The sequence below is a fragment of the Macaca mulatta genome, chromosome X, assembly GCF_049350105.2.
Source record: "Macaca mulatta isolate MMU2019108-1 chromosome X, T2T-MMU8v2.0, whole genome shotgun sequence".
Classification (NCBI taxonomy): domain Eukaryota; kingdom Metazoa; phylum Chordata; class Mammalia; order Primates; family Cercopithecidae; genus Macaca; species Macaca mulatta.
Window position 1 is genome coordinate 146,914,251 of NC_133426.1, and position 72,089 is coordinate 146,986,339.

At 43.8% G+C, this 72,089-nt stretch overlaps 1 protein-coding gene across 1 annotated transcript; it reads right to left on the reverse strand.

The window, feature by feature from the left end:
- Nucleotides 1–24,060: 24,060 nt before the first annotated feature.
- On the reverse strand, nucleotides 24,061–26,213 carry SOX3 (SRY-box transcription factor 3). Its single transcript, NM_001193752.1, has one exon. The coding sequence runs from the start codon at nucleotides 26,155–26,157 to the stop codon at nucleotides 24,817–24,819; it is 1,341 nt and encodes a 446-aa protein (NP_001180681.1). The 5' UTR covers nucleotides 26,158–26,213; the 3' UTR covers nucleotides 24,061–24,816.
- Nucleotides 26,214–72,089: the final 45,876 nt, after the last annotated feature.

Below are 72,089 nucleotides of genomic sequence, written 5' to 3' on the forward strand. Positions count from 1 at the left end.
TGGTTACTTACAAATAAGAAGAGGTCTCAAATCAACAATCAAAATTCCTACCTCAAGAAACTAGAAACTGAAGAACAAAATAAACCCAAAGCCAGCAGAAGGAAAAAATAATAAAGATAAAAGCATAAATCTAGGAGATTGGAGAAAATAGAGAAAATTCATAAAATGAAAAGATGTTTCCCTGAAAAAAATCAATAAAATTGATGACCTTGTAGCAAGACTAACAAAATAAAGACAGAAAACACAAATAGCCAATATCAAGAATGAAATGAAAAATGTTACTACAGATCCTGCAGCCATGGAAAAAATAATAAGGGACTACTATAAACAACTTTACACTCATCAATTGAACAACTTGGAAGAGATGCATCAACTCCTCCAAAACCACAAACTGCCAGAATTCAGCCAAGATGAAATAGACCATATGATATTGATATTAGGATAGGCAAATATATCAATAGAACAGAATAGAGAAGTTTGCAAACTTTCTCACAAAGGGCTAGATGGTAAATATTTAGTCTCTGTTTGAACTACTCAACTCTACTGCACAAAAAGCAGCCGTAAGCAATACTTGAATGAGCATATATGTGCTCCAATAAGACTTTATGTATGAATACTGAAGTCCTAATTGTATGTTTTGTGTGTCGCGAAATATATTTCTTTTAATTTTTTGCGATCATTTAAAAATGCAAAAAACATTCTTAGCTTGAGAGTCAATAAAAACAAGCACATAATTTGGTTGGAGACAAGTAGGATGATTCACATGGCCACGGAGACTTAAATGTGGCCACATTACCTTAGAGGGATTTTAGGCAAGTCATCGAAAATACTAGGTAATGGTGAAGGGTGGGAGAGAACAAAATGAACCACTGATGTGGTGGCTACGGGGAACAACTTGGAGGAAGCACCCTCTCTCTGCCATATGGGTCAACAGAATTGAATATGTGGAGAAGAGGAGGGGGTGGCAGATCAGCTTGGGAAGGCTCTTTCTGTGGTGTTAAAGAAATCCCCTTTCTCCAATCACAGCATCCTAGCCTCCCTACCACCACCCAAACACCAGTGGAGGTGTTGGGGTTGTGTTTTGTGATGTCTAAGACACTCCAGGGCTACCATTGGCTGGAGCAGTGCCTAGATAACCAAACAAAACTTAAGAGTGTGGTTTGGCTTTGCCCCAGGGAGGGTATATGTAGGGAGGGGAAGAGCCCTGGGACAGACCACTGGGAGGCTTCAACTTGGCTGAGATTTACAAGCAAACCACAGATATTTAACACAGATAAGGACCAACCAACCACAAGAGCAGAACAATCAGCCACAAGTGCTCAAGATTAAAAGAAAGAGAGTACAACCCCCTGCCAGTGCAAGTGCAGAGACAGTTGCCAGGTCAGATGACCCCACCCGTGCTCTTTCTCTTCTTCCCCATACATTCCCGTAAGATCACTACCCTCTCCTGGCCTGGCACAAACCCCTCCTCAGCCTGCATCCCTTATGAAGCCCCTTTTCCCATCCCATCTCCAACTTCTTCCCTTAAACCATTGCCCTTCTGTGCTCACTCTGTTGCCTCCCCAGGTACACAAGACAGCCATGAGGATAGAAATTACTCCTTTATCCTTCTGCAGGCAAAAAATATCCTCTGAAACGTCTATTACCCAATCAAGGAGGCATAAGAGAGGGGGAAAATGCCAACAATAATTGTCTGTTACCACATGTTGACTAAGAAATGAAATCGGAACCAAGAGATCCCCAGAGAATGCCACCAATCCAAGTAAGCCCTGTGTGTAAGAAGGGAGGGAGGGAGGTGGAGTCCCACGGTTAGCCAGACATTGAAAATAAGGACAGGGGGAAGACTGAACATGGAAGACAAATTTCCTCCTCCACACTTCATCCCACAGGCAAATGGGAAAAGGGGCTAGGTGTTTCTGCATGTCGGGGTGAGGGAGCAGGTAGGAGTAGAAATGAGAAGGGCCCAGCTGGTTCAAGGTGTGCTGTGTAGATGATACCAATGTAACGGTGACAATCTTCCCACAAAGGCAGACAACAAAATCACTTCCAGGCCACCTTCCTCACAGTGGTATGTGTTGTACCTCACCTGATGCTGTGAGCAACTGAAGGCCTCAGAAAGACAAAAAAAAATACCCTACAGAAAGCCACCAACAGCATCACCATGCAATAAAATAATGGCATTTGGAAGCTACGAATGCAACACCAATTGAGGCACTCACTAAGAAACTTAAGGTGGAGCAGTGGCCTTCCAAAGGCAGGGTAGTGAGGGTGCCTTTGAAAGGCCACCAAGTGCCTTTGGTGCCCCCACCCCAGTACAGGCAATAATAGGCAGCATTATCTCCCTGTTTTTAGGAAATTTTATTTTTGGAGAATTTTAATAGTAGAATAAAAGTGAGTAATGGTTGGTCTTGTTTTTATTAGTAGACATAGACAAACTATATCTAAAATCTACCTAGAAAGGTGGAGGCCATAGAATAAATAAAACAATCCTGAAGAAAGAAGAATAACATAGGAACACTGATTGTATCTAATATGAAGTCTCACTACACAGCTACAGTAATTATGACAGTGTGGCAGAGGGATGGATAACATTGATAAATACAGCACAAAAAAGAATTCATAAATAGACTCACAAAGAAGCCCAACTTATTTTTGACATCGTTGCAAAAGCAATTCAACACCATTTTGGAGTAATTGGACACCCATAGACAGTAAATAAATAGCATCTATCTAAACCTTGTACTTTAAGCAGACATTAACTCAAAATGAATCGCAGACTTAATTATAAACTGTAAAACTCTAAAACTTTTAGAAAAAAAGCCTAGACAAGATATAGGGCTTGCTGAAGACATTTTAGACGTGATATCCAAAGCATAACCCAAAAAAGGAAAATTTAATGAATAGGACCTCATCAAAACTAAAAGTTCTGCTCTGGGAAAGACGCTGTTAAAAGGATGAAAAGACAAGCTCCACAGAATAAGAAAATATTGACGAATGCTATCTGACAAAGAGCTTCTATCTAGAATATATAAAGAGCTCTCAAAATTCAACAGTAAAAATAAGAAAAATTCAATTAGAAAATAGGTATTTGTGGAGATGGTTTGAGCACGCTCAGTAGCTGCTGGTAGGAAACTAAACAATGTGAGGGAAAAGTGCTTCGTTAACTAGACATTTCCTTAGTTATCTAATGAGAAGTACCTCTGGCTGACTGCTAAGTTTTTGCTGGCCACTTACATTTCTTTAGTCCAACAGACGGGTGAGATGTCCAGAGCCATTTTGGAGTCAGTAAACATCCCTAACTAAGAAAAGGCATGCCGGGAAATCAATTGAACACAAAGGTAGGGAATTTAACACCACTCTTCAGTTCTGTTTAGACAAAAAATCTGGGTAAAATGTTTTAATTCTTTTGATTTATACTAGATAACATTATTATGATATATTGTTATATAGATTCCATTAATTGTAACATAAAGCTATGTAAATGGTAATCACAGTTTTGAAGCAAAGATTCAAATTCATTCTCTGCAGAATGCAAGTGAGTGTTTGACCCACGACTGGAGTTACGTGTGTTACTCTACTTCTCTATGTATATACCGTGGGTGCCCAAGAAGTATTCATTGTGCATATATATTTGAATTTTTAAATTTATGTGGAAATGTATTTTCATGAGTGGATGAATGTATCTCAAAACAAGTTCTGAAGACTATTTAATTTTTCCCACAGTAAAGGAAGGGGAAAGAAAGTGGTGCTTCTCACTCTTGATAAAATATCAGTACTCATTAGCAGGGCTCCCTCAGTCATCAACATGGATACATGATAGGTTTATTTTAAATTAGTTTTTAGTATTGTATGGAGGCAAGGACACTAAGCTGGCAACCAAAAGCCCCATGTCCTAGTCCATGCTCCACCACTAACTCCTGGTGTGGCTTTGCTGAAACTCCTTCTCCTTTCTGGGCTTGCATTTTCATCTGAAAGATGTGGGGTTTGGACTAGAATATGACATCGGCCCTTTCTTGAAATTCTATGAGTGTGTGTGTCTGTATCTTTTTATTTATGTACTTTGGTGGATAAAAATGCTTTTTTGGGCCAGGTGTGGTGGCTCATGCCTGTAATCCCAGCACTTTGAGAGGCCAAGGCAGGCACATCGCCTGAGTTCAGGAGTTTGAGACCAGTCTGACCAACATGGAGAAACTCCGTCTCTACTAAAAATACAAAATTAGCCTGGTGTGGTGGCGGGTGCCTGTAATCCCAGCTACTTGGGAGGCTGAGGCAGGAGAATTGTTTGAACCCGGGAGGCAGAGTTTGCAGTGAGCCAAGATCATGCCATTGCACTCCAGCCTGGGCAACAAGAGCGAAACTCCATCTGAAAAAAACAAAATGCTTTTTTGATCAGGGTGTATAACCTAAGCCATTACATTTAACAGAAAACAAAAACAAAAAACAAACAAACAAACAAACAAAAAAAACAGGCAACATGGGGAGACTCCGTCTCTACATAAAACTAGAAAATTATTATCCCAGCATGGTGGGGGTGTTCCTGTAGTCCCAGCTACTTGGGAGACTGAGGCAGGAGGATTGCTGGAGCCCAAGAGTTTGAGGCTGCAGTGAGCTGTGATTAGGCCATTGCACTACAGCCTGAGTGACAGGGTAACACCCGATCGCAACAAAAAAAAAAAAAAAAAAAGAAAGAAAGAAAAAAGAAAAAGAAAGAAGAAGCCCTGTTTTCTGTGTGCGTAGGCACAATTGAAAGACTGAACAAATTCCATGGTCAGCGAATCACAAGAGTAGGGGATCTTGGAATCTGGCAACTACTGGTAAAGTAGTCAAAGGATGTCACTGAGAAGCAACAGTTTTAGTAAGTAGTTTTCCTGTGTACTGCAACTTGGAATGTCTTGCTAATATTTGTGACCGAAAATATTGTAGCTTGTTCAGTTTAATAGTCCCTGTGGAGATCAAATGCTGGAATTTCATGAGCTTTCAAGATCTTAAAATCATCATCCACAGCACACAGCCATGTCTGTCCGGATCTCGATCTGGTCCTGAGTTTTATTAGAACACAACAAATGAAGCTGAGCTCAGTGGCTGTGGGACGTTAAGGCTTAGAGGCAATACTGGAGTTCTTATTCTATCCTTGCTGGATGTTCCCCAATAGCTCTCTAGGGTCTAGGTATAACTGTAAAAGAAGCTAACTTTTTCCTTTCTCCTTCCTTTTAGAATCCTTCCCTGAAAAGAACTTGCGACCGGGTTCGGTGGCTCACGCCTGTAATCCCATCACTTTGGGAGGCCGAGGCGGGTGGATCACGAGATCAGGAGACGGAGACCATCTCGGCTAACACGGTGAAACCCCGTCTCTACTAAAAATACAAAGAATTAGCCGGGCGTGGTGGCGGGCGCCTGTAGTCCCAGCTATTCGGGAGGTTGAGGCAGGAGAATGGCGTGAGCCCGGGAGGCGGAGCTTGCAGGGAGCCGAGATCGCGCCACTGCACTCCAGCCTGGGCAACAAAAGCGAAAATGCGTCTTAAAAAAAATTATAAGTGGCAATCAGTTTGATTACATATATATATATGATTTTATATATGTGTGTGTATATATATGTGGCCATCAGTTTGCTTTTATATATACATAAATATATATTTATAATATATATATACACACACTCCCATATATATGATAAATGTTCAACCTTCATATATGGATAGATAGATACACACACACAAACACTCCCATATATATGATAAATATTCAAAATGTGTATTCTATAAATACATAACCCAAATTATATATACTATATGAAATTATATTATACATAAATTTATATTAATTATAAAATTGGGCCAAGCTACCTCCATAGAATAGCAGCTGGGAAGAATATGTTGGATGACAGAATCAGGACCTGACAACGAAGTGGGACTGAGTAGCTAAATTAATCAATATGAAATGTATTGTGAGTCAACATGTAATGTACCTGCTCATAGACTTCTGGGCTGGTGAACCTTGCTTTTCAGAGTGGGAAAGTGAGTCCTGCTCTGCTCTGCCCTAGTCAAACCCCACCCAGTGTTCACTTCTGGCTGCTACACTGTACTGATGGATGAAGAAATATTGCAAAATTTTCTCAGGAAGACGCAAGAAATTTGAAGAGCACCTAGAACCTTCCAAATGAGAAAAAGTTGAAGGAAGTGAGAGTGATTGGCTTGGAGATGAGCAAAATTAGTGCACAATGCTGTCCTAGGATAGAGAGGAAACTCTGTAAGTCCCCACTAGGAGGAGCGGGTGGCAGGTACAAAACAGAATAGTAAGAGCTTTTCAAACAGGGGCCACTTTGCCCCACAAGGTAGTGATCTGTTCATCCCGGGAGGCCTCCAAGCTGAGCATCCATTTGGCTGGGACACTCAAATGTGACATGAATGAGATCCATGGCACATCATATGCCTCAACATGTGGAAATAGTAGAGCATCTCCTCTAGGAAATATGTATATAATGTAAGATTCAGTAAAAATGGATGGAAACTTTGCATGAGGCACATCTTTGATCAGAAAGGACATAGAGATGCCCTGTGACATACCTAGAGCCAAAGAAGCCAAGAAGAGTGGCTCTTACTAAAGTAGACCTGACCATCACATTTTTAAGCAAGCACAACCCTGGGCAATGTCCTCTTGAGAATGGCTTACCTCCTAGTCTGCTGTGCTCTTTTCATAGTCTAGGCCCTTCCACCCTCCCCAAATGAGCTGCAATTGAAGTGTTGACAGGCTTGAAGAAAGTGATCAAAAGTAGATTGAAACTCACTGTCGACAAGAATGTTCTTATGCATGGCTGAGTTGAGGGACATCTGAGAGTTTAGACATCAGGAATTGCTCAGAGCAAACAAGTTACAATTCCCTGGGAAACTGTCTTTCGACCTCATTTGTCCCTGACAAATGTTCATCAAAGACATGCTGTAGTTCTGTGTCTTATCCTGCAAACCATACCCCCTCCAGACACAGTAATGCTAGCTTGCTCACCAGTGGAAACATTCTTAAGATAGAAGTAAGATCTTCTGATTTCTGGAAACTATTTTTCCAAATTTTCTTTAGTAATTTTCTTTCCCATTTCTCCCATCCTTTTTCATCTCAAATGTGTATTTTTAATGGATATGTCTTTACAATAAAGTCAAAAAAGAGAATGCTTTGTAAGAATGGAAAAATCAAAGTTATTGCAGACAGGGTTGATGTGCAACATTGTTTTTTTCAGACTGTGGGAAAGTTATGGAACAACTGTTGATCTAGTAAAACTTAACCTAAGGCCGGGAGCGGGGACTTGCGCCTGTAATCCCAGCACTTTAGGAGGCCGAGGTGGGCGGATCACCTGAGGTTGGGAGTTCAAGACCAGTCTGACCAACATGGAGAAAACCTGTCTCTACTAAAAATACAAAATTAGCCGGGCATGGTGGTGCATGTCTGTAATTCCAGCTACTCGGGAAGCTGAGGTAGGAGAATCACTTGAGGCCGGGCGCGGTGGCTCAAGCCTGTAATCCCAGCACTTTGGGAGGCCGAGACGGGCGGATCACGAGGTCAGGAGATCGAGACCATCCTGGCTAACACGGTGAAACCCCGTCTCTACTAAAAAAAATACAAAAAGCTAGCCGGGCGAGGTGGCAGGCGCCTGTAGTCCCAGCTACTCGGGAGGCTGAGGCAGGAGAATGGCGTAAACCCGGGAGGCGGAGCTTGCTGTGAGCTGAGATCCGGCCACTGCACTCCAGCCTGGGCGACAGAGCGAGACTCCGTCTCAAAAAAAAAAAAACAAAAAAGGAGAATCACTTGAACCCGGGAGATGGAGGTTACAGTGAACCAAGATCACGCCATTGCTTGGGCAACAATAGCGAAACTCTGTCTCAGAAAAAAAAAAAAAAGACTTAACCTAGAGCTTGAATTCTGTCTATTGTTTGTTTGCTTCTTTACTCTAGTGGTTTAAATCTGCCTTAAAGAGTCAAATAGTATAGAGTGTAACAACATATGGAACAGTGGAAAGTGGACTGAAAAGGAATGCCAGTGGTTCTTCAATCTGCAGCAATAGCACTTAATGAATGAGCCAACCATAATGCCTTTCAGACCTTATTAGGCCCTCAGGGAGCCTTCTAGGACATCTTGTCCTACCCCTTTATTTTATACCTGAGGCCCAGAGGGGAAGTTAACAAGGACTAATGAAGGGTAGACCTCAGGTTACCCAGTGGCCTATTCATTAAGTATTCTTTCCACTACATGACAGAACCCCTGAACATAAAGAAGTCACAGATTCACAGATTTGCAATAAAGCAGCCAAGGACTTTATCAAGACTTGTGGTTCAAATAATAACAGCCACTATTCGTTAAGTACTTTATGTGCGTTATCTCATTTATTGGGTCACAACATGTAATAAGGAGTCTGATCTGATTTTTTGATGTTTGACTGCTGGCAGCTTTTAAGCCCCAGTCCCCTCTTCCCATTGTTCCCCACATCTGGGCAAGCTTTTAAGAAAGCTTGGGCACTACCTCCTTTAGTGCTGGCAGGATTCAAACCACATAAGCCCCTGACCATGTGTGGGAACCCATACCCTGGTCCTACCTCCTGGCCACAATAAAACCCCCTGTCCAATCTCCTTTTCTGGCTCTCTTAAGCCAGTTTTGGGCTGGCTTGGGATGCCTGCCCTGCTCTCCCTTGGAGAGCCCCAATTATACAATTAACAAACCTTTTCATACACTTTTTGTTTGTGTTTGGCATCATCAGTCTTGACACTGGACCAAATTTTGGGTAGATGGTCACAACAGAACTCAGAGGTATGTGCCATTATAATCAGCATTTTGCAGATGGGGAAGCTGAAGAATACAAAGGTCAACATTATATACAGAGGCTTCTAAAAGGCTACAAAATTATAGAAACTACCTCTGAAAGTAAATATACTGCTAAGATTTCAATTCAGATCCAAGAAAATGTAATAGTTTGTGTGTGCTATTGAAAGGTAAGCAAAGAATCTATGATAAATCTTTGACTCCTAGTTAAAGTTCTTGCCCAGGGTCACACGGTTACTGATGGGGCTGGGCTTGAAACCCAGGCACTGGACTCTGGAATCTACACTCTAAGCATCTCAAACTGATATTGGTCCAATTGCAAAGCCTGTGCTCTTTCCACAGCAGGAAAGTAAACCTGGATTGCATAAAGCTATCGAAAGGTTGTGCCTACAATAATATTAAGAGTATATGCCAGGCATTGCTAAATCTTTTATTTAATCTTTTCTACAACTCTGTAAAGTCAATACCATTATTGTCCCCATTTTACAGATAAGGAAATTGGAGGCTCAGAGAGCTTAGGAAATAATATCCAAGGTCACAGAGGTTCTTGCGAAGCCTCTGCTTACTACCTGTGTGACCTTGGATATTATTTGTCTTGAGAAATTACATGGGTTGATTTATTAGAAGTCATAGTCTAATGTTCATTTGGAATGTGGAGTTTTGGATTCTTCCAGGACCATAATAATAAAGGTAATATTTTCCCTGTATTGAGTGACAAGCCCCTTATATACATTCTCCTATTTAAACTTAGAGCAATGCTATAAAGTAAGTGCTGCTATTATTCCCATTTTGCAGAAGAGGTACTTGAGTCTAAGAGAGGTTCACAAATGAAAGCAAGCTAAGCTATGGACCTGGGTAGAAGCTGAAATTTAAAATCCCACTGGTTACACTGGCCAAGCTCTGAAAGACTTACTGGCTTCACAATTTGAGCCCTAATTCTTTCCTCTCCCCACTGAAAGTACACAATATCTAGCAAGAACCTCACCATATCTTTGGGATTTTAACACACAACCAGCTGCCCTGCCACAGCCCTCCCGCCATCAGCACCTCGTGAGCTGTTGCAGCATATTCCTCCTCAGCACCTCCTGTCAGATTCCTCATTCTTGTTGATTTTAGAGCCTGCACTGTCACTGGAATTGCCCTTGCTGCTGTAGCTATTCAGGCATCACATGCTGCAAGTCCTTGTTATCTCTAGGACAGCTCTTTTTCATATTCAGTAGAAAAGGAAGAAGAAGGAAAGGAGAACCTTCTGCTGTCCATACATTTCCTGAAGCTTGTAGCTCTGGAAATGGAAATCCATGTACCCAGAAAGGAGAATGCTGAGCGAACCTACAGAAAACGGAGAAGAATGCAGTTACTGGAGGAGGCCCGAGAGTGGTCCTCCAGGACCATAAACTCCTGCAAACAAATTCAGCCCTCCAACAAAAACTGAAAAGTGGATGGAATTTCTTCTGATTTATTTACCCCAAATTAGAATGTGATTCTCGCCACCTTATCATGCAGGAAGTCTATGTTCACACAAGATGGAGATAATAATAGGACGCATGTTGATTCTAACAGGAACGGAGAAGCATCACCTGCAGGCTTATTTTTAAACTTCAATTTTTCCTACCTTTGGTGAATCATAGATTTTAGGGGGCAACAGGGAGCCTAAAAGCAGTGAAGGTACTTTGGTAGGAGTAGCAAGAGCACTTGAGTTGATGGAAGGAGGTCTGGCTAAGCTTGTTAGTTGTTCCAACTCAGTCACTGAAAAGCAGTGTAACCTCAAACAAATGCTTTCCTTTCTCCTCTCAAGCCCTCCAAGTCCTACCTCATTTGAACTTCAATATTCTTTGCCTTTTTTTTCTTTTGTACAGCTCTAGCTCTATTTGGTTTTATTCAAGAAAATGACAAAGTGGCATCAAGTGTCTCATCATGTATGCTAGGCACTGTGTAAGTTCCTCAAATGGAACTACATACAAAGAGCTTGGGAGGCACAAAGACAGGGATAGTCAGGGTAAGAATCTGAAAGGAGGGGCCACTGAAGCTGTGCCTCGAAGGATGAGAGGCAGAAAACAAGACCAGGCAGCCAGAGGAGCATACACTCTTCACTGCCTCTGAAATTGTCGAAGGACCTAGAAGAACCTGGTTTGTTTCAGGGAACCTGGGAATCGTGAGAAATTTGGTATTGCTCTAGAGGAAGAGTGTGTTAATATGAAACAAGACCAAGGAGCTAAGAAGTCAGGAACAGATCATGGAGGGCCTTGGATGGCTTGCCAAGGAGCTTGTATTTTGTCCTGTGGGTAGCACAGGTTGCCAACAGAGTTGGTTTTTAGCAGCAGCATCATATAATCAGATTGTTTTCATAGGAAAACTGCTCCGGTTTCAATATGAAAGATGACCTGGAGCAAGGTGACCCTGGAACCCTGGAGGCCAGTGGGATGTTAGTGCCTGCATTACATTCCAGCCAAAGATAAGGACCTTCTGGTTGAAAGGCTTTAGGTTGGTTTCTAATGATCTCTGCCTGCTGACATTCAGGCCCCTGTTTATTCCCCTCCCCTTGAGTGTGGCCTGCCCCTAATGTCTCACTCCTATAAACAGAATACAGTAAAGGTGATGGATGTCTCTTCTGAGATTAGGTTACAGAAAGGCTATGACTTCCAAAACCAGCTGCCATGTCATGAGTGGCCCTATGGAGAGGTTCAGATGGCAAGTGGCTTATATCTCTGGCCAAAACCCAGCTAGACCCAGAGGCCTGCCGATCAGCCACTTGAGTGAACTCGGAAGTAGATCTTCTGAGGCAGGCCGACAGCCACGTCAGTGACCTGGGAAATGGATCCTACCCCAATGGAACCTTGAGATAACTGCAGTCCTGGCTAACTCCTTGACTGAGTCCTTGTAAGAGATCCTGAACCAGGTGGGCCACACCAAGATTCCTGAGCCACAGAAACTGAAATTAACAAGTAGGATATCTGTTGTTTTATACTGCCAACATTTGAGATAATTTCTTACACAGCAATGGATAAGTAATATAAGCCCCAATAAAGCAGTGGCAATGATAAGCAGGTGAATTCTGAAAATGTGAACAAGCTGGGTTGGTGTGTGAGAATTAAACAGATAGCTAGGCAGACATCGACGCTGTTTAATTAAAATGGAAAATAAAGTAGGAGGTGTCTCTTTGGGGAGGAATATGATACACTAGTTTGCTGGCCAAAGTTTGAGGGCCTGTGGGACACCCCTGGGAATATACTTAGGAGGCAGCTGGATTCAAAGGGCGGAGGTTTAGGAGAATCATATGGACTGGACATTTAGGAATATTAATGTAGAGGTGGCTTAGGAAGTGCAACACTGAAGTCCTGGAGATCCTCAACGTTTCATCAAACTAGTGTTATTGTATGTGTTTTTGTGTGTACTATGTATGTATATCTTCTCCTAAGCAACTACATCGCATCCTTAAAAAAAATTTCCTTATCTTTGCAGCCATATTTGGGTTTTCATTTTACCTCACTAAAGACTCCAAATATGAGTGAGTCTCTTCACCTTTCAGATTAACGTGAGCCCTCTCCAAATTGGACAAGTTCCCTTTTTAAGAGTGCTGCATAAATCTGCTGTTGATTTCTGCTGCTTGTAATTATTAGCAACATCTCTAGAGTTCATATGTTGTTTACACACTCAGCCTAATTTATTCTTCCCAAAGAAATTATATAATGTGGCATAGCAGGAGAGCTTGTTAGAAGAAACACAGTACATGAAGAGTCTAGAAGATGTCAAGTTGACCCAGAGATCTTTATCAGGGGTTGGTAGTGGTGAGTGTGTTTCTAGCTAACCTGCAGAATGTAAACAGAGCCTGCAGACAGACTGAAAGACAGCTCTATCAGCTCTGCTGGAAGTGTTGACAACATTATCCTACCCAGGGTGTGAGCACAGAAGTTTGTTACTATTCCAATTTTGCTGAGCTGCTTGGGGCTTTTGACATTACAGATATCCTGTTCCTGCACATAGACTCTCATAGAAGAATCTTAAAGTTAGAAAGCACCTTAGAGGTCTTCTCAGAAAAGAATGCACAGACCAATTCTGAATGTTTGGAACTATCTACTTGCAAATAATGGTATTTCAATTGCACAATTAATAAAGCAACAAATAGAATCATTTTCTATTGAGCAATGCTAGTAGATGGAATATGTTTTTATTAACTTACAAAACCACATTAAATTTGATGGGGCAATGGTTCATTTGAACAAAAGTGATGTAGATATTAATGTGATTATACATGGAAACATATAGTATCAAACTAAAGTCACATATCAAAATCCATTCTTTTCACTTTAAAAGTTTAAGAACTGGCCAGGTGCGGTGGCTCATGCCTGTAATCCCAGCACTTTGGGAGGCCGAGGCGGGCAGATCACGAGGTCAGGGGTTCGAGAACAGCCTGGCCAACATGGTGAAACCCCGTCTCTACTAAAAATACAAAAATTATCTGGGCAAGGTGGTGGGCAGCTGTAATCCCAGCTACTCGGGAGGCTGAGGGAGAATTTCTTTTTTTTTTTTTTTTTTTTTGAGACGGAGTCTCGCTCTGTCGCCCAGGCTGGAGTGCAGTGGCGCGATCTCAGCTCACTGCAAGCTCCGCCTCCCGGGTTCACGCCATTCTCCTGCCTCAGCCTCCCGAGTAGCTGGGACTACAGGCGCCTGCCACCTCGCCCGGCTAATTTTTTGTATTTTTAGTAGAGACGGGGTTTCACCGTGGTCTCGATCTCCTGACCTTGTGATCCGCCCGCCTCGGCCTCCCAAAGTGCTGGGATTACAGGCGTGAGCCACCGCGCCCGGCCTGAGGGAGAATTTCTTGAACCCGGGCGTCGGAGGTTGCAGTGAGCCGAGATTGTGCCACTGCCCTCCAGCCTGAGTGACAGAGTGAGACTCTGTCTCAAAAAAAAAAAAAAAAAAAAGTTAAGAACTTAAACTCCTTTTCTTGTGCTATCTCTGTTCATGCTACCTCTGTCTCTAGTCACCCCCAGCCAGGGTGAAGAAGAGACTCACCCTGCTTACCTACCTCTTGATCTTACCACTTCCCATGCTCATTGCTACTGGACTCAGTTAGAGATTGCTTTCTTGCCTTAACCAAAATCAAACAGTCTCTTGGCTATTCTCTCTGCCTCTAGCCTTGTACAATTTGTCCTTCACAACATAGTCAGCTTGATCTTTATAAAGCACTGACCAAAATCATTTCATGGTTTCCACTGAGTACAGAATCAAGTCACAACCCCTTAGCATGACATTCAAGGTCCACGAATGCGACCTTTTCTACCTCTCCAGCCTCATTTCCTGTGACGTCACTCTATCTGCTCCCTCCAAAGCCATGTTCTTTAACCACATAAAGTTCCCTGACTCCAAGATAGATGGCTGTGTGTTTTGCATGCTGTTCTATCAGCCCGGAATGCCCACCACCCCTTCTTTTCCTGTGAAATTTCTATGTATATTATAAGGCTCAGCTTAAATATTCTCTTCTCTAGGAAGCCCCTTCTTTGACTCTCTCATGAACCCTGGCTCTACCATGAAATGGTTCCCATTTCATTTTGTCTCAAGAATGAGGCCTGGTGACCTTCTCTCTCCAAACCTACATTGTGAGCCACATGACTTCCTTTTGTTCCTAGATCGTTGCACACTTCCTGACACATAGGTTGCCTCAAAAGTGTTTATAGAGTAAATAAATCATGGGCGTTAGCAAAGCTTTTTAACATATTTCAAAAGTCCTTGAAGGTTTCATGTTTAGATAAAAACTGAAGTTCATTAAATGTTTTGAATACTGTTTAATAAGTATTATACACTTTTTATTTTTGCTCATCGGGGATTGCCAAGATCCACGTATAAAAGCATATTTGTCATCAGTTAATAAAATGTAAGAGTAAAATAAACATGGTAATTTAAACTTCAGTTACATTTGATTGACATTTTCATAGAGAATACATACTTTAAAAAGAAACAAGCTCTTAATTACTTCTTTAAATAGGACCCTTTTGTCAATGAAAATTTTATTTAATACAGAAGTTCTCACTTTTAAAATTTTTGAGGAGAGTTGCTACCACAAAAACCCAATTTGAAATTCTAGACTTTTAGTAACTAAAAAGATTACTTTGTTTTTCTTTTGGGAATGTTTTGTCCTTTTCTATACACCCTCAAACTGAGAAAGTGTTTCTGGTGGAGGTGAAAAGAACGCATTCAGCCTTATTAAAGGCAGGTTGAGGGTAGTTGTAAAAATCATTGAACAGGGAGGGAGAATACCCAAGATCTAGTTTGCTGACTCTGGCATTAACAAGCTATGTGACCTTGTTATGCCTGTATCTCTCTGGGCCTCAGTTTCCCTGTTTGTAAAGTGAGAGTGCTGGATTAGATGATTTCTGAGGACTTTTCCTGTTCTAACAGACTAGGTTAGCAGAATGCATTTGGATTGAGGTAGCAGCTGGTTAGTACAATAGTCCCTAGCGCTGGACAGGTTTCTCTCAAACACCTCTCCTAGTATCAGCCACCAGAGCCCCAGGTGTTTTTTTAAATTCAAATAGCCACTTTATTGAATATAATTTAATACCATAAAATTCATCCATGTAAAATTTAAAATTCAATGGGTTTTAGAATATTTCCAGTGGTGCAACCATCATCCCAATCAATTTTAGAGCATTTTTACCATGCAAAAAAGAAACCCTATACACATTAGCAGTAACTCTCTGAAACCCTATACAAATTAGCAGTAACTCTCTATTTCCTCCCAACCCCTCCAGCCATAGGCAACCACTAATCTAATTTCTGTTTCTATAGATGTGCCTATTCTGGATATTCATACAAATTGAATCATACAATATGTAATCTTTTACAGTTGGCTTCTTTCACTTGTTAATGTTTTCAAGGTTCATCGATGTTCAGCATTTATTTTTCAAAAAACAACTTGACTGGGCATGGTGGCTCACACCTGTAATCCCAGCACGTTGAAGGCCGAGGTGGAAAGATTGCTTGAGCCCAGGAGTTCAAGACCAGCCTGGGCAACATAGTGAGACCTCATCTCTATGAAGAATAAATAAAAAACATTAGCTAGCTGTGGTGGAACATACCTGTAGTCTCAGCTACTTGGGAGGCTCAGGCAGGAGAAGCACCTGAGCCCAGGAGGTTGGGAGGTTGAGGCTGCAGTGAGCAGTGACGGAGCCACTACGCTCCAGTCTGGGAGACAGAGTAAGACTCAGTCTCAAAAAATAAAATTAAGCCACGCACAGTGACTCACACCTGTAATCCTAGCACTTTGGGAGACCAAGGTGGGCAGATCACTTGAGGCCAGGAATTTGACACCAGCCTGGCCAACATGGCAAAAATCCGTATCTACTAAAAATACAAAAATCAGCTGGGCATGGTGGTGCATGCCTGTAGTCCCAGCTACCGGGGAGGCTGAGACAGGAGAATCATTTGAACCCCGGAGGTGGAGGTTACAGTGAGCCGAGATCGTGCCACTGCACTCCACCCCGAGTGACAAAAGGAGACCCTGTCTCAAAAAAATAAAGAATAAACTTTACTTTTCAGAACAGTTTTGGAATTACAGAAAAATTGGGAAGATTGTACAGAGAGTTCCCATATAACGCCATATCCCATTTCCCTTATAATTAACGTCTTACATTAGTACGGTACATATGTTATAATTAATGAACCAATACTGATATGTTATTACTATATAACTCCATACTTTATTCAAATTTCCTCAGGTTTTCCCAAAAGTCCTTTTTCTTTTCCAGGATCCTATCAGAATACCATAATACATTTACATTACGATAGTAGTCAAGTCTGCTTAGGCTACTCATGGCTGTTTCCTAGCCTTTTGTTGTTTTTGATGACCTTGACAGTTTTGAGGATTGCTGATCAGGTGTTTTGTAGAATGTCCCTCAACTAGAATTTGTCTGACGCTTTTCTCATGATTAGACTGGGATAATTGTTTTGGGGAGGAAGACTGCAGAGGTAAAGTGCCATTCTCATCACATCATATCAAGGCTACATACTATCAACATATTTATGACTGTTGATGTTGACCTTGATAATCTGGATTTGATAGGGTTTGTTGGGTTTCCCCACTGCAGTTATCCTTTTTGCCTCTTTTCCATACAGTACTCTTTGGAAGGTACTCACTGTGAGTAGCCCACACTTAAGGCCTAGGGAGTTGTGCTCCACTACCCTGATCCAGACTATCTACATAAATTACTTGGACTTCTTCTGCACAGATTTGTCTCTTCCTCTCCTCTCATTTATTTATTGTCTTGTTTATTTATATCAGTGTGGATACACGCATTGTTAATACTTTAGGTTATAATCCGATACTGCTTTATTCATTTTGTTTCTCAAATTGTTCCAGTTTGGTCACTGGGAGCTATTTTAATCGGCTACCATGTTCCTTTGACACAGAGCATCACTGTAGTTTATTTGTCTTCTCTCTCCCTCTCCCTGTTTGTCTTTCTCTCTCTCTCTCTCTCTCTCTCTGTCTAACTCTTTTTCCTTCCCTTACTTTCCATCACTGCAAGATGCAACAGGCTTATTTTGTATATTTCTGGCCCCAGTCCTAGAATCAGTCATTTTCCCAAAGATCCCTGGTTCCTTTTATTGAAGAATAATATTATAAACTAAGATCTGGGCACTGGGTGTATTCACTGTAACTGGGATGTCTTTGCTTCCAGGTCCTCTCAGCAGACAGAACAACGAAATATGTGTGTGTATACTAGCCCCTGTATATACTAGTACTCAATTTATTTTCATTGCAGAATACTATTCATTGTATGGATATATTGAATTTTACGTACCTATTAATCACGTAATCGACATTTAGGTTGTTTCTACTTTGGACTGTTATGAATAATGCTGTTACTAACATTAGTTTCCAGATTTTTGCGTGAAAATATGTTTTCATTTTTCTCGGATATTCCTTAGAGCGGAATTGCTGGGTCATATGGTAAATCAATGCTGAACCTTTTAAGGTACTACTGGACTTGTTTCAAAGAGTTTTGCACTCTCACTAGCACTGAATAAAGATTCCAATTTTTCCACATCTTTGGCAACACTTGTTACTGTCTACTTTTAAATTGTTATTATAATAACCATGTTATTTGTGAGTGGTATCTCATTCTGGCTTTGATATGCATTTCCCTGATGACTAATGATGTTTAGCATCTTTTCATAGGCTTATTGTCCATCTGTATATTTTCCTTGGGAAAAAAATGTCTACTCAAGTCCTCTGCCCATTTTTAATTGAGTTGTGTTTGTATTATTTCGTTTCAAGAGGTTTTATATAGTCTAGACATAAACCCCTGATCAGATATGTGATTTGCATATATTTTTTTCAATTCTGCAGGTTGTCTTTTCACTTTCTTGATGGTGTTCTTTGAAGCAAAACATTTTTAATTTTTATGAAGTTCAGTTTATTTATTTTTGTGTGTCTGTTTATGCTTGTGGTGTCATATGGCTTTCTTTTCATTATTAATGGTGAAGACTGATTGTGCCTTCTTTTATATCAAGAACTAGCCTCAGCAATGAGAAGCATCACTCATGGTGGGAAGTACACAATCTGACCAGAGAACACTCCCTCTTTTCTGAAAGGTCAACAGAGGCTATTGAGAAAGTGATCATAATAGCTTACATAAGCCAAATGTGGTGGCATGTGCCTGTGGTCCCAGCTACTCAGGAGGCTGAGGCAGGAGGATTGCTTGAGCCCAGGAGTTTGAGGCTGCAGTGTACTATGATGGAATCTGTAAATAGTCACTGCACTCTAGCCTGGCAACGTAGCGAGATCCTGTCCCTAAAAAAAGTTTTTTTTTTTTTTCAAATTTACAAAGAGAATAATAACTAACGCATACTGCACAATGTGTGCCAGGCACTGTGCTTAGCCCTCAAAGCACTGTTTTTTTGGTTGTTGTTTTTTGTGGGGTTTTTTATTTTTAATATTTTTTTTAATTTTTTTTTTTTTTTTTTTTTTGAGATGGAGTCTCGCTCTGTCACCCGGGCTGGAGTGCAGTGGTGCCATCTCGGCTCACTGCAAGCTTCACCTCCCAGGTTCACACCATTCCCTGCCTCAGCCTCCCAAGTAGCTGAGACTACAGGACCACGCCCGGCTATTTTTTGTATTTTCAGTAGAGACGGGGTTTCACCATGTTAGCCAGGATGGTCTCAATCTCCTGACCTCGTGATCCGCCCGCCTCGGCCTCCCAAAGTGCGGGGATCACAGGCATGAGCCACCGTGCCTGGCCAAAGCACTGTTTTTTATTGAATCCTTAACCACAAACTGGACACATTGTTGTCCCCACTTGACATTTCAACAAATCGAGGCTCAGAGTAAGTGATGTCCTCAAGAGCCCACAGCTGGTAAGAAATGGAGACAAAAAATTATAAATTCAATCTTGATTTTCACTGATCCTATCGGCTTCAAGTCCCCAGGGCACCCATTCCTAAACATGCAATAAACACTCATTAATATTCTGAGAGCCTCCTATAAAACAGGCATTGTGCTGAGTATTGGTGAAGAGTAGACATGATCTTTGCCTTCATGGAACTCACAGACTAGAAAGCAGACAAGAGGCAGAATCATACAATTAATTAAAATAATCAGTGGAATCAGTGCCTGGAAAGGCACCCAGAGCTATGACAGCTTATAACAAGGAGATCTGTCCTATTCTGGAGAAGGGCACCATGAAAACCTTTCTAAAAGAAGTGGTGCTAGGGATAGGCATCATGCCTCATGCCTGTAATCTCAGAATTTTGGAAGGCTGAGGTTGGAGGATTGTTTATGGCCAAGAGTTGGAGACCAACCTGGGCCACATAGCAAGACCCTGTCTCTCCAAAAATAAGAAAAGAAAAAGTGGCTGAGTGTGGAGGTTCACACCTGTAATTTCAGCACTTTGGGAAGCTGAGGCAGGAGGATTGCTTGAGCCCAGGAGTTCGAGACCACCCTGGACAACATAGTGAGGCCTCATCTCTATAAAAAAAAAAAAAGTGGTGAGTGAGCTGGGATGTTCAGAAGGACACTGGACTATTTGAGAAACAAGCTTGGAAAAGAACATTCTAGGTAGAGGAAATAGCAAGTTCAAAAGCCCTGAGGCAAGAGACCATGCATTTTTGCCAATAGATGTAATTGTTAGGAAATCTGTGCTTGGTGTGTGGATTTGGGGGAAATCCTACAGATGCAAAAAGTAAAATATGTACTGTGCATAATAATCTTTATTTAAGACAATTACTAGACTTTAAAATGTGTTAACATGTGAAACTAACACAAACCATAATCTATTTATTCAACAAACATTTCTCAAAAGGAATCCAGGCTGAGGTTGAGTGAAGGAAGAGTAAGAGGTCCAAGGAGTTGAACCCAGAGAGGTAGGCAAGAGCTGGATCAGGCAATGCTTTTGAGAGTTGGGATATTTTTTAAAGTGCAATCAATAGGAAGCCACCAGAAAGTTCTTTAAAAAGTAACAATGAAAGGATTTATGTTGGGCAAGTGGAGTGAATGTTCTAGGGAAAATGGGTTGAAGCAGGCCAAGTAGAAGTAGTGAGAACAGGTAGAAGAAGGCCATGGCAGAGGTCCAACAAGAAATGACACTGGTGGTGTGGATGAGGATGGTGACGATGGAAAGGAGAGACACAGCATGTTGTATGTATTCCACTCAGCTGGTTGGTGCTCACCTAACCTCTCCTCTGCCTGACCAGGGAACCCACCCCTGGGCTAGCTCTCTGCCCCCTTCTCAAGAGGGCAGTGAGGGTTGATCGGGCCCCTGCATTTAAGCGCCTTCTGGTTCCTCAGTGGCCCCAGCTCCCCGCAGCCCAGGCTGTTCAGCTTGGCGCCCAAGGAGGTCTTTTTCTCCAGTGAGTGGGTCTGAAGAATGACGGAGCTGCTCACTAATCTGATCCTGCTCCTGCTTACTGAGGAGGGGAATTGGCAGGGGGTTGCTCTGGTGTGCTTGTCCTGCTTGTGTTAACTGCAGGCCCCAACCTGGAGAAAAGCTAGAGGATTACTGCTCCTGGGGCTCCCTGCCCCCTCCTCGCCCCAAAATAGCTGAAGGAAAGGCTTGAACTTTTTCTCTTTCACAAGGAGACACAATTTTGTATTTGTGATAGGGAGAGAATATATTTTAAACCTGCCTTTTCTACTGATAACAGGAATGCAATCTTATTAGAGAAAGTTGGAAAGTACAAGAAGGACGACTAACCAGTATTTATAACACTACCCTGCATTTTTGCATGTCTCTCCAGTCAAATATACTTAAACAGTCAAGGTCATATACACTGAATATAGTTCTGTGTATCTTGCTGTTTACGTTTTGTGCTTTAAGCTTTTTCCCATGTCATTAAAAATTTCTCTGTAAATGATTTTCATATCTGCAAAGTAGCCTTTTTAAAACATTTTACTTAACCTTTCTCCATCTGTTGGACATTTGGTCTGTTTGGAACTTTTTTGCATAAGAAGGGCTGTGATGAACATCTTTGCTATAAATCTTTGGCTGCATTTTGGATGCGCCTCTTCAGCCCCCACCTTCACCTCCTCCTAGATTTCTAGAAGGGGGATTAATGAAGGAAGTTGTATAGTCAGAAGATAGGAAAGCAGAACTCTTCCTAGGGTAATTCCCACCAAAAAGTAGCTCTGCGCCTGTCATAGAAGCCACAAAATGGACTAGTCATTTTCCTCGGTAAGGACTTGATGCTTCCCACATCACTTTCATTCACCAAGAGGTGGCTAGTAGGTGTCTCTGTGTCAGGAATGACCTCTCTCTAGAGGCCCGCCCCGCTGGATAATGGCTTTGAGGGGCAGCTGGGGCTGTGATTTCACTGGTTTCTCTCTTGGTTTTGTGGCCGGCAGAGGAGAGAGTATCCTGCCAGCCCTGGGAGTGTGGTTCCACTGCGCCGCGGTAGAACCAGCTACGCAACCTTGAGCACCGTCATTTCCCCTTTTGGGGCCAGTTTCCTCCTGTGTAAAACAAGGAAGAGGAGGGAGGAGGAATTAGAGTTTGACCAGATTTCATTATTGTTGCTGTTTAAGCAGCAGAACGCTTGTTATAAATTAAACCTTATCAGAACCCCAATGTATAAAACTGATTAAGGTACAGTTCCCCTGATAGACGTGAGTGGGGAGGAGTGGGGGAGGGGCCCCAGTTTGAAAACTCCGGCCTAGAAGATGAAAGTTTCACTCTAGTTCAGTTCAGTTCTCTTCCCTATTGCTGAAGGGTAGAAAAAAAAAATCTTTCATCTGTATTTAAATCCTCCTAATGTGCTGATTGATGAAATCTTTTCTCTTAAAGGCAATTTGGAAATCAGACAAAGTGAAGCACAAAGCCATGGATGTTTAGAGAGAGAGTGAGCAGTATGTGAGGCACGCTGAAAGGGTGACCCTGGCACTTCTAAGAAGGCAGCAGCACAATGGACTCTTCGAAAGAAGCAGTGTCAGAGTTTATTCCCCTGTTGGCACCGCCTCCCACAGTGGGGGCGAATTGCTTGTTTTTATCCTCCCTTTCCTGGAGTCATTTCAGACCAAACTTGAGTCCACAATTGCTAGCAATTGGAAACGCAGAGTAACCTACGGACAGGTATTTTATTGAAGGCCAAACACGGTGAAAAATATGATGGGGGGATAGATAGGACAAAAGAGTTTCCTCTCGCCCCTGGGTTTTTGGAGCACCCGGGTTGAGGGGCAAGGGGAGATCAGACTCACTGATCAGGCAGCTTGCGGGTTTGCTCCGATCACAGCAGCAAGAGTTGAAGCACCAACCAGCCAGGAGGGGCGCGAGGTCTGTGTTCCCGGGATTGGGAAAAGGGGGAGTGGTACCGAGGCAGAGATTGAACCCGAACAGGGGCCCCAGCCCGAGCTCGAGCCTGGACGCGCGGCAGGACCAGGAGGAGGACTGGGTGGAGGGCAAAGCGTATGGGTCTGTAAATCAACGCCGGCCCCCTCCCACCCCATGCTGCACGGTAGGGATTGGAGTGAGGGGGGTGAGGGGTGGCAGTGGAAATGTCTTAGGGGGCTGGTGCTGCCTTCCCAGGGAGACCCAACCTTTCTTGGAGAGGCGGAGTGGGTTTAGTCTCCAGGATCCTCAGTGATGTGTAAAAAGCGGGCACGACCCCCGAAGCCTCAGAAAGCCCCCTCCCCACCCCACCCCCCAGGCCCTCCCCGGCCCGCAGGTGAATGACTGGCTCGCACAAAGGAAGCCGGCTGGAAATGTGGAATTCGGACCAATTTACGGGAGACTCTGTCGCCTAGGGTCCCAGCAGACCTCAAGCAAAGAAACCTGTGGTCAGTAGTGGATGAGGATAAAAACAGTGCACCAGGCCAAGCTTATTGGAAAGGCTGAGTTTAGTTATTCTGGGATAGCGAGGTAACAGGATTAAAGGGATTAAGGAAATCACCTCAAACAGCTGAGGAGGGGGTAAAAAAACACTGGTTCTATTTGTTTTCTTCCTAGGCCCCAAACAGATACACTGGGGCCGTGTGGCTGGGCGCGAAACTAAAGGCCCTTCGGGGGGCACAGTGGAATGGCCAAGGGTCAGGAACTGGAGGAAAGTGGGGAGGGGGAAGGAGTAGAAAGCGGGCTCGAGACTCTGGATGAAAAGGAGCCTTCTCTGGAAAACAAATAGGTGGACTGAGTTCACACGTTAAAAACAAAACGCCTGGGAGGAGTTTCGGAGATCTTTGAAAATCTAAGGAGTACTTTTTAATACCAAATCTTCCAGCGCTGAATGTTGACTCGGCGGTTCAGCTACCAGGGTTGAAATGTATTTGTTTCCTGCTGGGGATCCCTGTAACCATTTATTTTTAATAGGATCATCGAGATTTCCGAAGGGTTTTCGTTTTGTAAATATTTCAGCTAGGCTCAAATGTCTTCCCGCCCCAGTGCACAAAGGTAAAAGTGCCCCGTTTTTGGTCGGTTTCAGCGGCCGCGCCTTTCCAGCCCCGCCTCGCGTGGCTGCGGCAGCACTTTCAGCAGACGCTCACTGCGATCAACAAGTGCGCGGCGGCGGGCTCTGCGCCTTAGCTACCGTGTGCCCGCTCTCGGGAGACGCTCCTAGAAGACAAGCCGCTTTCTGCTCCGAGTTTCAGTTGAGACTATTGGAAGCTAGTGTATGGTGGATCGCCAGTAGTTAAAAGGAAACCATTTCAGATTATGCTTGCCTCCCCCCAGGTCCCACCCCGTCCCTAGGATGGGATCTCAGTTGTAAAACCGAGTGTTGGTCCCCTCCCCAACCCGCAAAAAAGTTTCAGGGCCGCAAAATTATCAGGACTCCATCATGTTGGTTATAAAATTTATTGATCTCTCATTTAGGAAGTAAGAGTAAAAGCTTGAAACACCTGAAACAAAGTAGCCCCTCCCCACTACCCAAACGAAATCTGAACACATTAGCGCGACGAAATATCAAACAGATCACGGCAGAAATCACCAACTCAACATGACTGGACAGAAGCTGTCCCGCGGCCAGGGGCGGCGAGGCGGGAGACACACGCACACCTGGCTATAAATTAACATTGGCTTTAGCTGCCGCGCCGCTTGGAGCGGTCAGCGCCCCCAAAAAACCACGAGAAAAACACGCGACACGACTGGGGGCGTAGGCGTTGCAGTTCTCCAACTAGCCTCACCCGATACTATGTTTCTCCCATTCACTCCTTGGCTAACTGCAAACTAACAAGACAACATTTTCAAATGTAACAGAATAACCCAGGAACTCAGGAGGAGGAGTGGGGGTGGGGGGGGGCTGTTTTTTCTTTGCAAATAACACAGCAATTCCCAGTCTACAAAGGTGAAAGAAGGAGCAGCGGCGTGGGACAAGAGAGCTCTCTAGAAGTCCCATTTTCGCTGCTCCTGACTTATTTTTGCTTTTGTACAAAACCCGACAGCTACAGCAAAACTTTCAGTCCTCCCCGTCATCGGTACAAGGCAACAGTCCCAGGCAAGCAAAGCTAAACAAGGCGTCCCAGCTTGGGGGTGCGGGGCGGGAGGTGGGGGTGGGGGTGGGGGTGGGGAACAAGGGTGGACGAGCGCAAGCCGGTGCTCAGATGTGGGTCAGCGGCACCGTTCCGTTGACTGCAGTCCCGGCGCCCTGGTAGTGCTGGTGCACGCCGTGCAGGCGACCGCCGGGCAGCGGAGAGGCGGCGTCGGCCGCGTCCCCGCCGGGTGGCAGGTACATGCTGATCATGTCGCGCAGGTCGCCGAGGCACGCGCGCTGAGAGTGCGATGCGATGGCGGGCGGCGGCGAGCTGGGCTCAGACTTCACTACCGAGCCCATGGGGCCCAGGCTCATGGCGGCTGCGGCCGCAGCTGCGGCAGCGGCGGTGGCGGGCTGCTGCCCGTAGGCGGCGGCCGCGGCGGCTGTGGCTGAGGGCGCCATGCCCCCGTAGCCCGAGGCGGCGGCGGCCGCGGCAGCGACGTTCATGTAGCTCTGAGCGCCGGGCGGCATCATGGGGCTGTACTGCAGGCCGGCCATGTCGTAGCGGTGCATCGGCGGCAGCGCTGGCGGGGGCGGCGGGCTGCTCATGCTCGGGGGCTGCGCGTAGCCCAGCTGCTCCTGCACCAGCGAGTACGCGCCGTTGGCCCAGCCGTTCACGTGCGTGTACGTGTCCAGGCGCTGGCCCACGCCCACCGGACTGCTAGCGGCAGCGGCTGCGGCCGCAGCGGCGGCGGCGGCGGCGGCGGCACCGGGGGGCAGCAGGCCACTGGGCAGGGAGTACTTATCTTTCTTGAGCAGCGTCTTGGTCTTGCGGCGCGGTCGGTACTTGTAGTCCGGATACTCCTTCATGTGCACGGCGCGAAGTCTCTTGGCCTCGTCGATGAATGGTCGCTTCTCGGCGTCGGTCAGTAGTTTCCAGTCGGCGCCCAAGCGCTTGCTGATCTCAGAATTGTGCATCTTGGGGTTCTCCAGGGCCATTTTGCGCCGCTGCCCGCGGGACCATACCATGAAGGCGTTCATGGGCCTCTTCACACGGTCCTGGTCTGTGCCCCCGCCACCGCCGCTCGAACCACCGCTGCTGCCGCCGCCTGCGTTCGCCCCGCCGGCTGCGTTCGCACTACTCTTGCCTGCGCCTCCCGGGGCTGCGGGGCCGCCGGTGCCCGCCGCTTGTGTGGATGTCCCTACGGGGTTCTTGAGTTCAGTCTCCAGAAGGCTGTACATTGCCGGGGCGGGAAGAAGGTGCGCCAGCGTGGCGGGAGGAGAAGGCGCTCCCGGGGCTGGAGCGGCCACGGTGAAAAGGCCCTGGGATTCCGTCGGAGCGGAGCTTGGGGGCCTGTGGGCCAGCGAGTCCGGCGGGAAGGGTAGGCTTATCAAAATGCTCCGCGCCAAGTCAGCAGGAACCCGCGGGCTTCTCGCACCTGATGCGTTGTCTCGAGCAGGTCGCATTCACAGTCTGGCTGGGCTCTAGCCGGGCCCCTTATATACCTGCTCGGATCCCCCGGGGTTGGCGTTTGGTCCGCCCCTCGCCACCCGGAGGACCCGTGATTGACAGGTTCGCAGTGATGCGCCCTGGCCAATCATTACCGAGCCCCAGTTCGGCCTGGCTGGAAAAAAAAAAGTTCGGGGAGCCCTTTCGTTCACCCCACTCCCCTCTTTGGCCTAGTGACGTGGTAAGAGTTACTTAGGAGGCGGGAGTCCACGAGACCCACTCAGAGGCCACCAATTAGGGTTTCAAAAAGTTTGAAAGAACGAAACCTGAGGAGGTGACGGGGGCGGGGGGAGGGGGCACGCGAGCAGATTGGGGGGAGGGGGCAGAGGGGCGCCTTCGGAATTTAGAAAACAACTTTGCAACCCTGTCAAGGCCGACCGGCGCCCCATCCCCTGGCCAGCCTGCAAAGCTTCCCGTTGTCTGCACGGAGGTTTTCTGGCCGCATCTGCTGCCAGCGCTAGGAACACAGGGCACCACCAGCTACCCAGGCCGGCTTAGGGACTCCAGGCTCATTGGAAGTGCTCCTGGCTGCGTCTCCAAGAAGCTCTCCCTGAAACTGGCCGCTGGTTGTCCAGACCTTTCTCTAGGAGGGCCAGTGCGTCCAGGACGGAGCGTGGGTCAGGGGCCCGGGCATGGGAGACAGGCTTCAGGACTGCAGGGTGCACTCGGCTGTGAGGCTCTTGGGGGTTTGCGGGAGGGCGGGCAAGCAGTCAGTCGCCCGTCTCCTGAGCCTGGCGGAGGCGCTCGCACAAGGTGGTGTGGAGAGTATGTGTGGGACGTAGGGGGTGAACTGGCCTCCGCTCTCTCGCTCCTGGCCCCCGCTTAGCGGCCCCTTTTTGTCTCTGCTCTCTGGCCATTTCGGTTTTTCCAGTCCGATGCCCCTGAGGGGGAGGGTCGGGCCCCTTGGAAAATCCGTTTTCATGGCAACACGGAGCCTCTCAGAGTGAAAGAAAAGTTTCTTGGGGGGGGGAGCGACGTTGGCCGGAGCGGAGCCGAGGCCGTTCTCCGGGCGAACCGCCGGGCCCCCTCCACTGCCCCCGCACCTGCCGGGACCGCTGAGCGCTACTCTGGGCGCGCGGCCGCGCCGCCTCCCCCGGGAGCAGGCTCTGCTAACGGATTCCGTCCATCTCTTTTATTGTTTTAGAGACTTCCTGAGATTCGGAGCGGGACATTCACTTGCTTGTTGGGTTATCTGCCAAAGACAAGCGGCGCGGGAACTCTGGCTGCGGGGAGAGGAAACTCCGATAATCGCCACCGCCAGCTGAAGCGAGTGGCACAGCGTTTGAAACTCTCCGAGCAGCCCGAGGTAGCGAGTGGGAATGAGAAGCCATCCCGGCAGATTTGGCAGAAACTAAAATAAGGTGTCCATACGGTGTGGGGTCTCGCTCCCCCACCATCCCCAGTCGCGTGGAAAGGTGGGGAACTAAACGGAAAGCATAATCTTAAGTGGTTGGGGGTACGCGGGGGAATTCCAGGTTTCTAGCTTCTTAGCGTTAATGAGACCACGCGATCTCCGGACTTCTGCACGCTGGGCTCATCCGCCTTTCTCTCCCCCACGAATTAAAACGTACGCCTCCTCGGCTTGTTAGTGGGGTCGGGGGGAAGTGGAGGCGCAGAGCAGGCCAGCCCCCTCTCGGCCAGGCGGACCGCAGGCAAAAGAATCCCGGCTCTGAGCCGGCATCATCTCCCGGAAGTGTGGCATCTGGAAACTTGCCCCTTAAGTTTGTGTTCCACCTGATCTGAGTATTCCGCAGCCAAGGGCTGCGATCAACTGGATGGGCATACGGATTTAGGGTTTTAAATTTAAGTAAACTCTCTGGAAGGTTTCTGTATGTGGATATAGTTTGTGTGTGTGTGTGCGCGCGCCCGCGCGCGCGCTTAGCGAACATGGGCTGAAAAGTACGTCTCAGAAAACATAATGATTAGGCAATCCCTACCTGCACCTGTTTTCTTGGCGAAGTGGCCGACAAGGTCAAACTTTCTTAGGCAAATCCATCCTCTCCTACAGAAGCCAATGTGCAATATCCCTGCCCTCCTGCGGTCTTCCCCGCATGCCCTCTCTGGGCTTTTCTGGGCCCCGGAGGCTGTTGCTAAGTGAAGCGAGTTTTAGGAAACTACCCAACCGACGCGCGGCCTGGCGTCCAGTAGCTTGACAGATGTCAGGTTTCTTTCCAAGTTTTAGGACCCAAGTAAACGTTGCGGTGACAGCGCCTGGGCTGCATATTTCCCAAGGCAGGGGATACGGTGCTGGGCCGATACTCTCCCCGCAGCAAATTAACAGGGGAAACTAGTCACTGCTCCCAGCTGTCTGACATTTGATCACACTTAGCACGAGGCTTACGTGAGCTCATTTTTGCCCTACATCCTCCTGCCAGATTTACAGCAGTCTTTTGCCAGGACCAGGCACACTCTCCCAATTCTCCCGACTTCTCGCTGAGGCCAGCTCCCTCTCGGGGGGGTAGATACATAAAATCTCCGTATCTGGTGGTTCTGGGGTGATCTGCACATTCTCAAGTAAGAGCCACGCCAGATTTCCTTGGAAACTCTTGGGAGGACGCTTTCTAAATACAAACTATTATTTCAATAGACAAGCAAGGTTACCATTGCGGGCGTGGGGAGATGAGGGAAGGCTGGAAATAAATCAGTTCTTAGCCCACCTGCAGCGCAGGCTTAGGCACCAGCCCAGCGGCGCAACCTTCGCTGAGGATCGGGAGAGGTTGCGACAGGTACCACAGTGCAGGAGGCCTCGGTTCCGGCCGGGGCTGCGGGAAGGCAAGGCAGCTGGCGGAGCCCCAACTCCAGTGTCTCCAACGCGCACCCTGCACCCAGCGAGGAAAGCAGAGGAACGCAGCGGGAACCAGGACCGATCCTTCAACCTCTTCAGGGGAAGAGAGCGCGCTCAGCAGCTCTCTTGCCCTCTCCTGCCTCCAAGTGCCCTTGGGCCGCTCACAGAGCTCCGGATCTGGGGCTGGGAACCCTACCAAGGCCCCCTCCCCATTCCCCCGCCCTCCCTAGAGAGCTCCCGCTCCCTCCGACTGGATCCAGCCCTGGGGCTCCCAGAACCCAGGGCGCGACAATAGCGCCGTTTGTTGGCTTCCGTTGGAAACTTCACCCAGCGTAGCCTCTTGTCGTTTCGCCCTCCGGGGCTTGGAGGTCGCCCCAACCTTCGAAAGAGACCAAGCGGCTTTGCGGCGGAGCAGATGTGATGCCTATGCTTAGAGGGCGGGTTATAGCAAAACTCCGGGACCAAGAGTCTAGCGTGACTGGGCCAGTGGGCTTTGGGTACATAGGGCACCCTGCTCTGCCTTCTTCCTGTTTCTAGGTTTGGCCGACATCAGGTGTGTCCCAAGTGCCTTATATCTGCAAAGAACACTCAGCAATTGTGCCTTAGAGCTACTGGTAGAAAGAGCAGGAAAGGAGCTGTCCCACGACCGCGCGGAGGTGTCTGCATCGATTCCTCTTCAGTAACTGCTCATAGGGGACCTTTTTCGAGGTCCCTGGCGTGATTGGGACCCAACTTATTAGAAGAGGTGCCCTCGACCGGGCGCGGTGGCTCACGCCTGTAATCCCAGCACTTTGGGAGGCCGAGGCGAGAGGATTACCTGAGGTCAGGAGCTCCAGACCAGACCGGCCTACATGGCGAAACCCCGTCTCTACTAAAAGTACAAAAATTAGCCTGGCGTGGTGGCGAGCGCCTGTAATCCCAGCTACTCAGGAGGCTGAGGCAGGAGAATCCCTTGAACCCGGGAGGCGGAGGTTGCAGTGAGCCGAGATTGCGCCACTGCACTCCAGCCTGGGCGACAAGATCGAGATACTCCGTCTCAAAAAAAAAAAAAAAAAAAAAGAAGAAGAAGAAAGAAGAGGTGTCCTCTGCGTGCTAGGTGGTTTGGGACGGATGTGTGTCTGTGCCGTTTGGGGGATGGAGAGTTGGAGAGTGGGGTGGGGTGGGCGGTATTTGGGCTCGCCTGGGCCGGCTGAGGCCTGACAATGGGGTCAGCAAAGGTTGCCCTCCGACTGTGGCCTAGCGTTCGCCTTTCAGGTTTCTCAAGTGTAGCCAGGCCCAGCTCAGGGTCTGGCTTTTAGGAAGTGAGAACAACTTATCCTGGAGACTCTCGGAGACGCTTTGATTTTCAACAGACAACAAAACCAAAAACAAACTCGCAACAGTTTGCGTTTCTTAAAGCAGTCATTTCTATTTTTTCCCTTGAGAACACCCCTTGTCTGTTTACTCTGGCTTCTAGCCAAGATTGTGTATTTAGGCCACTGATTGAGAGCCTTGATAAAAAAAAAAATCATAGGCTTAGGTCTATTGTAGAACCATACCTTGTAAAAAAAAAAAAAAAAAAAAGTCGGAAAGGTCACCATCATTTCAACAGGGTGGTAGAGACAGCACCTTCCAGTTCCTGAAGCATTCAGTAGGAACCCCACCCCCAATCCGCCAGCCCGTAACACTGTCTCCAGCGAAAGAACTCTTTCTGACAGGTCACAGAAGGAGCTGAAGACCCTAGGCTGGTGGGTGCATGATTGTAATAACTTAGTTGATGGTCTCTAAAGAAAGGTTGCTAGGAGCTGCGAGGTGTGGGACAACAAGGTCCTCGAGGTACCATAAAGTCTCCTGCGGGCTGTGCAACTGTATTCTATCGTAGTTTGGTGTTGCTCTTTTTTGGGAGGCTGCGGGGATACTTTTTAAAAAGTTTCCGCATTCTATTCACTTGGTTAGCTGAGCTGTTCTTGGAAAATACACTGGGAGTCCCCTCGGCCCACACGTTGGCGCTCAGTTTCCTTCCACCCACAGAGCATTCAGGTGTTAATCACTAGCTCTCTTTTCTCTATGTGCGCAGCAACTACAAGGAATTTGACAACCTTTGCTTTCTGCTTTCACTAGCTGACCTCACCACCCGAACGTTGCCATTTTCCCGGAGGAAGGAAGGCTCTGCCCACGCACTGGGGTCCCATTTCCAGCGGGCTTTGCTGAGCCACCGCTGTCAGCCTCTTTGCCTCTCACCCCCCTCCCACACCCGTCTTTGCCTAAACCCACAACTCTCCTCACGCGCTCAGCTCAGCAGACTGCCAAACCCCCACCCCTGCGGAGCAACTCCAGGAACTCGGCCCCCTACGGCTAGGCCTGCCCTCCCACTGGGCCTTTTGCCCTTTCCAGTTCCTTCTGTGGCTGCAGAGGCACAGCGCTCACCTGTACAGAAGCGAGGTGACCTGCAGGAAGCCGGGGCCAATAAAGCAATCTTAAAATCGTTATCGGTATGCAATGCTGTTTGAGTTTTTCCACGTCTCCACAATTCCACTCGTGTCCACCAGGAAAGGCAGCGCTTCTTGGGAAAGGGTGCCTGGAAAATCAGTGGACCTCCAGGCACTTCCAGTATGGCCAAGCAAAGCTATCGCCCCAACCACAGGGGGCGCAGGACGGCAGGGTTGGGGGTTGGGTAGAGCTTCCTGGAGAAAATTTTAAATTCGAAGGCAGCACTCAGCAGTTCCTTTTCCCCTCCCTTTTATTTCTCTGCTTTTCTTTTTATTTATCATTTTCTTTTAAGAGAGTGGAAAGCCGTGGAATTTGGTGCGCAGAATTTCTATGTTCTCTTTTCATCTCTTCTCGGCCCTCATTTGTTTCCATTTCACTAACCTTTGTCATCCACCTACTATGTGCTGAGTTGTGCACCAAGTACGGGACGGAGACCCGGCACTTTCCCATTCCGTATCAGATAGTGGCAATGGCTTGGGAAAGTCTCAAGAGGAGTCCGGATTCGGAGAGAAATTTTCGCCTCATGCTACCCCATCCCGCTAGTCGATCTATGGAGAAATCGGGCCTCGCGAGAAGCGCAGCATCTTGGACAAGGACCTGGAGTGAGCGGGGTCGCTCCGCCACGACCCGCAGGGGCCACACTCATTCCCCTGTGTGCGCTCGCTTTCCCACGGCAGCGTAGAGTCCAGCTAGCGGGGAGGCTGACGCGGAAGCGCCCGCGTGCCTGGAGCCCTGGCGGTCCAGCGTCCCGGCGTTGCCGTCTGAGTGGCCTAAAAGGGAGGCTCTGGGGCCGCTGCTCGCGACAGAGTGGGGACGCGGCCCAGGAACAGCTAGCGTGCCGCTTGCTGCTTGCCAGGTATGGAGGATGCCTATCCTCAGGCAGACCCGTTTCCCAGCGGGTTGGCGGCCAGACGGCGCGAGAAAACGAGATCTGTCGAGAGGTCTGGCCGTGCTGGAGTTTTGGCGTCTAGGCCGCCGTCATCCCAATTCCATTTCTCCGAAAAGCATCCCCGAGTTAGGACGTCGGGGCTTTGCTAATGTGATGTTTGTGTAATTAACACCATCTCCCCTTGTTTCTGAGCATATTTCCTCCCGCAGCACAGCTCAGCTTTCATTTGAAAAAGCAACGGGAAGAACGTCCCAATAACCCTTTCTAATTGGAAAAAACTGTCCCTTTTGTGGAATGGTTTCTTTACAAAGCCAACAACCAACCTTATTTTCTAGTTCCAATGGCTATCCCTTTATGAGTTATATTATTAAAGAAATCCGACACTAATTGTGCCGATTTAACTTGTTAATTAGTTGCAAATAAACTATTCATTAGTGGTAAAATAAAATAAAACCCATGTGTCTAGATATCATTCCACATTCACATATTGTAGTGTCTGCATAACATAGGCATACTAAATTAAGTTCCTAAAAGGTTTCTCCTCAGGATAAATAATTAAAATATATTCTACTTTAATTGACATTATAGAGGACATAAATGAGCTTTTCCTTTTAGAAAGAAATAGCCATTTCTAAATAAAGCTTGCAGTCTGGAGAATGGAGGCTTCAGCCAAATGAATAGTCATTACTACCTTTTCAACGACGTGGGCCTTTTGATCAGAAAAGAAATTAGCTCTAAAAAACAGACAATGGAAGCCTGCCCTGCAATAGGAAGAAAATTAGACGGCCAAGGCTCTTCACAACACCTATTTCTATAAACCATAGAGCTCCTTGCTTTTCAATTACAGCTGTTCATTTCATATAAGGAAAGGGGAAAAACAGGCCTCTAATGTAAACTCGCTTTCACCATAAAGCCTTGTTCCTGGCTCACAGCCAGGCTGCCTACTTACTATTGTTTTTAGTCCTGTCATCAATTAGCTAATACTATATATTTTAAATGACTCTGGGGGTATTCACAGTCTCCCTCCCCACTTCCCCACTCAGACAAAACCCAAGCTGGAGTTTCATGAAAGGACTACCATTCGGTACACAGACACTTATATACATAAAGTTTAATGTTTTTATTGTTTCCAAAAGAAAAACCATATTGAAAACCCTGCTTTGTTTTTTTTTTCTCTATATTTCTCAGCCCATCATTGAAAGACCCAGACGAGGTGATGACAGAGGAGGGACATAAATGAGCAGCTTTCAGTATTGTTTCTAATTGTTCACAGAACTCAATCCATCTCTAGATAATTTTGCTCTGCCCTTTAGACCATAATTTGTTTTGTACGTCTTTGTGTTTTAAAAATAAAAATTTTGAAATTTGCTAACCCCATTGGTTTAGTATCATTAGATATAATTTCATTTTATAAATATTAATTCTTTACCATTTTGGTGAAATTATCTAGCCTGCAAGAAAAAAAAATATGTTTGTATGGTGTGCTACAAAATAAAACCTTTCAATATATGTAAAGTAATAATATGAGAAAAAAATTCAGTAATAATAGCACTGAGTCTTAGCCTGTAGACATATGTTCTAGAAACATCAAAATAGAGTTATAGGCTGGGAAGGCTTTACTTCCTTTGAAAGTAAAATGCTTATCTATCTCATCTTTATAAATCACTGTATAAATCCCTTGAATAACTAAACAATAGTGCAATTCAATAGGGTTGGTTTGTGATTTTCCTTTTTAGGGTTGTGCTAATAAAATCACTTAGAATCTTTTTAAAATACAGTTAAGGATAATTAATTTGTTCACAAAACAAAGAATATTTTAACAAAACTGTAAATTCGTTTAAACAAAATAACATAATAACCATGGACAGGTCCCTGAGAGTCGTCATTCCCTTGAATAAAGTTAAACAGAGATAGGTGGCCAGTTTAGAAAGGATAGACAGAGTAGAGCCACTAGGATGACTATTCAAAGTATGTATTTCTGAAGAACAATGACAAAAAAGTTGCTACCAAAATGCTTCTTATGGGCCAGATGTGGTGGCCCACATCTGTAATCCTAGCACTTTGAGAGACTGAAATGTGAGGATTGCTTGAGGCTAGGAGTTCAAGACCAGCCTATGCAACATGGTGAGACCTCCGTCTCTACAAAAAATAAATTTAGCCAGGCATGGTGACATGCGCATGTAGTCCCAGCTACTCACAGGCTGAGGTAGGAGGATTGCTTGAGCCCAGGAGGTCGAGGCTGCAGTGAGCCATGATCATGTTACTGCACTCCAGCCTGGGCGACAGAGCGACACTGTCTCACCAAAACAAAACAAAACAAAACAAAAATGCTTCTTATGCTCCTGTATTCAGCATGTATTTCTTGTTGAGAATGGATGCTTCCATTTGATGGCTTCTCGTCATATTTTCGATACTGGATAAATTGGTGTGTTTGCTTTTTGCTTTTGAGCATTAACTTCTTTGTTGCTGTGTTCAAATGGATGTCAGAATGGAGTTCTTAAAAGCATTTTGCCAAAGAGTATGACATTGCCATATCTGATTTCCTTAGCAACTGGAAGAAGGTGCTTTTCCTTGGCAATCAAGTCCCTTGACTCTTCCTACCCTTGGATTCCTATAATAAAGGGCGTCATCTTACCAGTATGCAAGGGTGAGACGGTTCCTCTTGTCTGTTGCTTATGATGGTGCCTGCTTTCAGAGAGAATTCTGCAGGAGCTAGAGGAAACCTGTCACCTTCTCAAAGTGAAGTTTAGTGGTAGGAGTTAGCAATCAGTAGCCTGGAGGTTGTCCAGACTGAGAGCTGTGCGAGTATTTTGGTGAGTCTGATCTTGTGTGCTGTAGCACTTGGTTTTCTTTTTGGAAAGAGGTATCAATGTGTGATGTTGTGGTCATCCGTGAAGGAGTTTGTGGGAGTCCCAAAACTGCTGTCAAAGAAAACTGAAGCTTTAACTGCAGCTTTGGAAGGGGACAGCATATGCAGCAGAACTATTTCTCAGGATGCTGATGTAAAATAGAGCCTGGGTGTTCCCTTGTTTTAAAATTAAGGAAACAAAGGGATCCTAATGCTTGAGAAGAAATCCCCCGGGGCAGAATCCTTGTACAGAAGCCTTGAATTGCGCCAGTTGATTTTTGTTAGATCTTGATGAATAAGAGCACAGGCTCAAGGGTCACATGGACGTAAGTAAGCAAGGTCATTTATTAATCGACACATTTTTATTGAAGGTCTACTATAGGCCAGATACTCTTCAAGACCTTGGGGGTACAACAGTGGACTTAACAAAGTTTTTATACCCATCGCATTTACATTCTAGGGGAAGATGGGAACAATAAACACAAACAAATGAATAAAGAGAATTAGTGAGTGTCTGGAAGTAATAATTGCTGGGAAGACAAAGCAGGATATGGGTCTAGAGAGTGATGGGAGTTGATGTTTTAAATAGAATGTTCAGGAAATGCCTCTTTGGGAGGTGATGCATGTGCCAAAATCTGAAGTGAGTAAGCACTCAAATAATGCCATTCATCATCATCATCATCATCATCATCATCATCATCATCACCACCATCATCATCACCATCAATCATCATCATCACCACCATTACCATTGGCTGGCAGTGATTTGTAATCTCCAACCCAGCTCTAAAACTCTAAGATTGTAGAAGGAAGGGCCTGAATTTCCAGACCAGGGCTGGGATAAGCCGGGCACCTAGGACACACAAAATTTAGGGAAGTACCTGCTCTTAAGGCTATACAAATGCAACCCTGGATTAAATAAATTATCTTCTTATTAATGTAGTAAAGTTTTCTATGCTTTAACTGTTAGAAGAGAACAGAACTTAGGGATTGAATGTGTCAAGACACTCCGTGATCTTCCAGTGGTCAGAGACCAGGCCAGTTATTTGCTTGGGTTTTGATTAGCATGATATTTATTTATTTATTTATTTATTGTAGACACAGGATTTCACTCTTTCACCCAGGCTGCTGTGACATGATCACAGCTCACTGCAGGCCCATGGCACCATGCCCAACTGTTTAAAAACTTTTTTTTTTTTTTTGTAGAGACAGTCTCGCTATGTTGCCCAGGCTGGTCTTGGACTCCTGGCCTCAAGTGATCCTCCCGCCTTGGCGTCTCAGAGTGCTGGGTTTACAGGCATGAACCAACATGCCCAGCCAGTTGGGGCTTTTGTACAAGCCTGGGTGTGTGCCTCCTTAAATTTTGTGTCCTAGGTGCCTGGCTTGCCTCACATTAGTCCTGGCCCTGCTCTAGACTGGCATTTAGTAGCTTCCATGAAATCTCTAAGGGTCAAGATTCAGGTCTTAGTTTAGCTCTCTCCTCTTAATACCAAATTGCTGACCATTGATTATGGTTTTTCACTTTAGAGTAGTGTGGTGTGGCAAGAAAAACAAATACAATGGTATTGGTCGGGTAAACCTGAATTTGAACTTGAATTTGAGCATTTATCATCTGTATGATTTGGGCAACTTTGCTAATCTTCCTGAACCTCAGTTTTCTCATCTGATAGGGTTGGGTAGTCAGGCCTTCTTCACTGAATTAGGGTGAGGATTCAACAAGATGATACAGCCGAAAGCACCTGGCACTCTGCTTCGTACAGAGCCAGCTTAAGTAAGAGTTATTGTCTTGTTTTTCAACTAGGCTTTCTTTTATCCCAAACGGGATTGAACATTCCTCCAGTGTGGAGAAGAGGGAACCATGTCTCACTTTCCTTATACCTCTTACAGGGCTATGCACAGATGTTTGTGGAATGAATCATGGTATTTAAGTAAGTCGCCTTTGACTGGAAGGAAAAAAATGAATTAATTACTCCATGGTTCCCATTCTGCGTTGCCATCTCCCACATTCGACAGAGTCACTTGAGATTGTTTCTGTCAAAGCTCTCTGGAGAGCACTCACTGAGATGATGGGGGTTTTCATTTGTGACGGAGAGGCCTCTTGTGTTTAATTTTGAGATAACATAAAATACCTTTTATAATAGACGCATGCCTGCTGTTAAAAATGTACAATTAATTAGTGTCATACATATTTTAAATCCTTTGTTTTTCTGCTTAAAATGTAGGGTTTAATTTTTTTACTTTCAGGGATCAGTAGAAATATGTTCTTTCTATAGATTACTTCAGGAATCCTGCTGAATTGGGAAAGAAGTCTTGTTCAAATTTTATAGCTTTTATATTTTCTATGAGGCCTCAGAAGTAGGCACAGCTGAACAAGTGGAATGAAAAAAAAAAAACAAAACAAAAGTAATATTAATCACCGGCACAGAGTAAAGTCTTATCATTCCTCACGGTGGCTTCTGAAAAGATTTAGAGAATTGCAAAAATTAGCTGGGCACAGTGGCTCACACCTGTAATCCCAGCACTTTGGGAGGCCAAGGTGGGTGGAATGCTTGAGCCCAGGAGTTCACGACCAGCCTGGGCAACATGGCAAAACCCTGTCTCTCCAAAAAAAAAAAAAATTCAAAAATTAGCCAGGCGTGGTAGCACGAACCCCCCAGTTACTTGGGAGGCTGAGGTGAGAGGATCACTTGAACCCAAGAGGCAGGCAGAGGTTGCAACAAGCTGTCTTCCTGCCACGACACTCCAGCCTGGATGAGAGAAGAAGGCCCTGCTTCAAAAATAAGAAATAAAAGAGAATTATAAAAATTATTTTAAATAAATAAATTAGAGACACTTTAGTTCTTATTAAAAAGAATCCTGACGGGCTGCAGTGGCTCATGCCTGTAATCCCAGCACTTTGGGAGGCTCATATATGTCATAAACCAAGAGATGAACACTGGAAAGGTATATTGCCTGAGGTCAGAATTACCTAGTTGCAGTCCCAACCACCTGGGAGGTTGAGATGGGAGGATCCCTTGAGCTGGGGAAGTAGATAGAGGCTGCAGTGAGCTGTAATTGCACCACTGCACTCCAACCTCAGTGACAGAGCGAGACCTCATCTCAAAAGAAAACAAAAAGAAATAAATGAGATTATGTAAATAAAGTATTGAATCAGTGCCTGATACCTAGTCATAGGACTCAGTAAATGTTAGGTTATCGTCATCACAGCAACCTTGTGAGCTATGTAGCACAGAGAGGGCAAATTTATTTATATTTTAACAAATAAGGAAACAGGTTCAAAAGGATTAAGTGACTGTCTAAAAGAGTGGAGCTTGTTATTGGCAAAATCAGGCATGGAAAGGACATTTCTTGACTCTGTCCAGTTATCGTTCCATGAAATTGTAACTTGCACTTTGCCAATGACTGCATTTATTATTAAGTTGCATGTTCTGCAGTGTTATCAGTAATTATGCCCTGTTAAGAAGCGTGTCATATTTTTTCTATATTTAAGTAAAGGCAGATGTCTTAATGAGCAGTGGCAAATGGTAGAGGAAGCACAAGGAATGTCCCCCCACTTCTAGATTGTTCCCCAAGAAGTGGACTGGAGAGAGATATCCTCAGGTCTCAAGGTACACTAATTAGAAACATTAAAATTGACACAGTCAGATTCAGGATTAAATAGGTAAAGCAATACACTAGTGTGAACTTCTCAGGCCGTGCACACTAATCTGTTGTGGTGATACTTATTTCCTTTCGTTCTTGGAAGTCAAATGAATCCTGTATTTTGTTCCTTATCCCTGCCACGTGGGGTTCACATGGAAGGTCATAGCAAAGCAGCCTGCTGATCTAAGCATCCAGTTCACTGGCCTTGACTTTTCACTTTCCAGTGTTCATCTCTTGGTTTATGACATATATATGCAAACGTGTGTTTGCTAAAGCTTCCAGGAAATTATAATGATAGTGACCATTTATTGAAACTTACTACAAGGTAACACTGTCATGACCTTTACAGGTATAACTTTGTTTAATCCTAGCAACCTGGCTAAGGTTACACATTCAGTGACAAAACTTTGAGATTTGATCTGTCTGTAAATGATGGTTCTTTCCACTGCACTGCCCTAGAAGAGCCTGATTTTCATATTGTGTGATTTTACAAAGAGACCCTTCCTCTCTCTGGATCTCACTTTCCTGACCTGTGGAGTGAGGCAATTGAGTTACACGCTTTGTAAGGACCCTTTTCCTTGTAAGGTTTTGAAGATTCCAAAAGTTCCCGTATGATGCTATTTTTAATAGCACTGAAAGCTGAAGTGATGGGTACAAAAAATAGCTAGAAAGAATGAATAAGGCCGGGCGCAGTGGCTCACGCCTGTAATCCCAGCACTTTGGGAGGCCGAGGCGGGTGGATCACGAGGTCAAGAGATCGAGACCATCCTGGCTAACACGGTGAAACTCTGTCTCTACTAAAAATACAAAAAAATTAGCCGGGGGTGGTGGTGGGCGCCTGTAGTCCTAGCTACTAGGGAGGCTGAGGCAGGAGAATGGCGTGAACCTGGGAGGCAGAGCTTACAGTGAACTGAGATTGCGCCACTGCACTCCAGCCTGGGTGACAGAGCAAGACTCTGTCTCAAAAAAAAAAAAAAAAAAAAATGAATGAATAAAACCTATGATTTCATAGCATAACAGGGTGACTATAGTCAATAATAACTGTACATTTTTAAATAACTTAAAGAGTGTAATTGGATTGTTTGCAACTCAATGGATAAATGCTTGAGGTGATGGATACCCCGTTTTTCATGATATGCTTATTTCACGTTGCACGCCTGCATCAAAACATCTCATGTACCCCATAAATATATATATCTATTATGTACCCCCCCAAAATAAAAAATAACAATAAACAAATAAAGCTGGAGTGGCCCTTGATTTTCTTCAGAAATGGCTGTTCTCCTAGTTGCACTGTTTAGAGCCTTCAGTTTCAGCACTTCTGACAGAAAATTGTTGTAGAGGCAGAACCAAACTAAGAAAGCTAAATTCTGATTTTGTATCCACAGGAGAAGATGCCCTAATCTGTGGCGGGATGGGGCAGGAGGAAAGCTTCTGGGACTGGAAGAGTAGAGGGATCAAAAAGTTACCTGGAGCGGTCAACCGTCTCTAGCTACCTGCTCTCATCCTGGGTGAGCTCTGTGGGAATTTCAGGAGCGGGAGGAATTCATGGGTGCTTTGGGTTTCAGAATGAGCAGAGTAGTGGATACTCATCTGCATTAGAGCTTCTTAAACCTTCTGCTGCCATCTTGGGTTTGTCTTTACATTTCCAGCCCTAAGGATGTAGGGCTAGTCTTTGGAACTCTACAGGAGAGGCATTCATTGTGTGCTAATAAGGATAGGGGTGCCACATTTGGAGATTGGATCTAGAAAGTGTTCCCACAGTAATACCCCAAATCTGAAGCATTTCTCTCCTGTGACTTCACATTAGCACTGAGAGTCAGTAGCAACCCCTGATAAAATTGGGTTCAAAGTTCCACTTACAATGTCACTTAAATTATGTGACTCTCAGTTTTCATATCTGTAAAGTGCAGCTGTCGGGGGAGAGGGTGTGCTGCCCTTACCTTGAATGTTTCAACCTCCCACTGTAGAGGATCATGCTCACATGACCTAGTTTCTATATATTTTGTTGAATAAATGCTTTTCAATTTGTTGTCTTTTGATCAATCTCCGGAGTCTTTGAATGATTTTATTTACAAATGTTTACTGGCTTAATTGATGCCGCTCCAGAAAAGAGGCTTCCTCAAGCCATTCCCAAAGTCACTGAATCTCTTTGAATGGTTTTTAGCAGGGGAGTGACATAGTCAGCTTTGTGGATTGGGATGATCTTTCTGGCTAGCTGTTGAGCGTATCTCTCAGGGTGTTATGCGACTGTTAGATAAGACGGTGGATGTGAAAATGCCTGGTATGTGGTTGATACTCAATAGATGCTCATTGTTTTGGATGTTAAATTGGTTGTTTCCTACCAGTCTAAGTGTGATCTTGGATAAATTGCTTTCTGTCCCTGGATGTCAGTTTCTTCAACTGTAAAATACAGATGATCTTCCTGGTTTTTTGTTTTTTAATTTTTTTAAGTTTATTCTTTTTTATTGTTTGTTTGTTTCTGAGACGGAGTCTCTCTCTGTTGCCAGGCTGGAGTGCAGTGGTGTGATCTCGGCCCACTGCAACCTCCGACTCCCTGGTTCAAGTGATTCTCCTGCCTCAGCCTCCCAAGTAGCTGGAATTATAGGCATGAGCCACCACACCTAGCTTGTTTTTATATTTTTGGTAGAGATGGGGTTACACCATGTTGGCCAGGATAGTCTCGATCTCCTGACCTCGTGATCTGCCCACCACGTCCTCCCAAAGTGCTTTGATTGCAGGTGTGAGCCACCGTGCCCAGCCTAGTTTATTCTTTTATTCATTTATTATGGTATTTTGTTCTCCCCTTTGTCTCAGTGACCCTCAGTCCAGATAACCTGGGTTCTCCTCCAGTCTATTTCATTAGAGATTTAATATCTCTCATCTGACATAATTTTCATCTGATTTTTGCATTTCAGTTTCATTTAAAAAATATATGGTGGTATTCTCTGAAAAGAGGCAGCTATTGTGGGTGGCCCCCAGGAATAACTCTGTAAATTACAAAGGAGACTCCATTTTAACAGGTCTTTGTAGTCCCTTTTGTCCTCCTTTTGGTAAGTTATCCCTTACTTTTGAAGGCCATAAAGCATTTGCTAAAGGAGGTCATAACGGAGGTCCAGGTAGAGATTAGACATACTATCTGACATGAAGAAAGTTTCATTATGGTAGAAAGGGAATAATCGATTGCTCAGCCATTTACAGTTGTATTAAGTCAAGACGTTGGGCTGATGTTAGTCTTGTTAAGTGCTTCTTTTTTATCAATTACTTTTTATCAGTTACTTCGACCTGGGCAGTGCTGGAGAGACAGATGCTGCTCTCCAGGAGCTCAGTCTATTAGAGGAGACATGTTGGTAACTGTAACAAAAGCCAGCCTCTCCTCAGGGTGTCTGCAAAGGTGTCCTGTGCTGCAGGAGTCGAGGGGTGGGAGGGATTCGTTTTGTCTGGGATGATTTAGAAAGGAGTTTTGGAGAAGCTGGGCTCTGAGTTATAGTTTGTGCCTTGAAAAATCACAGATGGCAAGGATCCCAGATGAGGAAGCATCTAGCACAACGGCCGATGGCAAGGCATGTTTGGGAAATGGCAAGGCAATCGCTGTGGCTAAGAGGTAGAAGGTGCTGTAATGTAAGGTGGGCTTTGGGGCTAAATTGTGGAGAACATTGAAGGCCAAGCCGGTGACTTTGGCTTTGTCTGTGCAGTGAGGTGCCAGCGAATCCTCCTCCACCACCTGGTAGAATTTACATACAGTGTGTTAACAGATTTTCAGCAGGATAATGATCATTATTATAGTGACGTTCATAATCAGTTGTTCATTGTAATGAAGGAGTTTGGCCATTTTTCAGTAGTTCTGAGATATCAAGCCAAAAAACAAAATGCGTTAGTAATTGTTGTGCACGAGAGAGGCGACATGGAGAAGTTGTGGAGTACTGCCTCACAACACACAACATCACAAGGCCAGCCAAAGCCTTGGGTTGGAGTACTGGTTCTGTGGCATGCCAGCTGTATCACCAGGGTTATTCACTTATTCTCTGTTGGCCTCCATGGGCTTATCTGTTAAAGGGGCATGACCATTGCCTTCTCAGATGGTTATGTTATTGAAGTGCTATAATAGATAAAAGCTTTTGTAAATTATAAAATAACGACTGTTTTTTATGAAGAAGAAAAAGTTTAAATGAAGCTGCATTCCAGAGGAGAGGTTACTACAGGCATTTCAGTTCCTTTAGCCTAAAGCCAGAAGGGGGAGGAGTTCCCTCTCACTTTGACTTCCTACCCCACGCCTTATTTTAGTTTTTCATTTTGTATGTCTTACAGTCAGTCCAGTTCTAACATTTTTCTCCAAATCCAGCAACTTTTGAGTCTAACTTTGTGCTCCCTCTAACCAATGGGCTGTAGAGCATTCACTCATTCATTCGTTCGTTCATTCATTCATTCATTCATTCATTCCACAAGTGTTTATTGAGTACTAACTCTTCTAGGCACTTGGAATACATCTGAGAATAAAACAAAGAGCCTTGCTCTTGTGGAGCTTACATTCCATTTTGCCTGGGGCAGGAGTGTGGGGGGTGTGGGGGGCAAGCAGTAAACAGCTAAATATCATAAAGTTACAAGTATAGTGTATGAGAAGATGGCAAGTGCTATGAAAAAAACAGAGCAGAGTAAGGGGAGTTGAGTGTGCTGGACGTTAGAGCAGTTTGCAGTTTAAATGAAAGAAAAAACTTATGTGAAAGGACTTTGTAAACGGAAAAGTCCTGAACAAATATTCAAGATGAATACTTTTAGACTAGTTTGAAAACTGCCAAGGTTGTCTGCATCCTTTTATAGCATCATCTGCTTCAAGGAACTTCATTCACTCATTCAATCAATCAATCAATATTTATTGAGTGCCCGCTTGGTTGAATGAATAAATGCTGATGATAATAATGATAGCTATTATTATGAAGTGCCTACTAAAGCATTATTTATGTGTGTGATCTCATTTAATCCTTGTAACAACTCAGTAATGTAGACACATGTTCCCAAGTGAGCAGCACTCTACAGTGTGGGCAATGAGTCTGATTAAGGAAATCGTTCTTCATTCTGAAAAGCAAATGCGGGAAGAAAATGGCTTTGATGAGGATTACTGATGTTTTTCAGGTTGTCAGGGTCAGCTGCTCAGCAAGTTCTGGCAGTGACTTCCTTTCCATTGCCTTTAGTGCCATTGCTTTATCGGTAGTCACCAGGGGACTCAAGACGTGGCTGTTTTAAAGTTCTCTTGGCTGCTGAAGTAGGCAGGTTGATGTGGTTGGTGGTCAAGTCTTAGCATACACAATTGAGGCCTCCTTGTGTTCAAATCCTCGATTTCATAAGGGGAAGTCGTGTGTCCCTTCATTAGAGAGGAACCATATCAAGAACGATGTGAGTGAGTCGATTCTAGCTAAGCGAATAACAAGTATGTTTCCAGGTTGGAAGCACTAAGAAAGGAGATGAGGAGGAAAGGACTTGGAAAAGGTAAAATTGGAAACCAAGAAGAAAAGCAGATGAAAGTCCCTGGTCACAGTTCCAGGCTAGGCTGAACTCCGCTCAGTTAGGAGAAGGACCTACTTCACTCTCCTTCCCCACTCCCATCACTCCCCCTTTCCCTCCTGTCTTCCCTTCCCCTGCCCTACTTTCCTTCCCTCCCCTTCTCCTCCTTTTCACCTTCTAGAGCTGCAGCCCACTAAGTATGTGGCTATTACTGAGCTGGAGATCCAGCTAGAGATGACACTGCTTTCTGCTGAGGAAACTAAAAATAACCAGAGGATGGGCTATCAAACCCTGCCAGTTCTGCCCTTTTAATTTACAGCTCTTCATTCCATTTGTTTCCTTTCCATAGTCAAAGCCACTGCCTCACCATCTCTTTACTGGTTTATTCAAATAGCTTCTGAAATTCTAAGCTTTCTGCTATCCAGATGTAACCCTGCAACTTACCTGTGTGGAGTCATTCAGTGGTTCTCCACTTCCTTTAGAATAAAACTACGCTCTTGAATGTGGCCTGCAAGGATCTTCCTGATCTGGCCTCTACCTGTCTCTTCATTCCTTCCCGATTATATGACTAGATCTTTATGTTTTAGCTCTAGTTTTACCTCCTCCAAGCAGAGTTCCCTGATCCCAGGCATGGTCGTGTTCTTGCCTGTGTAGATTTTTGTATATAATGTTGCTTTAATTACAGTGTCTTAATTGTCGTAATTGCTTTGCTCTCTCTGCACCAGATTGCCTGCTACTTGAGATCAGCTTTCCTCATTTTGTCCCCCACTTTTTTGTTTGTTCAGCCACCACATTTAACTGTGGAGTGACTTACCTTCTTGTCTGTCTGGCACACATATTTTAATTTCTCCTACCCAAGCCTTCCTTATCAATTTAATTCCTTTTAGTTCATGCCAATTACCAGGCAGTGTGGCAGTTTCTGGGAACAGGAACATAAGGAAGATATGGTTGCTGTTTGGGGGGTCTCACAGTTTCATGGGGAGACTGCTGGGGACAGAAATTCATCAATACAGTCTGGAGAGCCTTAAGACCCTTGGGAGAGTCCTCAGACCTTTCCACCAAGTCTTCAACAGGAACAGCCCTGCTTGTCTCTTACTGTTGGGATTTTTGTAGAAGCTTTTGGAGGCAGTGGGGCAGCAAAGGCAAAAAAGCAAAAAAGTAGTTACTTAGATACCACTATTTTAAGGTAAAACCTACTGTGTTAAATACTGTAAAACAGTCTAAACAAAGGAGACACTCTGTCTTCTTGTTTGGCAAAAGTCTTTCTTTCTTGTTAAGGTCCATTCCCACCATCTTACTGAGTAGATAAGCTACTTTCCCTTTCTCAGCTATTTAATTCAGAGGTCTTCTAACTTTTGGGGAGGCAACAGTTTAGCTATCTGAAAGCGTAAAGCTACCCAAAGACAGGTGTGCTAAATTCCCTGTTTGGGGCCAGGGCTAGTGGGCGCTCGCTTCTGTACAGGCAGAGCATTCTGTATTGACCTCCGTGACAGCCACTACCACAGTGTAATGCCATTGCCTATTTTGTATTCGTCAGTCCCCCACCCCTGAGATAATCCGATCCTCTTAATGGCATGGCCTTTCTGTGTGCCCTAGCAGTGAGCCCTGCAGAGAGTGCTTCTTCAGGTTTGAGCAAAGAAGGGAAGAAGTGGGAGAGGGGAGGGGAAGGGGAAGGGATGGTGTGGAGAAGTCTTGACCGTAGAGGGCTGCCTGATTCCCAGAACAAGGCCTAGGAAAGAATCTGGGCCTGAAGAGCTGAGTGGTAATGGGAGTAGAGGAGTATGCATGAGGACAGGGGAGGAGAGCAAGGGCCACGGTATTCAGGGATTCTACTCTCCAAGCCTTTCCTGATGACTTCTGTGGGAAAGCATTTCTCACTTCCTGGAATCCAGGCCTTCTCTGTTTCTAGGCCTGAGCTGAGAAGGTTCAGCTGTCTTTGAAAGGGTTTCCTCTGTAACATGGGGACTCTAATCCAGAGGCTGAAGAGGAGTCACAGTCTTTCTGATTCTAGTAAGTTGTCACTTGACCTGAAGGGTTTTAGGCGGATACTTTAGGAGAAGGTCAAATGTGACCTTAGGGAAACTAGCATTTCCAGATGGCGTGCTCAAAGCTCTGTCCAGGGTACATTCACTTGTGAGTTTACTTATCCACCCTCCATCCCATCCCCCACCCCGGGGTCACTGCCTGTGATGTTCTTCCAGGCCTTCTCTTTACTAAATTGCTAAGAGTCAGGATTTGTATTTGAATCTGCAGCCTCATGCTGAGCAGGACAAATCTCTTCAACTTTGAACAGCCATGATTTCATGCCACAGAAGAGGATAGTTTTTTTTTTTTTTTTTCTGATTTTGATTGATTGATATTGATATTTTAGTTACTAACGTGCTGCCTTATTCTACTTTGGCCACCCTGATGATAACTTCTGATGCGTCACACGGGGAAATCACTGCTTTCCCCCACTGCTTAAGAAAGAAACATTTTGTGAAAACTCTGGATGTGAGAGTCATGCAAAAATGCATAGCAATCATCAGGAAAATGTCTTCATTAATACACAAACAATGGTTCCTTACCCACCAATATGTTAATGTATGTTAAACCAGTCTGTTGACATGTAGATTCTAATTTGCACACCCCAGGTTTTACCTGCCCCACTCACTGCTAGGACTTCTGAGGAAACCCTCTTTGAAAAAATGTTTCTAGCTTTTATGTCCTACAGTTTCCCCAACAGACAGAATTCCAACAAGCAATGAATCTGTAGGATGACTAAAGAACCGAGGCATCTGCCACACTAAGACGTGCTTGCTTAATAAAGGAAAAAACATTCAGCCTAGTTTTCATAACATATTTTGCAGTTGAGATTTTTATTAACCGTTTATCCTGTGAGCATTCAGAAGGGTACAAGAAAAATCAAAGGACACAATTTTAGAAATCTCAATAACCGTAAGTCTGCCTTAATAGTTCATGCACATCATGCATGTTAGGACCAAAAGATAGTAAGATATCTCCATTGTCTTTATTCATTCTTATTTAATATATTATTAAAATTGGGCAAGGGACCAGCTCAGACCCATATATGAATGAACATACGGCTGTCGGTCAAGTTGGCCACTGAATCCACTCACTACTGTAGCTATGGAGTAGGATAAACTTTATTTCAGACACGCTGTCACTTAATCAGGAATTGACTTGTCTAGACAAGACAGTTTGTTTGCTTTTATTGTCCTCAATTTAAACTACTCTCTGTCCGACTCTTCAACTTGTCTCAAATGTTTGATTAAACACTGGGAGAATTGTCAATATCGTTCAACTTCTAAGTCATTAGACATCCTAATTCTTTACATTCCTTGCAGCTGAAGCCATTTGCCTTCAGAATTCTTTCAAGCAGTTGGGAGGGTGGAGGGTTGTGTCAGACACCGGGGGCGTTAGAGTCTTTACTTTGGCCTTGCAGTCTGGTGATCGTTCTCAGCCAGAGAGAGGTGTGGAGCTTGTGCAGAGACTTACAAAGTGCTAATGACTAAATAAAAAATCAGCATAGGTTAATACATTCTAAAGTAGATGGAAACCCATACATGTAGTTGCTTCAGAGCAACCCCAGTTTATCGCGCCACTGCACTCTCCAGCCTGGGCGACAGAGTGAGACTCTGTTTAAAAAAACAAAAACAAAACACACACACAAAAAAACAGTTTATTCCATTGTTATCATACCTGCTTCCGCCAGATATATGAGCGATGAAAAAATTTTTAGTATCTTTAGTAGAGATCCCAGTTGTTGAAACTGGAGAAATTAATGTATTCTCTTGAGCCCAAACACCTGTTCATCCTGTATCCCCTACCACGAATAATCAGTTCTCGTCATGATTATGATAGGCCTGTTGAGAAAATTGCCCATCTCCTTATTATAATTTTTATGCATACTCAAAATGAATATTAAACTGAGTTTTGTCAAGAGCTATGTCCAGTTATTAGATTTGCACAACAGTATGTGAGTAGGGAGTATGCAAAATTGGGTTTTAATATAAAAATAAAATGCTGAGATTTTTCAGTCTTGTCCTAATAAAATACCAAGAACTCCATCTACCCCTCCCTGTTTTTCTAACACTCCTAGTCGCAAATATATGCTCAAAAAGAAGATAATTATCATAAGGCATCTTTATTATTACAGATTACTCGATTGTAAATCTTTCTTTGGCAAAATGACTTGATTGATTTTGGAATTTGAGCCTCTTTGTGATACACTGCTTAGAAGTGACCATTTCAGAGAAGGCAAAGGGGGACTTAGGCACACTCAGAAAAGCGTGCTGAATAAATAGGGGGAATCACACTGAATTGCCAAAGATTATTTTAATGGCTCAAACCCCTTCCTATTACAATAATTATAGGAACATCTTTAAGCTCTTCTCTGAAGAACTTGTGAATTGAAATAGAAAATGTTTTAATGAATTTAAATTATTTAAAAATTGGTATTAGAATTTTCAGGATGAATTATTTTTGTATTCCCCTCTTGTTTATTAAGCATGAAGTTATTAATGCATTTTTCCTCCTATAATATGCATGTTATTTATACAATTTTGTATAGTGTTGTGTCACATAGAAATATATCTCTTTAGGATGATGATTATTTTAGGAAAATATGCAGAAATCACATTTTAGCAGAAACAGCTATGTTTCAAAATAACATTTCTTCTTTTTCAAATTGTTTAACAAAAAAAAGATCTGGTTGCAATTTCTGCCTGTAACTTTAGTGTGATGACAAATATTAGACTATTTTATACATCTGAGGATAGTGATACATCAGTTTCCTGATTCTAAAAGCCCTGTCGTTCATCACAATGAAAATGAAGACTTCTCTCAAGCACCTGCCTGAAACAGAAGTCTTTCCAACAGACTGTGCATGACCTCTCATTAAATCAGCATACGGAGGACTAACCAGCAGATGCTGCTGACATGAACCCAGATGTAATCTCTTTAACCTTGTCCTGTAAGGCACACGCAAGTCGTGACCGGAGAATTCAAAGTAAATTAGGTTTTACGTGAAAGTCTATAATCTAAATTCTATTTGATTAAAATGATGCCTGATTTGTGTTTGTAATATTCCACTATGATTGTTAGCAATGATGTTTATTTGAATGCATATAACTCTGTTTCTTCACATCCACGTCTATCTTACTTTTATTTTTAAATTGCCAGTTTTTCATCATTTCACATTCTTGAAATGAAAAATCCTTTATAGGAGGAAGATGTACACAAAGGAACTATTTATCAAGATAATTCACTGAGATGACAAAGATATTTGATTTCAAGAATTCATGGGAAAAGGGTCACTTTACAAGTCCAAATATAATTGTTTTCTGTTAGAAATATTTTCTTTATATTTAATATAAGAGTATTAGACGGTCGGGCACGGTGGCTCACGCCTGTAATCCTAGCACTTTGGGAGGCCGAGGCGGGTGGATCACGACGTCAGGAGATCGAGACCATCCTGGCTAACACGGTGAAACCCCGTCTCTACTAAAAATACAAAAAAATTAGCCGGGCGAGGTGGCGGCGCCTGTAGTTCCAGCTACACAGGAGGCTGAGGCAGGAGAATGGCGTGAACCCGGGAGGCAGAGCTTGCAGTGAGCTGAGATTGCGCCACTGCACTCCAGCCTGGGCACAGAGCAAGACTCCGTCTCAAAAAAAAAAAAAAAAAAAAAAAAGAATATTAGAACTCCTTTATTACATGTAAACTTCATCCTGCAACTGTTTTTGATAAATCAAATTAATCGTTCTTTTTTTTTTTTTTGGGGGGGGGGTGGGGGACAGAGTCTCACTCTGTCGCCCAGGCTGAAGTGCAGTGGTGTGATCTCAGCCTACTGCAACCTCCACCTCCTGGGTTCAAGCGATTGTCCTGCCTCAGCCTCCCGAGTAGCTGAAATAACAGGCATGCACCACCACGCCCAGCTAATTTCAGTATTTTTAGCATAGGTGGGGTTTCGCCATGTTGGCCAGGCTGCTCTTGAACTCCTGACCTCAGGTGATCCACCTGCCTGGGCCTCCCAAAGTACTGGAATTACAGGCATGAGCCACCGGGCCTGGCCTCAAATTAATCGTTCTTATTGAACACACTTCTTATGGAAATTCGGTTAGTCATAATAAAAATTTATAAGGCATTACCAGAATTCCTATGTGTTTACATTTCTTGTTTCTTTTCTAAACTTCCTGTTTTTAAGTATGTAATCCTTTTGTCCAAAGATAGCATACAGAAAGTTGAAAACATCTTGGCTTCAGCTACTTTTTGAGTCAGGAGCTAGTTGCAGGAAATTTTACAATTCACTTCTTAAGGTATAGTTTTTCTTTATCTTTAACATCTCCACTCTCTCCCTGTAACCCTCAGAGGTTTGAATGAGCTAATGCCTGGGTGACCACTTCCCAATTCCCTCCCCTCACTAACTATCACCCAGAGATTTGCTGTATGGCCTCACTGTGGTCCTGAGAAGCAAGGCATGGATGTGGATAGAGATATTTGGTGTCAGGAAACTTTAGGAACACCCCCAGGAGGGAGAGAAGGAGGCTAGAAGTGTTTACAGCTTTTGGAGCCCAGTGTATTTCTGGGTAAGTGAGTGTTTCCAGCTATCAATTGCTGCTGATAGTGATTTGTAAAAAAAAAAAAAAAAAAAAAAAAAAAAGGAAATTCAACAATTAACACTGAGAGCATAAGTGTGCCCTTTGCTGTCCTAATCTAAAGCATTCTCCTCTTGCAGTGGGTAGTTGAAGCATCCTGGATAATTGGAATGCACACTGGATTGAGGATCTGGAGACTGGAATTCTAATCCTGCCTCTCATCTTTCAGTAGCTAGCTGTGTAGCCTTGGGGTAGTTAGTTACTTTCTTGAGGTGGATATTTATGCTACTCTGCAGATATAATAGGTCATCTTTTTAAAAGTTTACTCATTGAAATTTAAAAAGAAATTATTGAGATGTGATTTACATTTAGTGAGGTATCCAGATCTTAAGTGTAGAGAAAGATCGGTTTTAAAATACATATACGACCCTGTGACCACCACCTATGTCAAGATACGGGACATCTCCAGTACCCCAGCAAACTCATCCTTGTGCTTCCTAAGCCACACTTTAGACCTCTATTGCTAATTGAAATTTGAGCTGGGCATTTATATGTAAACCTTGATCTCACTTAGCTGAATATAACTAGGTAGTATCCAGTCAATAAGCATCTAATAAAAGAATTTTTTAAACAAATTTACTCTGACTTTTCTTCTATTTCTTTTCTTAAGGAAGTGGAGTACAGTCATGGGTCACTTAATGACCAGGGTATGTTCTGAGAAATGCTTTGTTAGGTGATTTTGTCACTGTGTGAACATCATAGCATGTACTTACACAAACCTGGATGGGATGGCCTTCTATGCACCTAGACTGTATGGTATGGCCTATTGCTTCTAGGCTACAAACCAATAGAGCATGTTATTGTACTGAATACTGTAGGCAACTATAACACAATGGTATTTGTGTATCTAAACATATCTAAATACAGAAAAGTTAAACAGTAAAAATAGAAGGGGAAGCAAACACGTCCTTCTTCACATAGTGGCAGCAAGGAGAAGTGCCAAGCAAAAGGAGAAAAAGCCCCTTAGAGAACCACCAGATCTCCTGAGAACTCACTCACTATCACGAGAACAGCAGCATGGGGGTAACTGCCTCTGTGATTCAATTACCTCCCACTGGCTCCCTCCTATGACACATGGGAATCATGTGAATTACAATTCAAGATGAGATTTAGGTGGGGACACAGCCAAACCGTATTACTCCCTGAGTCTTAGCGTGACTGTGAAGTCAGAACCCAGAGGGCCTCCCTTAGGCACCTGTGTGTGCAACAATAGCATCAGTGCCAAGATTTCCCACGCTTACCCTCACGATTCTAGGTTTTAATGTGGGATCTGGGGAAAAAAAAGCAAAAGGAACTGTTTTCACACATTATGCCAAGCATAGTGTTAAAATTGCTAGCAATGGACTAACAACAGGTCATATTGATGTGGTGCTTTAGGGTTTTTTAAGGCACTTTCTTCTACATTGCCTTCTTGGGACTTCACAGCCATTCTGCAAGCATGTGTTATTCCTCTCTTTCACAGAGGTGGGTATGGAAACTCAAGAGAGTGAAGTGATTTGCTTAGGATCACATAGCCAGGAAGGGGAGATTTTTGAATTTGACCTTAGATTGGTCTGATTTCAAAGTCGCTTAACACGTTTTCCCCTTATAGGCCTTTTTTTCTGCAGGAAATTTGTTTTGGGAGTTCCTATTTCTCTTCTTTTCCCTTTCTTACCTCACCTGGCATAGTAGTTTTGTCAGTGGTTGGGCCAGTGCAAAATGACACTGTCAACGTGTGGGCAAATTAATCCTTAGGGGCATTACCCGAGAGCTGCTGGGGAAGGAAGTAATTGGTGTGGATTGGAAATGGTGTCCAAGTGAAGCAATAGAGTCTGGGCTCAAACTCAAAGGACTAACTGGGGATTTATGGGCCAGTCCCCAGATACTGCGATGCTCAGCAAGGCAGATTGCCCACCAGGATGACTGTCTTGCACTGAACATTCTCCCCTTGTGTGAGTGGAGAGGGGAGATTGTCTAGATCTGCCCTATCCAGTAAGGTAAGCCACCAGTCACATGTAGACATTTAAATTTAAATTTTGATTACCTCCAATTAAATAAAATTGAAAATTCAGTTTCTCAGTTGCACTAGGCACAAGTGTTCAATAGCCATATGATCACCATATTGATTAGTGCAGATCGAGAAGATTTCCATCATTGCAGAAAGTTCTGTTGGACAGCACTGATCTAGAACAGTGAGAGTCTCCATCTTATGTGTTGGTAATTCTCACTCAGCAGACTTAGGAGAGGTGTACTCCCTTTTCTGCATGTGGAACATAAACTTTTGAAGCCCTAGGTGATGGATTCACTGTGTGTTGTATCCACCTCCCCTACTGTAGGGTACCCAGAAGTTGAGAGTTTGCAAAGACCCACACATCATGAGGTTTGTCCAGCCTCCGTGTGTATTCACCCTGTACCTCCTCTCCACACCACCTTATGTATACAACTTTGCAACTAGGTAGTCAGTGCCTTAGGGAAGAACTCTTTCTTCTTCCCTTCCCAGCTTTGCCTATTTTCCTTGAAAGTGGAGACAGATCATCTCTTTCAGAGGAAGCAGTAATCTGTCCCTTTGTTGCCAGCCAAAGTAGAAGAAAGTCCAGTCTTCAGGGGTCTTGAAACTGGGGTAGAAATATAAGAATTCCCACTCGAATTATATTTCTCTTTAGCCTACTTTTCCTTGCTTTTATTAAACAAGATAATTTCTTAGCAAATTATATACTTAAGCAATATGAGACTGACCCCCTGACCTTCAAATCAGTTCTCATTGTATTTGCAGCTTTTGGGGAGAAGGTTGTAAAGATCTTTAAAATTGGTGGTCCCAGAGATCTTTCAAGTTTAGGAGGAGAAGGTCATGAGCACCTTTTGAATCACCTGAGATTTTAGGATGTATCTTGTGTTTGTTTGCAATGCCAATAAGTACTTTCATATGTAGAATAGCGTACTAATACTAAGAATTAAAGCCTCTTATTAACAGCAGGACATATTAAAACAATCACTAGTCATTGTTAAAGTAAAGAACAGCTCATTATTTTTCCTATCTTAAAGATTGAACCCTTCACCATGATTAATAAAGGATAGCTGTTATCTGCTTTGGTAACAAAAATTCATGTACAAAAGAAACACTTTGCCAAATTAAAAGTAAAATGGTAGCATGAACACTTGTATCTGCATTGCTAATTAAAAGACTTAACTTATTAGACCTTAAGCGGGGAGGAAAAAAGAAACAAACAAGTATAATTTGCCAGATTAATTTTATGGTCTGTTCTATTTAATCAAACTATACCTTTTAGTGAAAATGACAAATCTGAGTTGTCAGAAAGTGGTAGATAAGGAAGATAAAGGTCATATATTTTAATGTCACAGAAGGTCTTATTAAAGGAACCTTAATTACATTAGGTACCCATGAAACATTAATTAAATACTGTCTGAAATAATTAGGTCCACGTTACTGATGGTTTAATTAAACTCAGTTTCTTTTTTTATAAGAAAACTAAAGGTCCAGTATCTCTGTCGGCAGCGTAATTGATAATATGTCAAAAAGGCAAAATAGTAACCTTGACCAACCACAGAGAGAGGGTGATATGGCTCTCAGGGCCCTTCTGTGCATTAACTTCATTGTCTATGGTGGCCGGTGTCTCCAAGAAGACCTCATGATGTGTGTGCCTTTGCAAACTGTCAGCTTCTGGGGGTCCTAGCATAGGAGAGGTGGATACAAAACAGTGAATCCATCGTGTAGGGCTTAAAAAGTATATGCTCCCCATGAAGAAAGGTGGTATGCTTAATACATGCACCTTTTCATTCTAGAAATGCATCCTGCCTTTTGTCATCTCTGCACATTGTATCTCAGAAATGCCAGCAGCCTTTCTGACCACTCAGTCTGCCCAGAGAGTATTGTGGCATTGAACTCCTTTCCCATATTTATTTATTATCTCTGTGCTCCAACATTTATTTTCTTTTTTACTTGTGTATCTTTGAAGTTAAAAGCATGGGCTTTGGAATCAGATTGCAGGCTTTGAATCTCAACTCTGCCATAGCTGTGTAACCTTGGGCAAGTTACTTTGAATTGGTTTCCTCGTCCTCAAAATATTAGATGTAATAATAGCTAATTTAAAAAGTTGGTATGAGATTGATGCTTTGATGTATATACAACACTTACCACAAGTGAAAAGTACACGGTGAGCTCTACAAGAATGACACAGAACATTCCGTGGTCTGCAGGATCATGAAGATTTGAGGCCCAAATTGAGTAAGTAGGTGAATACAAATGAAATGTCAATTTAAAAGGGAAAATGAATTTTACAAAAGCAAAAATGTGGCTGGAGAATTTATGGGCTGGTGATTTGAAATGAGCTGCAGGTCTGTTTTTTGCCTTTATGTTCAAGTCTTGGGCTGACCAAGCCATTCCCTTTCTCTGTGCTGACACATGGGGGTTGGTAATTTGGGTAGGAGAAGAAAACAGTTTTAGTCCAATTCACCACACCGTAGGACAGCGAACTCTTCTTTCACTTTGAATGGGACAAAATGAATCAGGATAATAGTCTTACAGTTTCTAAAGTACTTCAATGTACATTGTCTTACTTGCTCTTCTTTACAGCCCTGTGAAGTATGAACTGATATTAGTAACCATTTGACAGATGAGAAAATTGTGGCATGGAGAGGTTAAGACACTCGTGCATTGTGTGCAAAATTTGTGACAAAGGTACTTCGGCAATGTAAACCTTTTAGCCCTGGGGATTTTAACTCTCTGTGCTTTGTTATCTGTGGGTGACGTCACCCACCCTGAGCTCAGCACTGTGTGATGGTTTAGAGCAGTGTGAAAACCAAGGCCTGTGGGTTCAACCTCACCAGTCCTTGTAGCTAAGGATAGATTTTACATCTTTAATGGGTTGCAAAAAAGGAGGAGAAAGAAGGGAAAGGAGGGAGGAGGAGGTGAGGAGAAGGAGCTACCAAGACTGAATGTGGCTAACAAAGCCTATTTAGTTCCTGGCCCTTTACAGAAAAAGTTTGCTGACCCCTGTTTAGTGAGGTGCTTCTCAAACTTAAATGTACATAAGAATCCCCTGAGGATCTTGTTAAAATATAAATTCTGATTCAGTAAGTCTGGGACAGGGCCTGAGATTCTGCCTGTGTAAAAAGCTCCCAGGTGATAACCGTGCTGCTGGTCCTTGTGCTACACTTCGAATAGTAAGGATTGTGCCTCAGACTAACTCTGGATCCGTAACCATGCTCTTTGCTTATAGGAACATGCACTAATAATTACTCTCCATTTGCCTGTATCTTAAAATCTTTGACTTCTTTTCTGTGTTCATAGCAGATGAACTTTCAGCAATTCATCTTTAAAACAGCCTTCATTTTTTCCCTCCAAAATGGTGATGGCTTCTGCCTGCTACCTCTAGCGGCATGTCAGTTCTGCATGCCCGACCTAGGGTGCGGTGAGAGGAAAACTTGGTTCCTCGTCTCTAGGAGTGTCTTTTCAAGGCCCATGCTGCTTAGTCTGGCCTTAGTCCTTTTCTCCAGCCTGTTTAGTTACGAGCTCCACTTCCATGTTAAGCATCTCTTACAGAGACCCTACTTTTCTTTCTCTGTGGCTTTTCGTATGTACTATGGACTCCGGGGCTTTCCTCTAGGCTCATCAGCCTTCTGTTTTGGCCCCTTTCAGCTCCTTCTTTTCTGTCCTTTATCTGGCTTCCCTGGCAGGAGCTCTCTTCATTTCTCTTGACTCATTCCTTGCTATGGTGGTTATTCCATTTGTACACAATTCTCATTTCAAAGCTAGGAGTCTGAGTTTGCAACAGAGTGGTCTTTCCCTTCCAGAATATGGTCAGCTTCCTCCTTGTAAGAATCTGATCTATTAGATGTAGACACCAGGCAGAGGGACTATGACTTACTCCATTTCTGTTTCACATAATGTCTTGTTAATAATGAGTACATATTAATTACATATATGCCACAATCATCATTTTGTTATAGTAGTTGGTACCTGGCAGTTTATCCTAGTAAAAAGCAGCATTACCAATCAACACTACCATTGACCTGAGTTCTGGTTTAGACTGGAGCATAGCAATTCTTACTCCAAAAAGAATGAACTCTGATTAATGTCCTACCACTCATCTCCCTGGTTTGGCCTAGGATATGTGGTATGTCATACCACTGGAACCGTCTTGTACTCCAGAAATCATGGCATTTTAAGCTGAGTAGCTGGCACTTTTTGCCACAACTGTTTTTTATCCTGTGGCTTTCAACTGCCTGCTCCAAACGTCTCTCAATTTATTCTGCCCTGCATTCCTTAAGTCCAGAAAAGAGAAGCGATTTGCCCAAGGTCATACAGCACATTTGGTGGCAGAGAAAGACCCGGATCCTCACCTTTGTTCTTTCATTCTAATCTGTTGCCTCATATAAAGTACTTTAAGTTTAAAAAGCATTGACATACTAGAAAAATAATGTGAATGCCTACATTCTTTTAAGTCTACTATACATATAACTATATTTTACTAATGAAACAGAAGAGTGGTAACCTTCATTTTTCTATTTTTCAACATGTACTTGGATCAGCATAAACTTTATCGCTTTTTTTCCTCAAGGCAGTTCTGTTAACTCCCAGGTAATCTTGCATACATATATTTTTAAAATAATTTCCTTTTGGGGGAAAAAAAAGAAGCCATCTTTAACCCAGAATATTTAGCTTTTTGAGTATTGATAGTAGTACATATAAATGCAAAGTCCAACAGCCTCCTGCCCTCAAACCTTCAAACTCCACAAAACCCAAGGAGAATAGTAAACCTAAATTTAGGAATAAACAAATGTAAAAGCTAGCCAGGCTGCCATCCATCTATTCATTTGCTCATCTGTCTATCTCTAGTTTGTTAATTTCACCTCTGATAACTTTCCCCTTTAGCTCCTTTGTTTATCCCTCAGTGAGCTCACATATACAGGGAGAGGAGCCTGAGGAATTTGGGCAGGGCAGTGATCTTAGTTTCTCAGCCTGATCATTAGGTGCATAGGATCTGTGAGTTGCAAGTCACAGTTTAGAAAATATTTCAAGTGGTTGCCAGGTGCGGTGACTCATGCCTATAATCCCAGCACTTTGGGATGCCGAGGCAGACGGATCACTTGAGGCCAGGAGTTCGAGACCAACCTGGCTGACATGGTGAAACCCCATCTCTACTAAAAATACAAAAAAAAAAAAAAATTAGCCGAGTGTGGTGGTGGGTGCCTGTAGTCCCAGCTACTTGGGAGGCTGAGGTGGAAGAATCACTTGAACCTGGGAGGTGGAGGTTGCAGTGAGCTGAGACCACACCACTGCACTCCAGCCTGGGTGACAGAGTGAGATTCCCTCTAAAAAAAAAAAAAAAAAAAAGCCCGGCACGGTGGCTCACACCTGTAATCCCAGCACTTTGGGAGGCCGAGACGGGCGGATCACGAGGTCAGGAGATCGAGACTGTCCTGGCTAACACGGTGAAACCCCGTCTCTACTAATAATACAAAAATTAGCCGGGCCTGGTGGCGGGCGCCTGTAGTCCCAGCTACACAGGAGGCTGAGACAGGAGAATGGCGTGAACCCGGGAGGCAGAGCTTGTAGTGAGTGGAGATCACGCCACTGCACTCCAGCCTGGGCGACAGAGAGAGACTCCGTCTCAAAAAAAAAAAAAAAAAAAAAGAAAAGAAAGGAAGAAATTTCAAGTGGTGATTCCCCACCCCCAAAAGCAATTCAATTTGATTTCAATGGATAGCTGTATTGGCCATTTTTAAAAAATTTATTTTGTATTCTCCCATGGAGGAAAAAGAAGTTGGAGGACAGAGAGAGAATATATTGTTTTCATTGTTTTGTTCAAATGGCAACATTCAAATTTAGACCTTTTATTTAAATCCTTGGATTTTACTTACAGCTCAGTATAAATATTGTCATAAATTAATCGCTGTCACAGTTTGGTCGATGACCACAGAAATGGTAGTTATGGATTGATTTCCAGAAAGCAAAAATAATTTTTTTAAGGAATAAAATAATTAGATGCAGCAGTATGACAGAGAGAGGCATCCGTTTATATGTCTGCCCCTATGTAAGCTATGTTAAATCCTAAAGAGAATAAGCAAATCTTTGATTGTTTATTTTAGAAGTCACCTTTAAAAAGTAAGCTTCAGATGACTGATGTATTTCACATGTTGGTTGGAGATCTGTTACCCTTGCATGTCAACTAAAATCCTACATGTCGTTTTCTTGGATGGCTGCTCTTCAGACAGCAGATTTGATTGTAGAGCACTTTAATGACTTTCACACTGTGTCTGCCGTGAGTGGCGTGTATGCAGAGACCCTACTAAGGTCTCTGGGTTTGGGACAAAGGACCACATCCGATAGATAAATGAACTCTGGAGTTTGACGGTTCCATGGCCAACTGAACAGACTATAGGATATCTTGCTCTTTCTCCTTTCCTAGCAATTATTCACTTAGATTTCAGGATGTTGCTCTATTCTCTAAGAAAGTCTGTAGGAAGAGGAATTCTCTCTTTTACTCCCTCCCTCACTCATCTCCATTCTTCTACCCAACTTTCCCAACTGGTGACAGACTAGGGGACCTTGTTTCTTTTTTCACTTTCTTTCTCTTGTTAAGCGTTGACATACTTCTTTGCCTAGAGTAACTCAGTTAAGCCAGCCACCCAGGAGGTAGGCAGGTCACACAAGCCGAATTAACCATGACAGTTCTCAAAGCAATATAAAGCTTTTCCCAGGAATTATCCTTTGGGCTTTTTTTTTTATGCTAAGATATGCAATCTCATGCGACTTATCTTGAAATGGAATACAAAGCAGTTCCACACACTCAATACATTTTTTTGTTTGAAGTAACAGAAATTTTAAATAAAAGTTACCTGTAGCCAGTGGCCTGGTCCCTGCTGGGACGCTTGTTTACCTGAGGGCAGAGGGAAAAAAGGCTCTTTCTGAGATTGGGAGCTCTCTGCAGATGCAGGACATTATACGCTGGCACCTCCTAGAGTCACCTTGAAAGGAGCACAAACCAGCATTGAGAAATAAAGTCATTTCCAAATCAGCATATTTGTTTTTTCATTTTAGCCAGGCAAAAGTAAAAGCAAACCAAAGCATAACTCTCTTCACAGTGTTTTAACCCTTAATACAGAGCAGATACTCTGATTAGTTATCACTGCAAATTGTTGAAAAGCATGCCCTCTGCACAGGCCACCTCAAGGCTGTGAGGGCTGTGGACCTGACAAGACTCAGAGGAGCTAGCCCTGGGGGAGGCCACACCCAGCTCAGTAGCCCCACAAGGCAGCTGGATTTCCTTTTTCCCTAGGAGCACTTACCTGCTGTACTGCCCACTTTGCCATAAAGATCTTTCCTAAAAAGAGAGTGGCCAGTGAATTATGGAGCAGGAATGTAATAAGGCAGGTAGAAATGTGCCCTGTTATCAGTCACACACATTCAAGCTCAGCCTGGGACAGCATAGTAGACGAGACTATAAGCTCTGGGATCTTCTCATTCAACCAAGATTGCTTCATACAAAAGTTGACAATGCCGGCCAGAAAGCCATTGTGGATATTCAACCTTTTTTGAAATAGCTGAACAGACTAGACAATAAGGCATGACAGAAAACTTGGACAGGAAGATGGCTTGGAGTCTGGCTTAAGAAGGAAACATGCTATTGAAAGTAGGCAACAAACACACATTTCTAAATGTTAAATTCCTTTGAAAATAAGAATCAACTTTACCATTCATTTATTTTCCTTCTCTAAAGCCACAAAGACAAGCAGAACTCATTTTTCAGTTGCTCGTTAGTTTATCTCTCTAGTCTTCCTTTTGCACATTGAAATTCTCAAGCATGGGAACTCTATGATCCTCTCTTGCTGTTTGATGAGTTAGGGAGAGGGCTAAGAAGATACCTCAAAGGGCCTTTCATAAAGGATTTGTAGCACTGAAAGGTGTCCTGGAACCATCATAAAATCATTCATTCCTTCATTCATTCATTCAGCAAATATTTATTGAGTACCCACAATGGGCTATGGGGTTACAATGGTGAACAAAATTGACATAGTCCCTGCTATGGCCACCATCTACCACTGTCCTGGCTTTAGCGCTGGAAATCCCACATCTGGGAACCCCCTCAAGTCCTGACAAAACTGGGACAGTTAGTCACCAATTCTTCTGTTTTTGAAAGCTAACACTCTATGAATTCCTGAGAAAGAGTGAGTGGGTAAATTGTGGCTACCTGAGTCCTAGTACCAAACCTACTTCTTACCAGCTGCATGATCTGTGTCAAGACACTCTGCTCATCCCCAGTTTTCTCATTTGCAAACAGGAAAATAATATCTACCTCAAAGAATATTTTATTTTATTTTATTTATTTATTTTTGAGATGGAGTCTCGCTCTGTCGCCCAGGCTAGAGTTCAGTGGCATGATCTCGGCTCACTGCAAGCTCTGCCTCCCGGGTTCACGCCATTCTCCTGCCTCAGCCTCCCGAGTAGCTGGGACTACAGGTGCCTGCCACCGTGCCAGGCTAATTTTTTTTTTTTTTTTGTATTTTTAGTAGAGAAGGGGTTTCACCATGTTAGCCAGGATGGCCTTGATCTCCTGACCTCGTGATCCACCCGCCTTGGCCTCCCAAAGTGCTGGGATTACAGGCATGAGCCACTGCGCCCAGCCCCTCAAAGAGTTATTTTAAGATGAAATGAATTTTGTCTTTTGAGTCTGTAGGAACTGACTTTGATGACAGCTTTTCATCCAGCAACAAAAGAGGGAGATGTAGCTGTGGATGTCCCATTGGCTCTGGAAATAGAAGAGGCTGCTGTCTGCTTTATTACTTTATTTTATTTTATTTTATTTTATTTTATTTTATTTTATTCTATTTTAAGATGGAGTCTTGCTCTGTCGCCCAGGCTGGAGTGCAGTGGTGAGATCTTGGCTCGCTGCAAGCTCAGCCTCCCAGGTTCATGCCATTCTCCTGCCTCAGCCTCCAGAGTAGCTGGGACTACAGGCGCCTGCCCCCAGGCCCAGCTAATTTTTTTTTTTGTATTTTTAGTAGAGACGTGATTTCACCATGTTAGCCAGGATGGTCTCGATCTCCTGACCTCGTAATCCACCTGCCTTGGCCTCCCAAAAGTGCTGGGATTACAGACGTGAGCCACCGCGCCCGACCTCTATGCTTTATTAAATCATGATGGAACCTGCCAGAAATCTGATAATATATCTTGTTGCTAGTGTTTAGATGAGGTAGGCTCTCAGGTCCATAGTACTTTGTTAGGGGAAAAGACTGACCCCCAGAGAGATGCCCACTCTGTCTGCTGGCAGATACAAAAATGTAGGTACCTTATTCTTCAAGTGGGGACTTGGGCTAAAGATTAAATCATTACAGTGAAAGAGGGACATGTATAATCCTACATTAACTCCACTTCTGTTGGGAGTTGGTTTTCACTTTTCTTCTTTAGAGTTTTGAGATTTCTTTTTTCTTTGCCAAGCTCATTCTCCCTGTCCTACAATTTATAATCTTATTTAACATGAGCATCTATTAGGCTCCCAGCACATACCAGTCATTTTGTTAGGGACTGGGATGCTGAAAGGAAGCAGACCTGGTCCCTTTCCTCAAAGAGCTGACAGTCTAGTTGGAAACACATACTCACACGCATGCACAAACCTCTCCCTCTCGGGCTCAAATGATCCTCCCACCTTAGCCTCCAGAGTAACTGGAACCACTAACGTGCAACGTAACACCAGGCTGGTTTTTTAATTTTTGTAGAGATTGGGCCTTGCTGTGTTACACAGGCTGATCTCAAACTATAAAGCCCAAGTGATCTGCCCACCTGAGCCTCCCAAAGTATTGGGATTACAGGCTTGAGCCACCACACCCAGCTGGACACGGAGGTTTTTGGGTTTTTTTTAAGTTTTTTATTCCTTCCTTTGTTCAGCTGCCCCCACCTTTTTTTTTTTTTTTTTTTTTTTTTAAGTAGCTCTAGGTCTTTGTTTTTTCCTGCCTTCAAATATCTCCCCTACCCCACTTCCCCCACCTAATTTCACTTTATCTTCCATATGACAGGTGAGTACCACTCGTTTCACAGGCACCACTGATACTGGTTTTCTATGCACCACATTACAAACAAATGTGGCTTTTAAGATTGAACTTCATTAGTCCATACTAATAATGTAGGCTCTCTCATTAGCCAGTGTTAATGCTATTTTAAAAATTTGTCATGGGAGAAGACACTCAATTTCCATTCCTGATGTACAAAGAGGGGGACACGTTTCCTACCCTCTTTGAATTGTTTGTAACAGGTAACCTGTTAGCCTCTTATCAGTAAGCTAAAGAGCTAGGTTTCATTGGCAATGGAAGAGTATGATGGCATGAACCTTGTCCTTTCTTTAGATTCAAATGGGTTTCATTTCAACCTGTTTGTCTGAATTTCTCCTGTCAGTCGGCCCTGTGCTAGGCAAGGTAGGAATGACAAAGAGAGGCAGAAGGGGGAAATACTTTTTTCTTTTCTTTTCTTTTCTTTTTTTGAGACAGAATCTCACTCTGTTGCCCAGGCTGGAGTGCAGTGGCATGATCTCGGCTCACTGACCTCTGCTTCATGGGTTCAAGTGATTCTCCTGCCTCAGCCTCCCAAGTAGCTGGCACTACAGGTGCGCACCACCATATCTGGCTAATTTTTTTTTTGTATTTTTTTTAGTGGAGACGAGGGTTTCACCATGTTGGCCAGGCTGGTCTCAAACTCCTGACCTCAAGTGATCCACCCACCTCAGCCTCCCAAAGTGCTAGGATTACAGGCGTGAGCCACTGCGCCCAGCTGGGGGAAATACTTTTAATACCTGGCCAGAGAAATGAATATAATGTTATTATAATCAGGAACCAGTACAACATGGTTTTTGCACCCTTCATTAAATTGACACATTTCCTGAGCACACTTACACAGTACCAAGGACTTTTCTTTGGCTTGTCATTTAATATGAAGATACGTAAGATCAAATATTGCTCTAAAGGAACTTACGGGCCACCAAATGGATCCACACCAAAAAAATATGAGTATTGTGTAATGGATGCTCTGAGAGGCACAGGCTAGGAAGCACAGTGAGGTTTTTGGGGAAGTTGGAAGGCATTAGGGAAGGTTTCATGGGAGCTGCCTGCTCAGTGGCGGAAGTAGTCATAGAAGATGTCTGCAGATCATTCAGTTGCCTTGTTACTAGAGAACCAATTATTTCCCCCCACTCCTGACATTTCTTCCACATCTTTAGAAAAGCCACACTGAATCATGATCAGCTTTTCCAGTATGCCTTTTACATTTACTGCAGTAACTATGTGTGTGAGCCAGTGTCCACCTTCACTGTTTTCTAACTCTTTGCTCACCATAATTTTATGTCAGCTACACTTCAAATATAGTGTAGAGGTTGAAGGACTTCTGGAAGTCCTTTTGTAACTTTTGGTTACACACATTTTCAAAATAGGGTTTCATCATTATATGATGGTGGTGATGTGAATCCTCTTATTATGTTTCATCTTTTTCCATATACTCCAGAAACTGGCAATGGTTAATGGCAGAAGTATGAGTACAAATTATCTTCCTGGTCATTTCTATTACATAAACATTACCACTATCATATCTGTGATGTTGTAGGTAGCTTATACACATTGCCACTAATTTTTACACCATCTCTATCAATTAGGTTTTATTACCTCCATTTTAAGGATGAAGAATCCAAGGCACAGAGAAGTTATGTAACTCGCCTAGGGTCATCTAACTAGCAGAAGGCTCACCAGCACAAATCCTATGATATATAGTTAGCAAAGGCCATAGAATAAACTGTTGGTGTAATGGAAGCTGTCTCCACCAACTTAAAATTTTGCTTAACATAAATGATTTGTCTGTTTTCACCCACCTGCAGTGAGAAAACATAAATATTTTCCCATGTTTAGATTCAGTTTTTCAAATTCCTTGGTAGCAGGTAGTTTGTCCTCCTATGAGTCCACATGTTCTATTTTAGATAAAATCGTATTTTATCTTTTTAAAGAAATCCCTGGGCTGGCTACCGGATGGGATTAGGTGCATTTCATTTCTCCCGCATGTGTTGCACATTGTCCAAGATCTCCGTGATGGAGCCAGATCTTGTAACTTCACAGCCACTGCGTGCCCTTTCCTAAATCCACAATTCTGTTCCTAAATCAAGGCACTCTCTTAAATGTCATCTTTCTTTCCCAGTTTTAGCCCGGGATGATGAGTAGATGGGTAAATGGGCCTTTTAGAGTGTCTCCGCTTGAAGTAGAGAATTCATAATTGTAAACCATGGTCAAATAAAATTTCATTCTTGTTTTGCCCCTGACCTTTCATAAGTGAGTCTCAGCTCAGTCCTTTTGGCAGATCCTGAATTTTGGGTCAATGCAGAACATATTCAATTTCTCTACAGGGCCTAAAAGCAATCTTCCAAGCTGCTGTTTTTTGATTGAGCATTACTAAATTCTTTTTAATTCTTTTTTTTTCTTTTTTCTTTTTCTTTTTTTGTCTATTTCTCGAAATAGAGTCTTGCTCTGTCACACAGGCTGGAGTGCAATGGCGCGATCTCAGCTCCCTGCAATCTCCACCTCCTGGGTTCAAGTGATTCTCCTGCCTCAGCCTCCCAAGTAGCTGGGATTACAGGCATGCACCACCACGCCCGGCTAATTTTTTGTATTTTTAGTAGAGACGGGGTTTCATCATGTTGGCCAGGTTGGTCTCAAACTCTTGACTTCGTGATCTGCCCGCCCGGGCCTCCCAAAGTGCTGGGATTACAGGCGTGAACCACCACACCCAGCTTACTAAATTCTTTTTTTTTTTTTTTTTTTTTCTTGAGAGGGAGTCTTGCTCTGTCGCCCAGGCTGGATGTGTAGTGGCGCGATCTCGGCTGCAAGCCCCGCCTCGCCTCCCGGGTTCACGCCATTCTCCTGCCTCAGCCTCCTGAGTAGCTCGGACTACAGGCGCCCGCCACCGCGCCCGGCTAGTTTTTTGTATTTTTAGTAGAGACGGGGTTTCACCGTGTTAGCCGGCTTACTAAATTCTTTAATCATGCCTCAGGGAAGGGAAATGGAAAGGGGGTGAAATGTGCATACATTTTTCTGTTGATTCAGAAAAGGCCTGTAGTGGTAGATTCAGAAAAGTACATGCAGCTGATGATGGAGCATTGGAGACATTTCCAGTTTATTATGCTGGTGAAAGGAATGCCCTAAAAGAAGAGGGGGGAAAGTATTTTGTGGCTGAGCTTACCTTCTTCAAGTGCTCTGGATTTGTGGCAGTGTGTCATCCACTCCACTGTACACATGTGCAGCCTGAGCAGGGTTGTGGGATAGAGAAAGAGACAGGCTGTTTTCATTCCCGAGCCCATATTTAACCCTTTTCCAGTTATGGCCTCTGTCTTCATTTTTTATCTTCCACCTGTTCACAGAGGATGTGGCGTTGGGAATTTTTTATAAAATTTCAAAATGATCCTGAAATTGTGTGATGTCTGGGGTCACCTCTTGAAGCTCAGAGGAAAATCCGTCTGTCTTCCGGGGAATTCCCCAGGACTGATTTATCTTAATGAGATGTGGGTAGGTGTGTTGCTCATATCTGACCCTGTTCACTCCTCTGGGATGAACACTGAATAAGTATGATAGAGAATAATTAAGAAGGAGTCTCTAATGTTCCCTTTGGAGTTCAAAAACAAGGACATTCTTCTACTCTTGTGACTTGGACTGTCCCATCTATTGACTAACACTTTTCTGTGTTTCACATACAAGGAGATAAGAATCCAAACCTTTGGGCTCTGAGAGGATTGCTTGAGCCCAGGAATTTGAGACTAGCCTTGGCAACATAGTGAGACCCTGTCTCTCAATATAAATACAAAAGAATTGTACCAAACTTGCAATTACTTGTATGTCATTCATTTAACAAATATTGAATGGCTACTATGTACTAGGCATGTTCCTAGGGGTTGAGAATGCAATAGTGAACAAAACAGTTAAAAATACTGCTCCTTGTAGAGCTTGCATTGTGGTTGGGGAGAAACAGGCAATAAATATTAGCTAAAATAAATTTGTGAAATGCATGTGGATCCTCCCTCATACTGGCCTGAGGGTACAAAGATATACCGAATATGTAGTAACTTAGAATAATGCTGGAACTTGCCTTCACTACCTAGGCTGATGAAACTCCTAGGTTCCCCTCCCCAACTGGGTACTTTTGGTTCCCTAACAGACCACCAGTATTAACTTTTAAACTTCTTGGCACAGTCTCTTGCTGCGAACATAATGAGTTAGTTACATGGGTGAGTGCCTTACCACTTGGGAAAGCTGTGTTACTGTCACCACCACTGTGACTCTTGCTTCCTGTGGGACCATCTTTTTTGCCTGCACTCAAGGCTGTTTATTCACCCCAGTGCGGGGCTTCCCTTCCCTCTTCCTATTTTCTCATGGCAGCTTCTGACTTTTTCCCCTCTGACCAGATTTCTACTTTTCCTTGCACACCAGATTCAGTCTTCATCTGTCTGTGATATACTATGGCTAGTGTTTCAAATCATGCTCTTTATTACTACAGGTAGATATCAGGTAACTTTTGTTGGTTCTTTTAAAAGTATTCACTATATTTTCTAATAATAAAAAATAATATATATTCACTTAGTAGAACTTGGAGAATACAGAAAAATGGAAAACAATCAGCAATAATATTAACACCCAGAGATACCTAACTGGCACCAGGGCCATTTCCAGGGCACGCAACCCATGCAATCTCTCAGAGCTCAGTACCTAGATGGACCCTGCGCTTGGTTTAATGCTCTGCTACTGCCATCATTACATTCTTAATAACCTTTGAACAAAGATCCACACATTTCCATTTTTCACTGTGCCCTGTGAAGGATGTAGCTAGTCCTGCCTACTTTTAGCATTACCGTTGTATTCCTTCTGGTCTTCATGTGTTGATTTTTAAAACAATTGTGATTATAGGGTTTCTATATTTTCTAATCCTGTTTCTTTCCCTGAATATCACAAAATGTGAATGTTCCTATTTCATTAGATATTATTTGAAAGTATTTTTAGTTGATGAGTGATATCCGATCACTTATTTAATCATTTTTCTGTCGTTGAACTTTTAGGTCGTTAGTTGATTCTTGAGATCTGGTTTTAGAGCTCAGTGCCAGGAGCATCATGTGTGCTAAATAAATGTTAGCTATTATTATGTCTCCATGATTCCTCAGGCATTTCTGAAAATTGGTGTTCATGGTCTCTCAGGGGTGAAATTCAGTCATCTGTTCTCTAGGTTTGCTGTGCTTTCTGATGTCATCCAAAATCGGGACCATTGGGTTTCCTGTGCTGGGATAATGATGGCCTTATTTCATCAACCTGGGTGATGAGATGCTGTGCTAATTTGGAGCCTGGAGTTTCACATCTCAGAGCTTAGATCCTGATTTTCAGTTGTTGTTCCTGACCTCACCTCTGAACCCCCAACACAGTTCTTGTGGGGCCTTTGGAATTCAAATAATTTCTAGCTCTGGGAAGTGCCTTGGAAAAAATTGTGAATCCCTCACCTTGCAAATGAAGACTCTAGCCCCGAAGATAAAGGCTGTATCTATACTATAGGAACAGAGACGGGATCTGAGGCTAGTTCTCTGGTATTTTTACTTCATCATTATTTAACAATGCTCATTCCTTAAGATTGGTGGGGGGTATACTACCTTTCTCAAATTAACCTAAGAACTTCTTGAAAGTGGTAGATCAGTAAGTACCCAGCAAATGATGGTCATTTGGAGGTTTCTCTATGCTCTCGTTCTTTTTCCCTGATAATGATGAATCTAGGGATGGGGCAGGGACAGGGCAGGAGTGGCTGTTAAATTCGTTCCTCTTGTATCTGCTTGCTGTATCCCCTGTGAAGGACAGTGCCCCTACAATTCTTGACAGAGTCTTGCACAAGGGAAAAGAGTTCGTTGTTTACTGGGCATTAAGATGCTCAGAATTTTTCTAATTCTAAAACAGGTTTAGCTGCTCAACATAGCAAAAGGGTAGGAAAAAAGGATTGTTCTTGGCTCTAGTATTAGGACCACGAGTACCTTTTTCTTTCTGCTTTTTGGAATTTCAGGCTTTTATAATGATCTTTTTTATCTTTATAGAGGAAGATATGTCTTAAGGAAGAAAAAAAAGTGTATTTGAGTGCTTTCGTTTTCTTTTCCCGGCAGGAATGGTAATGATGGTTAGGCAAATTGCTTCCTTAACCTATAGGTCCTAGTCAGCCTCCCTGACATCCACAGTTCAGGAACAAAGAGGAAGGACTATTTCATTAAAGCAGTTGTCTTAGGGAATATTGTATCTTCTCCAAAACCTTCTTTGGCCCCCAAACCATTTTGTTGCAGTAGTTCAGCCAGATGCTGGAAAAGTGCAATTTATTTTCTCCAAATATTTGAGTCTGTGGAACTGCAGCTTTTCCCTTTGTGCCCATAGCCATGTGAGGGACTTGTAGTCCCCATGGCAGTGGGAGTTGAAATGCTGCTAAGAGATTCTATGGGAAACTGAGATTCAGGGGAGGCGATTATCCAGGCCGTGCTCAGAAGGGTTTGCTGACTTTGACCCAAGCCTGACTACCCGGTGTGAATGAGGCAGTGGAATGAGGGTGAGGGAATTGCCGTGATCCAGGCAAAGCATGACATCAGGGAAGGATGGACAGCTTTGGGATGGCAGGCTGCCAACCTATAGACAAGGCCTAGGCACTGGGCTGGAGATTGAGGGCAGGTATCTCTCCCTGCAGGAGACTTTTGGAGCCCTGCCTTGTTCTCCAGGCTTCCAGACTAAGGCACTGAGCAGGACAAGAGCGAGACTAAGAGCCAGGGAATCAGAATAGAGATCCAGCTACAGGACCAATGGCATGAATTTTTAGTCTATGGTTGACAGTAAGGAGAAGTCCAGTTCCTAGCATTAGGGCATAGGGTTAGCAGGGCTGGCAGCAATGACCGACCTGATACCAAGTCCCCCAAATATTTAATAGGGTGCATTAAATGCCACCATGTCCTGGGGCTGCAGCACTGATCCTAAACTCAGAGCTGGGGTGAGTCTGCATGTGGGGACAGTGGTTTGCTGAGCGGGTTATTGGGGCAGAAAACAAAGCAGGTTATTCCTTGCCTTTTGGAGGCAAAAGGGAGACCTCAACTCTATGACAGAAATTCACGCAGGTCTTGAGAAGAGTAAATAGTTCTATTTAAGAAAATAATTTATCTTTTCATCAGTCGTTTTACATATTTACATACAAATGTATAGTTACCGTTTATACCCAATAATTAAATTCTCTCTTTAGAACCTAAACTCCTTTCTTTGCATAGTGCATATTCTTCTCAGGGTTAGTATGCTAGGCTACGTGGCCACCTAGAATTAAATACTCTTTTATTGCAGCCTATGGAATAATAAGTTTTGCCTAATATTAAAGGTTTTTTCTGACTCCTTCAAAAGCCTCTCAATTCACAAATTCAAGGTAAACCTGTTTTCTTTGGCATAAAGCTTTACTCTTTGTTGGGCTTTAATAGACCAATGTGGCCCTGAACTGCAGACTCTAAGTTTCCTTTATCTTTCTTATTGGCTGGGCTTGTTGTCATGGGGGCAGATGTGGATGCGGGGAGCAGAAGGAAGAGAGAGGAGGAGGGAAAGGAAGAAGTACTATGGTTCCAATTTTTAAAAAAAAGGTTATGTGCAATGAAAGAGGTTCCCCCCCCCCCTCAGTTTATCCAGCCTATATCAGGGCAATAGTCCTGGTGAGCAGTATAAGGCAGTTATATGTGTGATCCTGGGATCTGATGTTTAACCCATCCACACCTGAATGGAAGATGGTAAGGATAGGTGGGCTCTGGGGGTTCGTATGTAGTCAGTAGCTGCCTCCACTCAGTCGTCATGTAATATGGCACAAAAAGAGCTTAGGCGTCTTCTGGAAAAAGGAATCTTTTATGAAAATATGTTTATACAAGGCAAGCAATACAAACAAAACGAAACAAAGCAACAGAAAGTTTGAGATTTCAATGACAACTTCTTGTAACAGGAAACATTTAAGTGTTAGAGTCAGGAGACTGGGCGCTGTCATGGTCATCCTAGTGCTGTCTTTTTCATGCTGTGCAACTTAGGGCAGGCCCAATAACTGTTCTGGGTCTCAGTTTTTGTAGAATACTGTGTGATAACTGGCTCACTGAGAGGCTGATGTGATGACATGAGAAAAAGCCTAACACAGCACCTGGCACATGGTAGGCACTCAGCAGTTGTTTTCCCCCTCTTTTGTAACGTGGGCATGCATTGAAGCTTCAGCCCTCAGACAGTTCCCATTCTTCACAGGGCTGTTGCAGGACCAGGTGGGATCTGATTTTAGCAAATGCATGTGCAGAGCCAGGTAGACAAAAGCCCCCTTTTCAGCTTCTGCTTCAAGATGACCACGCTCCATATGGCTTCACCTGCTGCGCAGTGTCATAATTGCAATCAGAATGGATCTCATTAGGGTTACAATAGGCCAGGAAAATGAAGAGTGGTTACCATAGCCCACTGCCCGGGCCTTCCAGCCGGGCAGTCCAAAAAGAAGCAGAGTCGAAAACGTTTTCTGTAATTACAGCGCCCCACGGGACACCCCAAGGATGTCGGGAGCTTAATAAATAGCCATTGAGAATTTTTCTTTCCGTCTGCCAAGTGTTTATTACAAATAAGTGGAGGTCCGATTTAATGGCAGTGTACATGCCCCCACCCCCACCTCCCTGAAACACACACACACACGCACACATGTACACACACACACACACACACACACTTGGTGTAAAGGGGCCAGTGTGGAATGGAGTAGGGCGCAGTAGCTGCATGCTTCCTGCATGGATGCACAAACAGTTCTTAGCGAGTGCTATTAGGTCTTTGCTAAATGATTAAAAAATAAACTCAACTACACTCTGTATGTGAATAGATTACAAATGGATGCTTTCTCAGTTTGGCGGTAGGTGGAACAGGAGCAGGTATAATACTTTACTCCAGGGAAATGTTCTAATGGTCAAATCATTTGGAGAGGACAAAACAGATGTGGATCACTTTACTATTCACTGACCAGTGGTTTGGCCCCGGTGTCATCTGCCTTCATGTCAGTCCCGTTCGTTTTCTGAGCAATGTATCTGCAATCTCAGTG

Bases quoted from the DNA above. Each gene is read 5' to 3' on its own strand.
- SOX3 (NM_001193752.1), bottom strand. From the start codon at position 26,157: ATGCGACCTGCTCGAGACAACGCATCAGGTGCGAGAAGCCCGCGGGTT.